We start from the raw sequence: 72,089 nt of genomic DNA, 5'->3' as shown, positions 1-72,089 counted from the left end.
CATGACTGAGACATCTCTCTGGTCAATAACCAATAGTGGAACCTGGATGCCCATATTGGCTCCTACATATTCTACGAAGATCTTTATCGGTTAAACCACATAACAACATACGTTGTTCCCTTTGTCATCGGTATGTTACTTGCCCGAGATTCGATCGTCGGTATCTCAATACCTAGTTCAATCTCATTACCGGCAAGTCTCTTTACTCGTTCTGTAATGCATCATCCCGCAACTAACTTATTAGCTACATTGCTTGCAAGGCTTATAGTGATGTGCATTACCGAGAGGGCCCAGAGATACCTCTCCGACAATCGGAGTGACAAATCCTAATCTCGAAATATGCCAACCCAACAAGTACCTTTGGAGACACCTGTAGAACACCTTTATAATCACCCAGTTACGTTGTGACGTTTGGTAGCACACAAAGTGTTCCTCCGGTAAACGGGAGTTGCATAATCTCATAGTTATAGGAACATGTATAACTCATGAAGAAAGCAATAGCAACATACTAAACGATCAAGTGCTAAGCTAACGGAATGGGTCAAGTCAATCACATCATTCTCCTAATGATGTGATCCCGTTAATTAAATGACAACTCTTTGTCCATGGCTAGGAAACATAACCATCTTTGATTAACGAGCTAGTCAAGTAGAGGCATACTAGTGACACTTTGTTTGTCTATGTATTCACACATGTACTAAGTTTCCGGTTAATACAATTCTAGCATGAATAATAAACATTTATCATGAAATAAGGAAATAAATAATAACTTTATTATTGCCTCTAGGGCATATTTCCTTCAGGAGGTAGTTGTCACAACTTGGCAAGTGAAGAGCTATGTTCCAAGCTGCAATTGGTCAAGAAGAAGCACCCTCGTCCCTACAAGGTGCAATGGCTAAGCGACTTCGACACTATTCAAGTGGAGCACACGGTGCAAGTTTCTTTCAAGATCGGCGCCTACGAGGACACCTTAGAGTGTGATGTGGTTCCTATGTCCGTGTGCCACCTTATTTTGGGAAGACCTTGGCAATTCGCCCGCGGCGTCATCCACAATGGACGAACAATCCACTATAGCTTCAAGATGAAAAGCAATGAGTATGTTCTTCGACCAATGTCACCAAGCCAAGGGATTGCCGACAAGCAAGCTTCCACCCATCATGGAGATACTAGTGAGAGAGTGCACCACCAAAAAGAAAGTGAGAGACACAAGCCAAATTGAGTGCCTCTTCGCCAAGAGAGAAAAACTTAGTCCTCCTATCCACAAAAAGAGAGATGAGAGAAGTGTGTGAGAACCCATGGAGTGTCATCCACTTTGTCCTCCTATGCAAATATGAGGTGACAAGAACTAACAATCCTAATCCTCTTCCTCTAGTGTTTTATAACTTGTTGCAGGAATTCGAGGATGTCTTTCCCGATGAGCTACCTCCCAGTCTCCCTCCTCTACGTGGCATTGAACATAGGATCGACCTCATCCCCAGCGCACCTCTTCCAAACAAAGCTCCCTACCGCGTCAACCCTGAAGAAACTAAGGAGATCCAACAGGAAGTACAACAACCCATCGACAACGGACATGTACGTGAAAGCTTAAGCCCTTGTGTCATTCCAGTTATACTTGTGCCCAAGCAAGATGGTAGTTTTCGCATGTGCTCCGATTGTAGACCTATCAATGCTATCATCGTTTGTTATAGGCATCCCATTCCTCGCCTAGATGATATGCTAGATGAACTTATGGCGCCACCATTTTCTCAAAAATTGATCTTAAAAGTGGTTATTATCAAATCTGCATACAAGAAGGTGATGAATGGAAAACCGCTTTCAAAACAAAATTTGGCTTGTACGAGTGGTTGGTTATGCCTATGGGTTTATCGGAAGCTCCCGGTACTTTCATGCGTCATATGCATTTTGTGCTTCGTCCTTACATTGGAGTGTTTGTTGTGGTCTACTTAGATGACATACTTGTTTTTAGCAAATCCATCAAAGATCAACTAAAACATGTTAGGGCTATTTTGCAAACTCTTCGCAAGGAACGTCTTTATGCCAACATGAAAAAGTGTACGTTTGGTGTTGACAAGCTTGTTTTCTTGGGTTTTGTTGTTTCCTCAAAGGGTGTCCATGTTGATGAATCTAAAATTGAAAGCAATTAAAACTTGGCCCCAACCCACTAATTTGCAACAAGTGCGTAGCTTTCTTGGCCTTGCGGGTTGCTATTGTCGCTTTGTGAAAGATTTTAGCACCATCACCGCACCTTTGCATGCCTTGAGTAAGAAAAATGCTCCTTTTGTTTGGGGACCCTTGCAATCTACCGCTTTTGATGAGCTAAAATCTTTGCTTACTCATGCTCCGATTCTTGCTTTACCCAACTTTGACAAAACTTTTGAGGTTCATTGCGATGCAAGTGGTAATGGAATTGGTGGAGTTTTGATGCAAGAAAAGTGAGCTATTGCATATTTTAGTGAAAAACTCTCTGGTGCTCAACTTAAGTATCCCATCTATGACAAAGAATTGTATTCTTTAGTATGTGTGTTACATGTTTGGGAACATTATCTTAGACCGCATGAGTTTGTCATACATACCGATCATGAAACACTTAAGTACCTTGAAGGTCAAACCAAGTTGAATAAACGGCATGCTAAATGGAGTGAATTTATTGAATCTTTCCCCTATGTGATCAAGTACATTAAGGGAAAAGAGAATGTTGTGGCGGATGCACTTTCCCGCAAATGCATGTTACTTACTCAACTTGAACTGAATGTTGTTGGATTTGATCATCTCAAAGATTTGTATGAGCGTGATGTGACTTTTGCTACTCCTTATGCTAAGTGTGTGACGCATACTTCTTGGGAACGATATTATATCAAATATGGTTATCTTATGAGAGCTAACAAGCTATGCATTCCCGAGTCTTCTCTTCGTTTGTTACTTTTGCAAGAGGCTCATAGAGGTGGACTCATGGGACACTTTGGACGCGACAAGACTTTTGCGACACTTTCCAAGAACTATTTTTGGCCCAAGATGTTCCGCGATGTCGCCCGCTTCACCAACCGGTGCTCTACATGTTGCGAAGCTAAGTCACAATCTCAATCCCATGGTTTACATATGCCACTCCCTATTCCACATCAACCTTGGGAAGATATTAGCATGGACTTTGTGCTTGGATTACCTAGGACTCAAAATGGCAAGGACTCCATATTTGTTGTTGTGGACCGATTCTCTAAAATGGCTCATTTTATCCCATACAATAAGATAGACGATGCTTCACATGTTGCCAATCTCTTTTGTAGGGAAATCTTGAGGTTGCACGGTGTGCCAAAGACAATTGTGTCGGATCGAGACGTCAAGTTCTTAAGCTACTTTTGGAAGACGCTATGCGACAAGCTCAGAATCAAGCTACTCTCCTCCATGGCGTATCATCCTCAAACCGATGGCCAAATGGAAGTCACCAATCGGACTCTTGCAACTCTCCTACGCGTGTTGATAAAGAAGAACATCAAGGAGTGGGAGGAGTGCCTACCAATTGCCGAGTATGCCTACAACCGCGCAAGACACTCTACAACCGACAAGTCCCCCTTCGAGGTTGTATACGGTTTCAACCCTTTGTCGCCATTGGACATCCTTCCTCTACCGCTTCAAGAACGAGCAAACATGGACGCAAGTGCAAGAGCCACCTACCTCAAGAAGATGCATGAAGAAACACGTTCCACGATTGAGCGCCAAGTACAACGCCTCACCTCCAAGCTCAACATCAACAAGTCTCTGATGGTGTTCCAACCGGGTGATGAAGTATGGATACATCTCCGCAATGATCGTTTCCCTAAGGAACGCAAGTCCAAGATACTACCGAGAGCCGATGGACCATTCAAGGTGCTCGCACGCTACAACGACAACGCCTACAAGGTCGAGATCCCACGTGACAAGTACAACGTAAGCGACATCTTCAATGTCAAAGACTTGGCCAAGTACCATGGTGATGAAGAACACGATCCGTGGACGGATCTCTCCCAAGGGGGGGCGAGGGAGATGATGCAGAGCATCCCTCGACTACCCGCACCGACACTCCATCACCACCGCAAGCACCAAGAGGGCCAATGACAAGAGCACGTGCACGCAACATCGAGAACGAGGTCACTTCTTTCCTCTCCGAGTTCCGTTCGGTTTCACATGAGAATGAGATTCTACCTCAAAAAGATACGTGATGAATTCTTAGGTACATTGGAGATCATCGTGAGGAAGCAAGCATGGAGACCCAAGCAGTCGTAGAGAAGACGGAGGGAGAAGAACGTGTGAAGCTTGAAGCTACGAAGAAGAGAAGCGAAGGACGTGTGGGGGCAAAAAACCCTGAGCACTCCGGGTGCCCGGCCTCCCCAACCCCGGGTGCCTAGCCTCACCACCTGGGCGCTGCCCCGGCCTACCCCGGGTGCTTGGGCCCTCCTCTCCCAGCCGTTGGCCGCCCCATCGGGTGCCCGGGCCTGGGACCCCAAGGTGCCCGACCCCTCCCAGCCGCCCGCCTGGCTCCACCCCAGGTGCCCGGGCTTGGGACCCCGGGTGCCCGGGCCACCTCCAGTCACGCCCTTGTACAGGCCGGGTGCCCGGTCCCCTCACCTTCGGGTGCCTGGCTGAACCCATGGATGGCCCCTGGCCGGTCGGGTGCCCGACCCCCATGACCCTGGGTGCCCGGACAACTCCGAGAGCCTGCATGCCTCTTTGGGGCTTTGCCCTTGGATCCCTCCTCCTCTCTTATTTCGTCTCCGAACTATAAGTACCCCCACCTAGCTCATTGGAAAGGTTAGCAAAGTATTTTAGAACACCAAAGAGAGCTTTGCTCCTTGTATCCCCTCCTCTTGGAGATCAAGCCCCCACCTAGGGAAGACTCCTTTGGATTGTCAAGGCCTCCTCTTGGAGAAGATCATCATCAAGACCTCACCTAGTGGGAAGAACTTACCTAGTGCTATTTTCCTTGAATTGTTCATGTAATCTTGTGGATCTCAAGTATGCTACTCTAGTGGATGTGATATTTGGGTTTGTTTGAGTGTTTTGTGCCTTGTGTTATTGAGTGTTCTTCCTCCTTTTCCCCCTCCAAGTGTGAAAAGATCCCCTCTAGGCTTTCACCCTGCAACATATGTGAGCGTAGTGCTTATCACACCCGATCATCACGTGGTGTCTCGGCACGACGAACTGTAGCAACGGTGCATACTCATGGAGAACACTAATACCTTGAAATTTAGTGAGGGATCATCTTATAATGCTACCGCCATACTAAGCAAAATAAGATGCATAAAAGATAAACATCACATGTAATCAAAATATGTGACATGATATGGCCATCATCATCTTGTGCCTTTAATCTACACCACCAAAGCACTGTCATGATCTCCATCATCACCGGCTTGACACCTTGATCTCCATCGTAGCATCGTTATTGTCTCGCCAACTATTGCTACTATGACTATCGCTACCGCTTAGTGATAAAGTAAAGCAATTACATGGCGATTGCATTTCATACAATAAAGCGACAACCATATGGCTCCTGCCAGTTGCCGATAACTCGGTTACAAAATATGATCATCTCATACAAAAATTTATATCACATCATGTCTTGACCATATCACATCACAACAAGCCCTGCAAAAACAAGTTAGACGTCCTCTATTTTTTTGTTGCAAGTTTTACGTGGCTGCTATGGGCTTCTAGCAAGAACCGTTCTTACCTACGCATCAAAACCACAACAATTTTTGTCAAGTGTGATGTTTTAACCTTCAACAAGGACCGGCCATAGTCAAACTCGATTCAACTAAAGTTGGAGAAACAGACACCCGCCAGCCACCTGTGTGCAAAGCATGTCGGTAGAACCAGTATCATGAACGCGGTCATGTAATGTCGGCCCGGGCCTCTTCTATTGGGGAACGTAGCATGCAATTTCAAAAATTTCCTACACTCACGCAAGATCTATCTAGGAGATGCATAGCAACAAGAGGGGAGAGTGTGTCCACGTACCCTCGTATACCGAAAGCGGAAGCATTAACTTAACGTGGTTGATGTAGTGGAACGTCTTCTTGAATCAAGCGATCAAGTACCAAATGTACGACACCTCCGAGTTCTGCACACGTTCAGCTCGATGACATCCCTCAAACTCTTGATCCAGCAGAGTGTCGATGGAGTCGATGAGTTCCGTCAGTATGACGGCATGATGATGGTGTTGGTGATGTGATCCACGCAGGGCTTCGCCTAAGCAGTACGGTGATACTATCGGAGGAGTAAATGGTGGAGGGAGGCACCGCAGACGGCTAAGAATAACTGTTGTGCTTTGGGGTGCCCCTCGCCCCCATATATAAAGGAGGAGGGGAGGAGTCCGGCCATAAGGGGCACGCCAAGGGAGGGGGAGTCCTACTAGGACTCCACTCCTAGTAGGATTCTCCCGCCCCCCTCTTTTTTCCTTCAACCGGAGGGGGGAAAGGGGAAGGGAGAGGCAGTAGGAGAAGGAAAGGGGGTGGCACCCCCTTTCCCTAGTCAATTAGGCCTCCTCCCTTGTGGGGGGTGCACCAGCCCCTTGTGGGCTGGTTAGCCTCCCTCCCATGGCCCAAAAGGCCCATATCTTCCACCGCGGGGTCCCGGTAACCCCTCCGGTACTTTGGTATGTACCCGATACACTCCGGAACCCTTCCGGTGTCCGAATACCACCTTCCAATATATCAATATTTACCTCTCGACCATTTCGAGACTCCTCCTCATGTCTATGATCTTATCCGGGACTCCGAACAACCTTCGGTCACCAAAACATATAACTCGTATAATACCAATCGTCATCGAACGTTAAGCGCGCGGACCCTACGGGTTCGAGAACTATGTAGACATGACCGAGACACCTCTCCGGTCAATAACCAATAGAGGAACCTGGATGCTCATATTGGTTCACACATATTCTACGAAGACCTTTATCGGTCAAACCGCAATGTCAATATAGTTATTCCCTTTGTCATCGATATGTTACTTGCCCGAGATTCGATCGTCGGTATCTTCATACCTAGTTCAATCTTGTTACCGGCAAGTCTCGTTACTCGTTCCATAGTGCATCATCCCATAACTAACTCATTAGTCACATTGCTTGCAAGGCTTCATATGATGTGCATTACCGAGAGGGCCCGGAGATACCTCTCCGATACTCAAAGTGACAAATCCTAATCTTGATCTATGCCAACCCAACAAACACCTTCGGAGATACCTGTAGAGCATCTTTATAATCACCCAGTTATGTTGTGATGTTTGATAGCACACAAGGTATTCCTCCGGTGTCCGGGAGTTGCATAATCTCATAGTCGGAGGAATATATATTTGACACAAAGAAAGTAGTAGCAATAAAACTGAACGATCATAATGCTAAGCTAACAGATGGGTCTTGTCCATCACATCATTCTCCTAATGGTGTGATCCCGTTCGTCAAATAACAACACATGTCCATGCCTAGGAAACTTAACCATCTTTGATCAACGAGCTAGTCAAGCAGAGGCATACTAGGGACACGGTGTTTTGTCTATGTATTCACACATGTATCAAGTTTTCGGTTAATACAATTGTAGCATGAATAATAAAATTATATCATGATATAAGGAAATATAAAATAACAACTTTACTTTTGCCCCTAGGGCATATTTCCTTCTGCTTCATCAAACAATACCGCCGAATCAAAGTAAGACATTGGTGGTAAGAAGTATGACTATTATCGCCCACAACTCTTTGTGTTCTACTCATGCATATCATCTACGCATAAACCTGGCTCTGATACCACTATTGGGGTACGTAGCATGCAATTTCAAAAAATTCCCTATGATCACGCAAGATCTATCTAGGAGATGCATAGCAACAAGAGGGGGAGAGTGTGTCCATGTACCCTCGTAGACCGAAAGCAGAAGTGTTAGTTAACGCAGTTGATGTAGTCGAACGTCTTCACGATCCAACCGAGCCAAGTACCAAACGTACGGCACCTCCGTGTTCAGCACACCTTCAACTCGATGACGTCTCTCGAACTCTTGATCTAGTAGAGGGTCGATGGAGAGTTCCGTCAGCATGATGACGTGGTGACGGTGTTGATGATGTGACCCACGTAGGGCTTCGCCTAAGCACTACGACGCTATGACCGGAGGAGTAAACTGTGGAGGGGGTACCGCACATGGCAAAGAGAACAATTGATGTCTCTTTGGGGTGCCCCCTGCCCCCGTATATAAAGGAGGAGGGGAGGAGGCGGCCGGCCTAGGGGGCGCGCCATGTGTAGGGAGTCCTACTAGGACTCCCAGTCCTAGTAGGATTCCCCCTTCCTTTCTGGAGTAGGAGAAGGGGGAAGGGAGAGAGATGGGGAAGGAAAGGGGGGCCACGCCCCCTCCCCTAGTCCAATTAGGTTTGGCTAGGGGGAGTGCGCGCCACCTCCTAGCCGCCGACCTCCTCTTTCCACTAAGGCCAATTAAGGCCCAATACTCTCCCGGGGGGTTCTGGTAACCTCCCGGTACTCTGAAAAATGTCCGAACCTCGACGAAACTATTACGGTGTCCGAACATAATCTTCCAATATATCAAATCTTTACCTGTCGATCATTTAGAGACTCCTCGTCATGTCCGTGATCTCATCCGGGACTCTGAACAAACTTCGGTCATCAAAAACACATAGCTCATAATACAAATCGTCATCGAACGTTAAGCCTGCGGACCCTACAGGTTTGAGAACTATGTAGACATGATCAAGACACATATCCGATCAATAACCAATAACGAAACCTAGATGCTCATATTGGCTCCTACATATTCTACAAAGATCTTTATCGGTCAAACCGCACAACAACACACGTTGTTCCCTTTGTCATCGGTATGTTACTTGCCCGAGATTCGATCGTCGGTATCTTCATACCTAGTTCAATATCGTTACTGGCAAGTCTCTTTACACGTTCTGTAATGCTTCATCCCGCAACTAACTCATTAGTCACATTGCTTGCAAGGCTTATAGTGATGAGCATTACCGAGAGGGCCCAGAGATACCTCTCCGATACACGGAGTGACAAATCCTAATCTCGATCTATGACAACCCAACAAACACCTTCGGAGACACCTGTAGAGCATCTTTATAATCACCCAGTTACATTGTGACGTTTGATAGCACACAAGGTGTTCCTCCGGTATTCAAGAGTTGCATAATCTCATAGTCAGAGGAACATGTATAAGTCATGAAGAAAGCAATAGCTATAGAATTGTAACGATCATAATGCTAAGCTAACGGATGGGTCTTGTCCATCACATCATTCTCTAATGATGTGATCTCGTTCATCAAATGACAACACATGTCTATGGTTAGGAAACATAACCATCTTTGATCAACGAGCTAGTCAAGTAGAGGCATACTAGGGACACTATGTTTTGTCTATGTATTCACACATGTACTAAGTTTCCTGTTAATACAATTCTAGCATGAATAATAAACATTTATCATGATATAAGGAAATATAAATAACAACTTTATTATTGCCTCTGGGGCATATTTCCTTCACGTATCATATTTCTTGCATGCAAGCGGAGACCGGGGGCGACCACAGTGGCTGGAGTATCATGTTTACGTTTTCAGATCAAGATATGAACCTGGACTGGAAGTATCAATCAACAACAATATTGGCATTCGTCCATGTATACCTGCACGTAGGTGCGGACGAACCGGGTCTTGCCATCTTGGAGGCGAGACTGAAGTTGTCCTTGTCAGCCTTTGCAGAGTGTTTGTGGAACCGAGCCGAGACAGAGGCACAAACGTAGGAGGCGAGGAAGATGAGCCGTGGACAGAAGGTGAGGGAGGTGTAACATGTCATCTGCGCAGATCCACCTAGGTAATCACTGCAGTGGGCGCCGCCGTCGTAGATCGGCGTGCCCAAGTGGAGCTCGACAAGCACGCTTGTTTCCTGCACGAGTCATGGGGCAGTGACTTTCAGGCACGTGAGGCGAGCGGCAGCGTCCAGGTGATCGAGGCTGGGTGGGCGTGGGAAGCAGCAGAGGACACAACGTGGATTGATTTGTGTGATTATAGAAAGGTCTGTAAAGGAAGGTGAAAAAATGAGAAGGGGGAAAATCAAAAGAGGAATGTTTTTAGGAAGAAAACCGGTTGGAATGGGGAAAATGGTGGTGAGGGAGCAGGGTGGGAGGCGGCGTAAACAAGGTAGGTTGGACGAAGCCAAGACGGAACGCGATCAGTCGACACTTAGGTATTTTTTTTTAAGTATAGAGAAAAGTGAAGCAGCTGAAGCGAGCGAGTGAGCGTACTCCTATAAAAAAAAGCGAGCGAGTGCACGAACGACGCTAAATCCTATTCGGCGCCCGTTGCGCCGGTTAAAGGCATCGGTGCAAAGGGCGCACACCCTCCCCTCCACTTTAGGCCGGCCCAATTACCCTTTTTCCTTCAGTTTTGAAAACTACAAAAAAATGCATACCATACATGATTCGATCCCGCGACCCCTCCCATTAAGTGCTACCGCCGATAGCCAACTAGTTAACCAACCTGACGTGTTTTCATCCATTCTTTTTCTCTTTTTCACCTTTCCTTTTTTATTTTTTTTCAAAAATATGTGACCCTTTTCTTTTCTCTTTTTTCCTTTTTCTTTTTTCAAAATACGTGAACTTTTCCCATCAGAATTGATGAACTTTTTTTTCTGAATCCGGTGAACTTTTTTCGATATTCATGAACTTTTTCTGAATTCGTGAACTCTTTTTGAAAATCCATGAACATTTTTTGAAATCAATGAACTTTTTTCAAATTATGAACATTTTTAATCAAAACCGATGACCATTTTTAAATCTGTGAACTTGTTTTCAAAATCTGGTGAACTTTTTTCAAATGCACGCACATTTTTTATCAAAACCGATGAACTTTTTCAAATCAATGAACTTTTTTCAAAATCTGGTGAACTTTTTTCAAATGCATGAACATTTCTTTATCAAAACCGATGTACTTTTTCCAAATCAATGAACTTTTTTTCAAAATCTGGTGAACATTTTCAAATTTGAGTTTTTTTGTATAAAAATCAATGAACTTTTTCCAAATCCGGTGAACTTTTTTTGAAACCGTGAACATTTTTCGAAATTGATGAATTTTTTTATTTTCGTGAACATTTGTTTCAAAATCCGTGAACTCTTTTTCAAAATCGATGAACTTTTTAAAAAATCACAAATTTCTGTTTCCTTTTTTCAATCATTTGTACTGCGACTGAAACATGGGTCAAGTAGTACTGTTTTCCAATAAAGCACAACAAAGTGAAGTGGTGCGGTGGTTCTAGAGCGTCCGTTAGCTAGGCCGGCCCAGTAGTGTTCCCGGCCCAGTGCGCAAACCGGCGCTGATAGCGCTGACTAGGAGCTACCAGGGTTGACACGGCCGCGAAATACACTGGAGCTATATCTCGTTTCGTGCGAGTAGTCCTTCTGTCTTGCCTGAAGCTTTGTCCATGTACTGTAGGCACTGGACCAGTTTATTTCATCTTTTTCTTTCGCTCACTGAGTTTTATCCATGTTCGCTGAGTTTCCTTCGCTGGGATTAGTTCGTGGTATTCTTCTGTCTTTTTTCTGTGTGTTTTTTCTCTGGCTTGGTTCAGGTTTCTTTTTAATAATTTTCTTTGTGTTTTTATTTCTTCATCGGTTTTCTTGTTTCCTTATTTCAAGTATAGTTTGGTCTTCTACTTCCCGTTTCCCTTTGTTTTTTATTTGTTCTTGGGTTTTCTTTTCTAATTCTATTTTATCTATTTTTCTTCGTTTTTAATGTCTCTCATAGTTTTCATTAGTTTTCTTCGTTTGTCTTCAGGTTTGTTTTTCTTAGTTTTCTCATGGATTTTTATGGTTTTCTTTGAGATTTTGGTTTATGTTCATTTCTGAGGTCTTTCTTTGTTTCGTATCTTCGGTTTTCTTCACTTTTGTTTATTTTCTTATTTTTTATTCAACACATGTCTATAAATTTAATACCCATTTGTACATTTTATGTATACATCAGGATCATAATTTATACTACTCCGTCCCATAATATAAGAACGTTTTTGAAGCTAAAACAGTTTGAAAAATGTTCTTATATTATGGGACAAAGGGAGTACATGTTTAACAGTTTCTCATTTAAAAACTTTATGTTGCTGACTACTATATATCAAGATTATTTTAAATATATGTTTAACATTTATGAGTATATGGTTAACATTTTCATACATGATCATTTTAAAATTCAATAATACATGTTCTACATCTTTTGTATACACCAGGAACATATTTTTATACACGTTTAACATTTTTGAAATGGATGATTAATATTTTTTTCAAATATTTGTGCTTGATGACTACTTTCTTCATACACATTGTACTTATACGTTTTGTAACAGGAACATTGTTTTCGATACGGTTAATATTTTTTCAATATAGGCTTGACATTTTTTTTGTACATGATCAATTTTTTCTGAAAATAATATGTTTTCATGTTCAGATTTTTAATACACGCTCTACATTTTTGTATACATCTGGAACATTTTTTATTCATTTTCATCATTTATAATAGATAATTAAATTTTTCTCAACCGCTTGATTAGCACTTTTAAAATATATGATCATCCTATACATGAGAAACATTTTTTCTATGCATTTAACAATTTACAGCTGCTAGATTAACATTTTTTAATTGTTATATGTAGAGCGTTTTTTGTAATATATATATATTTAGACTATTTGGATGTATAAAGAAAAATTTAAAAAGCAAAAAGAAGGAAAAATGCGAAAAACGTAAAAAAAAAAAAACAAGGTTCTGGGGCAGGATATTTGGCGACTTGGATTAACAGGCGCTCACGCATGCCCGTCGTGGCCGGCCCAAAAGGGACACGGTACTTACTTCTTTTTTTTTAATCTGAAATTCAAGAAAGTCGGCAACAAAAATAGAAACAGTTAATTTAATTCAAAGAGAGTTCATAAAATTTGAAATAAAGTTTAGAAAGTTGAAACGCGTTCATTGATATTGAAAATAGTTCATCAATTTGAAACAAAGTTCAAAATTTTGAAATTATCATTGATTTTTTAAAAATAAATTTTTTGAAAAAATTAGTCTTTTAAAGAAAAGTTCACTAAAAATAGAAATAAATAAAAGTTCACTAAAAATTGAAAAGACGTTTTTAAATTTTTAAAAATGTGCATCAAAATTTGAATAAAAAGTTTCACATAATTATAAAAAGTTCATTGATTTTGAAAATAAATCATCAATTTTTGGAATAAATCAGAACAAAACGCGGAAAAGAAATTCAACAAAGGAAAAGCTAAATACAAAACGAAAATCCCAGAAATAAAACAGTACAAAATCCGGTCAGAGAAAAAACAGAAACGAAAAAGATAAAAAAACAGCTCGGTGCTCTGTTTGCAAATAACCCTTTAAGAGGTACTCCCTCCGTTCCAAAATAGATGAGTCAACTTTGTACTAATTTTAGTAAAATTAGTACAAAATTGAGCCATTTACGTGCGCAGTGGCGAACAAGGCAGCACGCACTCACCCTTTCCCCGGCTCGCACCCACCTTTTTATTTTCTGTTTTGTTTTGTTCTTCTGCAAAATAATGCAGGATCGGTTCCAAAATCCCAAAAATTTGAATTTGAGAAAAATGTTCAAGAAATCATAAATGTTAAAGGATTAAAAAATGTTCATATATTTATAATTCCTTCATCTTGTTCAAATAAAAATGTACACGAATTAGAAAAATGGCCAAAATATGAAAATATGCTAGCATATTCAGAAAATGGTCACAATTTGATAATTTGTTTTTCATGAAAACAGCAGATGTTCGCACATGCAGAAAATGTTAGTGAATTCTAAAAAAAATTATCATGATTTTTTAAAACATGATCGCAAAAGCAAAAAAAGTTCGTGAGTTTCAATATTTTTTGTAAATTTCAAAAGTTTTATCAATTCAATAACGTTCGCTGATTCAAAAAATGTTTATGAGTTTGAGAAAAATGTTCAAATGTGTAAAAATGTCCACAAATTTGTAATCAAATGTTTCCAAAATTGAAAATAGGAACAAACCGTGCTTTCGGCTTAATTTTTTCTGGTATTTTTCGTAAAATAAAAGTTTGTCGAAACTTGTTAACATGGGATCTAGTTTTAAGATCTCGACGCAAGAAACCAACAGTAAAAGTTATTCATGATTTAGATACATGGTTTAAAAAATAAAACATTTTGATTAACCGAATACACAGTAAAAGGAAACTCTTATGTTGCAATAAGTGACGCACATGAAGTGACCTTATTAAGCGAAAGGGGACCTTTGTAAGGGTACCCCTTAATTAGTGATTTTTTTTAGGCAAACTCGCGAAAGTTTATTCAACCGTCACAATGTTTATAGGGACGAACAAAAGATCGCCGGGGTGGCCTAACCAAACATGACGATCGGTCCCCAACGTTAATGCATGCTTCGCAAGGTTGTGAGCCTCAAAATTCGAGGTCCGAAATTCATGACTAAAAATGCAAGAAGTAAAAAATCTAGCTCGCTCCATTATTTCATGTACCACCGCTCCATAAGACGTCGCGGTTCCTCCTTTCATTGCCTCAACAGCGGCCTTGCAATCTGAAGCGATGAAAACTTTATGCTCATATAGATCTTTCGCGAGCGCCAAAGCTTCCCTGGTGGCTAGCACTTCCAGAACCTCCGGATCTTCGATGTTGTTGAATATGACTGCCGAGGCACCCTAGAAAACCCCCGAGGCATCGTGGCATATCGTACCCACAACCCCAAAACGGCCTGCGCGTGATACTGCCGCATCAACATTGATATTCATATGATCTTTCGGTGGTGGCTGCCAAGTAGATGGCCGTGGAGTAGCTGCTCCTGCTGTCCTCATAACAGGCTTTTGAAGTTGCTGCAAATCTGAATTATAGCTAGTGATGAAGCCATTAATGGAGAGAGGAGTTTTGAAAATTCTTTCATGGATTATCTTCCTCCATGCTGCCCAGATGGCACATAGTGTCACAATGATGGTAGTGAACTCCTCACGAGGCATGGATTCACTCATCAGAAACAACCATCTCTTCGCATGTTCTTCTCTATGCATACACATATGCTGAACCAGATCCTCCTTTGAGAGAGGCCACACACACCTGGAGTAGTTACAATCAATTAGTGAATGACGCCAGCTATCTTCAGCTCCACATATGGCACACACATGTGATAATGACATGTTTCGATGGTGCAATACGTCACCGTGGGGAAGCGAGTGACGTGCCAGCCTCCATGTGAATATCTTTAGCTTTGATGGTACTTGCAAATCCCATATGGATGACCATCCCTTGCGTTCAACTTCTCTGTTGGACATCTCATCAGCTTCCTCTAGTCAGGCTTCTCTTTCCATCTTCATTCTATGAATCAATTTGTATGCTGAGCTGACAGAAAAGCGCCCCTTTGGGTCTCCTGACCAAGCCCAGAAATCATCCACTTGCCTCGTACATAGAGGGATCTTAAGTATCGCCTTAGCGTCAACTGGGAGAAAAACTTGTCAAACTAACTCCTCTCTCCAAGATGTCGTCGTGGGTTCGATAAATACACTCACCAACTGTGGAGGGTCAACCACTAGAGATGAAATAGGCCTCATTAATCCCATTCTGGGTATCCAATTATGATGCCAAACATTAATCATGGAGCCACCACCAATGCGCCTAATGATTCCATGATTTAGAACATTCCTCCCATCAATAATGGAGCGCCAAACCGGAGAGGGGTGTGGGCTGAGGTCCGCTCCTAGGATAGTTGACATTGGGAAGTAAACTACCTTCAGTATGCGAGCACTGAGAGAGTCCGATTCTTGTAGCACTAAAAAAAAATACACTTCCGTGATGATACGTGTTTGTCACAGTAGGTCGCGTTTTTTGTCATGCACGTACATCCATGACGATTTTATGACAGAATCAAGATAGTCATACCTGTGCTGTCGTAGAAGTGTTCCATGACATTACAAAAATTATCATCACGGAAGAGTCCACTTCCATGACGATAAATCGCGCGTCATAGAAGTGCTTTCGTCAAGGGTGACCGACACATGGCATCCACCATAATGGATCGCCGTTAAGCTATCGGGTCGGGTTTTGGATTCGATAACCCGTTAACAGCCCTGACCAATGGGGATTTTCCACGTGTAAAATCACCATTGGCTAGAGGAAACACGTGTCGGCTCATCATTGGGACAGATGTCATCCACTCATTGGACAGAAGGCGCCTATGATACGTCGACACATGGCACGACCCAACAGTGGCCTATTCCTGTGAAAAGGCCGGCCCATTTGACTTGGTCAAAAGGTGGCGGGTCGGCCCATGGAAAGCCTGTTAACGGCCTGTTCGCATATAGCCCATTTACTGCCCGCTAACCCAAGGCCCGTTACGCCCTATCCGAATTAGGCCCACTAGCGTCATCTGGGCCATCCAATATGATTCCAGCCCGTTTTCACTTCTAGCCCATGTATGGCCCATGACGTCTTTCGGCCCATATGAGACCCTTTGTAACTATTGGCCCATTAACGGCCCGTGGTGAAACTGGCCCGTAATGAATAATGTATCACTTTACACCCATTAACGGCCCATGGTGAAACTGGCCCGTAATGAACAGTGTATCATTTTATACCCATTAACGGCCCGTTATTCCGTTGGGCCGTTTCCAACCCAAGTTATCTTTCGGCCTTCTGAGGGCCCATTTATTCACTACTAGGAAAAGGGCCATAGATGATATTAACATTAATGGCGCACCACATGTGTGGTGTGCCACTGCTATATAGCAGTGGCGCACCATGTGTTGGTGCGTCATTAGTGTCCATCACACTAATGGCGCACCACACCCAAGGAGCGCCACTACTAGCAAATTTTAACTATTTTTTATTTTTCCAAAACTAGTAATGGCGCACCAGGGGATAGTGCGCCATTACTAGTTACCACACACTCAGTGCGCCACTACTAGCAAATATTTTTTTTCAAAGTTAGTAATGGCGCACCACACCCACGGTGCGCCATTACTAACTTTGACCAAAATTTTCACCGAATGCACCCCCCCCCCCCCCCCCCCCCCCCCCCGTGGACCGCCTTTTCAGTTTAAAAAAATAAAAGAAAATGGTGGAAATGTCAAAAAATAAAAGAAAATAAGTTTCCCATGTGATATTTGGTCTAGTTGTTGGGAAAATTTACAAATATGAATTTCGACTTTGTTTGCAAAATCTCTCTAGAATTTGTAAAATGGGCATAACTTTTGCATACGAACTTGGATTAAAAAGTTTTTTATATGAAAAATCGTCTACTCAAAAAGTTACATCCGAATTTAACCGGGGGAACCTCGTTAAACATTTTCAAAATCCTCAAAAACCTATCAGAAAAAAGTTACGGGGCTTTTAAGATCTAGAAGCAAAAAAATCAAACTTACTAGTGGCGCACCGTTTGCTAGGTGCGCCATTAGTAAAAAATTCTAATGGCGTGATGCTAGTGGCGCACCTGTAGTGCACCATTAATAGTCAAAACACGTGCGCCACTGGCAGGCCCTTTTCTAGTAGTGATTCTTGGGCTCATTTGCAGCATTCAGTTACTTACGGCCCGTTACTGTCATTTTCTGCTTGTGGGCCAAATTCAGCCCGTCGTTACAGTCGGACCATTTGTGGACCGTTAATCTGTTAGGCCATTTTCATAGCATCACCAAATACGGCCTATTAACGGCCCGTTATGGTCAGCCCATAAAACGTACGATTTCCATTAAAGGCCCGTCTACGACCCATTAAAGGCCCGTACAATACCCATAAATGAGTCGGCCCTTACAAGGCCCATGGATCCTACGAGACGTAGAAGGCCCATAGATCCTACGAGACGTAGAAGGCCCATGGATCCGACGACCCATTGAAGGCCCATGGATCCGACGGCCCGTACATGACCCATGGATCGTACGACCCGTGAAGGGCCATGGTCGGGCGAGTTGAGCCCCGTTTGAACGATATAGCATATTCAAAGAATTATCTTACTCAATACTATCACCTCTAAAAAGCATACACTATACAACAAAGAGATCAAGGCATAGAAAGGTAGAATAATCCTACACTATACAATAAAGAAATTACAGCCAATTATACCCACTGGGCATTATGGTTTGGCACAGGTGATAATAAAGCATATAGAAACAACAAATTACATACACTGGGCAAATACAGCTCATACATCATGGACGCGCATCAACTTAACTCCATTTGAACTATAATCGATTGGCTGGATTCAGATAGCACAAATTTCAGTCTGCAAAATCTCGAATTCCTTCATGGTTACCTCAGTGTCTTGTTTCATTTTTTTGACTCCTGCATTTAATACCTGCATGTCCAGTCTCAACTTGTTGATTAAATGTTGACAATCATGTACACGTTGTCTTGCCACCTCTAGTTGATGCTCGAGAACATGAGCACATTCCAATTCCAATCCATAATCATTCAGTAATGGCCATGCCGCACTGATCGCAGATCTTTGTGTTGATGTCACTTCATCCTGAAATGTTTCTGTAAGTACACATGACTAGGGCAAAAATATAGTTACAACAGTGAAGCGAGCAAGACACTATTTTGTACTACATGGCAAAACAGGACTAACAATAATGTTACACGTCACTTTCAAAAAAATTGTTACACGTCATGAAGCATAAGCAGGTGATATTTTAAAAATTATAAAAAAGATAGTCTGTGCAGCCTGCATACAGAAATCCCTCTTAGCTCACCAGAGGAGCATGAGGTTGGGGCCCAATCGAAAACATAGACAAGTTACAAATTTAGACAGCACGTTGCGTATAAGTAAGCAAGCAGTTGGCCATTCTGTAGCTCAATTAAAGTCTTAGGGAGCATAATGAACAGTAGAGGGTTTCATACAAACATACTACAGTAGGCAAAACTATGCAATCATTAGCGTAGTATAAACTAGATTGTGAGCCTCATGCAATAATAGTTGGTTAATAGACTTCAAAGCTTCAGGTACACTTTGGCAAAGTAATTAAATGGTAAGGCCTTTAATTATGTCAACTAATAGTTATACAAGTACCGAACATCAGGCATGATTATTTGGGCATCTCATTAACTGAGGACAAATAAAGCAATTGAAAAGAGCAAATTAACTATGCCTGAAACAAACAAGGAATTGAACTGTTGAGTTGCATACAGTGACTTACCTTAGCAGGTTGAAGAGGCTCAGCGCAGCTCCTACTTTTCTTGCAAGGCTCCTTCCTAACATCTTGTACTTGGAAATCCTCATCTTATCTTCATTGCACCCCCTCTGCAAGGTGACACAAACTAGTTACTCGTCTCCTTGGAATATAAATATGCATACTTTCCAGTCTGTGAACACAAAAGGATGAGATTATAACAAAACAACACCACATAATGAAACATGCCGCATCTCTTGCACTTGCACACAATGAAATGAGCATTTACTATGTCTGCACTATGTAAAAACTAGGCATACCTTCGAACTGGATCCCCAGGTACTCCTGGAGAGCCTACTGCAGTGTACAGCCAAACATTTATGTCACCTATGAGTTAGACAAGGCCCCACTACAGCAGCCCTTAGTGTTTAAATCGTTGACAAGCTCTGTTAGAGTGTTAGGTCAAGAACAACAAGTAATCAAAGCAAACAGTCCTAGTATGGCTGGCTGATGCAAACAAGCAATTGAACAGATGTGTGAGCAAATCTTACATATCAAGAAAAGAAGCAAAGAAGGAGGCTTAAAGACCATCACTTGACTGACCAGATTTAAGGGGCATTTAAACATCATGTGCAACGTATGAACTAACATAAACATTGCATATTCTAGATTCTACAATGGAATGCACATGTATTAGGTTATGCCATGTATGATGATGCCTAAATGTACAGATAGCAGGCGGGAGTGATTCATCATTGCACGCACAATTGAATTGCAGGTTATGGGCCAGTTCGATTCCGTGCTTTCAGGGCATATTGTCAAAATAAGCCATGAAAGATGTAAAGAAGTCATTTTTGAGTTATGGGCTTGGGCTTAACTAATTTCGCTTTGGAGGGGGGTGTTTCGGGTAGAACCTCACTAAAAATTGAAGGGAAGGGGAATAGTGAAATGACTCTGTTGTCTGCCTATATTACACTCAAAATGCAACTACCGACGCCCGTGTCACACCTGACCCTCAAGTAAAAACAAACACGCAAGCGTTCGTTGCCCTGCCCGCTTGCATCTCCTCTCCCATTTCCCTCTACCTCGATCCCCTGCCTGCAGCACTAGGGTTCCTCCAGTGAGCCGTCACCACTGGTCCCATCTGGCCTGGTCCTCGATGATGCTATGTCCAGCTAGGCTACATGGCCGGAGGGTAGGGGCAAATCTCCCTGGCTGCTCCTCCCTCTGGCGCCGCCACTCATTCTCATGGTCTCCAGCAGCTGCTCCACTGTGGTTCGTCCAACGCACTACTCCGGCGGGCGCTGCACAACTACGGCTGATGCCACACTGCAGCAGAAGGTGCCTTATTCCCCCTCCCCTCCCAGGCCATGGCCTTGAGGTGCTGTTGAAGGATGAGCTCATCCAACAAGGTGAGGATCTCCTTTGATTTTTTGCCAAATTTTCATTCTGATCCACTATACGATGAATTGATATGAGATGCTTCTGCTGCTGCTATATGATGCATTGCTATGAGCTGCTCCTCCTGCTGCTATATGATGAATTGCGATGAGCTGCTGCTGCTATATGATGAATTGCTATGAGCTGCTGCTGCTATATGATGAATTGCTATGGGCTGCTGCTACTGCTATATGATGATTTGCTATAAGCTGCTCCTGCTACTGCTATATGATGAATTGCTATGAGCTGCTCCTGCTGCTGCTATATGATGAATTGCTATGAGCTGCTCCTTCTGCTGCTATATGATGAATTGCTATGAGCTGCTGCTGGTATATGATGAATTGTAGACTACTGCTGATGTATGATGAGTTGCTATGAGCTGATGCTGCTGCTATATGATGCTTTCAGGTGGTGCTGCTATATGATAATAACCAGCCACTTGGACCATCAAATCTCAATAAATAATTGTTCTTCATTTAAATGTGGGTCATGCGTTCTTCGTTTAAATTAGGCAATGGGATAAAACATTGACCAAAGTAGATTGTGCCAAGTAGATGGTATCTTTGTATTTGCATTTTGAGCAAATAGTGATGGTCCGTTTTCCTATCATATTAATTACTGCACTGAGTTCAATTTGTGATGTTTGCAAGTCAAATTAATTTCCATATGGGCAGCAAAATGCAAAAAATATAATGCAACCTAGACTTTCCACTGATCATACCAAAGATAAGCTGAAAACGCAATGAAAAGAACTGGTTGGCTTATTACATGGAGCTTATATTCACAGGTGCTTATTTTCTTAGGATAACTCGTAATAACTGTCCCTAAGAAACTTGGCTAATAGAACTGGCATACAAATAACATGTCACGATGATTGCAATGGAGGAGTGACGTACCATAGCACACTGTATAGGCTCACCGTTGTCTCTCATTTTTTTGCGATGTTCCATGAAATTGCCACATACATCTTGTACTTTTTCATTGTGTAACCCTATCTGCAAGTTGACATGGCTAATTTCAGACATCTCCACATGATACTACACTGCATATCCCTTGCGCATATTTAAACCACCAATTAATGATTGTGTGCGTACCATAAACTAGCCATGACTCTGTATGTTGGACTAGCAGGCACTCTAAGGGAGCCTAATGTAGTGCACTGGAATTCCTACATGCCACCTACGATTTTGTGTAATGTACTGCCCCTGTTCCTAAATATATGTCTTTGTAGAGATTCCAGTATGGACCACATATATATGTATATAGATGCATTTTCGAGTGTAGATTCACTCATTTTGCTCCATATGTAGCCTATAGTGGAATCTCTAGAAAGACTTATATTTAGGAACGGAGGTACGAGGTAGTATCATGTATGACATCTACATATCTAATTTAGCAGCCAATAGTAGAAATCATTGTCTGCACAAAGGTATTACTGGTCGAAAATCCTAGCAAAGCAGGCTGGCAGGCACAAAATAATACAAGAGAGAGAGACGCACTTACAAGATCATAGCAATGCCTCAGTCCAGGATCTTGGTTGGCCAAGCTGTTAGATCTAGAAGAAACATCGTCCTTGTAGTTTTTGCCAGCTGCATAACAGGTAACAGCGACCGGTTAGTATATTTGAAGTACATCGGGCAGGTGATGCTGGACAGGTTTAAAGGTGACAAGTACCTAGGCCGTGGCGGGTGCTTGGCATCTCTCCAGATGGTGGGAATCAGGTTAGAAACGGCAAGGGTGATGACACTTCGCTGGCTGTCGGGGTCCGGTAAGGAGATCTAGAGCCGTCGAGTATGGTGTTTGTGCAGCGGCTCTGGTAGGGTGGACTACGGTGTGGGCGAAGTGGATCTTTGGCCGTGGACGAGGGTGTAGGTGAAGCTGCTCCGGTGGTTGGGTTAAGGATGGTGCCGACGACGCGGATCTGCGGCCGTGGATGGGGCGTCAGAAGCTGCTCCGGTGGTTGGGTTAGATGACGCGGATCTGCGACCGTGGATGGGGCGTCAGAAGCTGCTCTGGTGGTTGGGTTAAGGATGGTGTCGACGATGCGGATCTGCGGCCGTGGACGGGGCGTCAGAAGCTGCTCTGGTGGTTGGGTTAAGGGTGGTGTCGACGATGCAGATCTGCGGTCGTGGACGGGGCGTCAGAAGCTGCTCCGGTAGGTTGGATGAGGGTGTGAGGAAGTAGATCTAATGCCGTGGACTTGTGAGTTGGCAAAGCGGCCTCGGTAGGGTTGAGAATGGTATAGGCGAAGCTACTCCGGTAGGGTTAACGATGGTGTCGGCGAAGCGGCTCCGGTAGGATTGAGGAAGGTATCGGTGAAGCGGCTCCGGTAGGGTTGAGGAAGGTGTCGGCGAAGAGGATCAGAGTCCGTCGACGGGGGCGTCGGTGGGACGGCTCTGGGGGGTGTGGACGAAGCATCTTCGGTGGGGAGTACGAATGAGCTGCTGCAGATGCGCGGCGGTTGACGAGAGTACCAGCGAAGCAGATCCGGCGCCGTGGACAAGGCCGACACTGAATGGGCTGTGGTACAGTGGTGGATGAGCAGTCTACTTGTTTCTAGGGGAGGTGGGAGGGGTAGATGCGGCCGCAGAAGCAGATCCGGCGAGGTGGATGCCGCTGGCAGTGAATGGGCTATGGTACGCCGGTGGATGAGCAGTCTAGGGTTTCGAGAGGGGAGGGGAGAAAGGGCGATGAAGTACGGACGGCGTGATGTAAGATGCTCTGGTGCTGTGGAGTTAGTCGTTTTTGCGGGAGGGGGAGAGGAAATGGGGGTGCCGTGTAGTGGGGGAACCGGAAGTTACCAAAGCAGCCCCGACCTATCATGTAGATGAGGGCGGTATTGTAACTGTTGGTCTCCGTGCACCAAGGACAAAAGGGGGATTTCGCATGCTAAAGACTAAGGTGGCGGAAATTTTAGAAGGAGGCGGGAGATTTTGCCGCCCGCGGGATCGTTCGTATCCAGTTTCAACTAATTTTGGACCGTGCTAGCGGGAAGGTCATGCTAGACTGTGTACACGGGGCACGCGTCAGCAGTTAATAACTGGTGTGAAGTCCACCCCAGAAAAAAAGACAATAACTCGGGATGATGCGCCGATAACTTGGACGTTCACACGGGCGCGGCCAATCGTACGGGTGTAGTGGCGCGTTCACAAAAAAGGGATCAAACGCTCAGCCTATGTATTTCTCGTGTAAATAGATAATTTAGTGCCATTGGTTATTTACTTTAAACATAATGCATTGACGTGTTAGTGTAGAGGCGCACAAAAAGAAATGGATATTGTAGTCAGCTACTTAAAAGTGTTACCTCATATGATTACATAGCCTCCATTTCATAAATTGCGTACCCGTTGAATTCATATATGAATATTACATATATTACTTCAAAATAGAAACTTAAATCATCCAAGACTAATGAATTTGAATGCAAGAGTAACAATGGTGCATATACATGATAGCTACATTGGTTGTTTGAAGAAACATCACTGTAACTTTGGCATGCACAACTGAAAAGGTTTATTTAAATAGAAAAAATGTGATATGTGAGTGTCCAATCTTTATAGCGTTGAATCGATATTGTACCTTTGGCCACGATACGAAGTAGATATTGACTTATGTTCAAGCGATGCACGTCCACGATCGCTAGATAGTGATACGTGAATGAATTGTGCAATCTCTCTCACACGCATACATATCTCATTTCCCTGTGGGCATCGGAATCACACACGCGCACTTCGTGTATTTCTCTCCCTCCGTCAGGGTTAAATTCGTCTTTCTACCCCGTCCTACAAGTCTCTCACACAGAAACACACACGCTCTCTATGTCTAACACGCCCACCCCTTTAATTCCGCCCACCCACAGCCACTAATGTCTCAAAGTATAATAATGTCTCTCACACATATGCTATCTACCTATCCCTTAATATAGCTAGATATGTGTCACACAAACTCCTTCTCCCTACTAGCAAGATGCCCATGCGTTGCACGGAACATCAAGATGCATTTGTATGAGAAGTTTATCTTGTGGGAGAAAAGGATGAACGAGGGAATGCCTTATTTGCAAATGCGGAGAGGGGTGTGGGTATCTTTTTGCAAAATTGCCATAGTTTCCTTCCTGTCCGTCGGATATAAATCGGATGGCCTATATTGCAGGATGGCAGGAACACCATCATCACCAACTCTGTTTTTTATAAGAGTAGAGATATGTGAGTGTCACTGCCCCCCCCCCCACACACACACCCACACTTCCCAACACCGAAGGAGTAGGGTGACACCTCGATCTTGATACTAATCTATCGACTGGCTTCTCTCTCAAACACACACACACACACACACTACCCGGCACCGAAGGAGTAGGGTGGCACATCGATCTTGATAATAATCTATCTACTCCTCTTTCAAACACCCCACCACACACACACTCGCTAGTTGTGCCTCTGTGCCTACCGCGCACACTCTCGATACGTCTTTCTCTCCCCCCAACAATGACAGCAGAATGGTGACAACTCGATCTAATCATAATCTGTCAATTGGTTTCTCTCTCAAACATTGTGTCTCGGTGCCTCCTCGATAGCCCCCTCGATATGTACACTTCTCGCGCACGCACAACTGTAGTGACGATGACGCTGAACCCAGTGTGCCTTGTTTTTACCGGCCTCATGTGATAGTTTTCACCTTGTTTTCTGTTAATTATCAAGGCAACCTTTTCTTTGTTATTACTAGTGAATCTGAAATCATTCGGGGCAGACATAAAATATATCACTTCAACCCAATTATCGCAGCAACTATTTTAAAAGAAATTAGCTAGCTGCACGTGCGTTGCACGGAACATCAAGATGCATTTGTATGAGTAGTTTATCTTGTGAGAGAAAAGGCTGAATGACGGAAGGCCTTATTTGCGAACGTGGAGAGACGTGTGGGTATATTTTTGCAAAATTGCCATAGTTTCTTTCCTATCCGTTAGATATAAATCCGACGGCCTATATTGCAGGATGGCACGCACACCATCATCACCAACTCTGTTTTCTACTCCCTCCGTCCGAAAATACTTGTCATCAAAATGGATAAAAAGAGATGTATCTAAAACTAAAATACGTCTAGATACATTTCCTTTTATCCATTTTGATGACAAGTATTTCTGGACGGAGGGAGTATTTGTCTTTTAGAGATTTCAACAAGTGACTATGACCGGACCTTACCAACATACTCAAAAAAGTAGTCCATAATTTTGATGTTACCCTCTTTTCTTGGTGGTGCAGTGCCATCTGGATACCTCATAAATAAATCAAGGACAAATTTGACCCCTTCCTGAAAAAACATACGAGGCAAAATGAGTGAATCTACACTCTAAAATATGTCTGCATACACATCCGTATGTGGTAGTCCATTTGAAATCTGAAAAAGACAAATATTTAGGAACGAATGGAGTATAAGAGTAGACATGGAGATATATCTCCAGCATGGTCTACAACAAAAATGTGCTGGGCTGGTTAGCGCCGGATGCTCGCAACGCAATGACATGAGTTCGAATTCTGTCTTTTAACTTTAGATTTTTATATTATATATTACTCTACTTATTTAATATATATACTTCTTTCGCTATTGTACTGACAGTGGAATCCACAGAGTACTTAGAATACAAGATTAAGGATGGACTTGTTTCTTTTTAACTTTCTGTACGAACCTGTAGCCACCCTGCAAGTCACGTGTACACTGTACATGCAATTAACTTTTTATAGAGGGACAATCATACATGCAATTAACTCAAATGGATTGGATGTCACTCTATTATTTCCAGCATAAAGAGCATCTCCAACAGCAGCCGGCAAATTTCCTCCCGCTTCCTTCCGTGGAGGACGACATCAAACGCCAGCGGCATACATTTTTACAACTCTAACCAACCAGATGAAATTCGTGCAAACACGGACTGAATTCATATAAGCATGAAGGATTTCGTATAAAAAAGTCGGGTCTTCATATAAACATGATGGATTTCATTACATTTATTACATGAACTAAGAGGTGCCAATCCGACTCTCTTGTATAATTAACACTCCCCCTGTCCGGAAATACTTGTCCTAAAAATGGATGTATCTAGACATATTTTAGTTCTAAATGGCCGCCCACGGATCCCTTTGTCTTCCTCATGTCCGTCAGACACTTGCGGGGTCGACGAAGGTCCTCGGAAGAGACGAAGCAGCAAAGAAACCACTTGAATCCACAGTCGTCGCCTCGGTGGTGGCCTTCATGGGTCCCAAGTGGCGGCGGCCTCCCGTGTTCTACTTCTCCTTGATGATGGCGGCGGACACGGAGAAGCTGGCCACCGACTCGTCGCTCTCCACGCACCCGTCTTCTGTCTCTGCCTGCATGGTGCTGCCGCAGGCACGGGAGGCTCGCCCACAGACACGGGAGGCGCGGCCACCGCAAACACTGGTGGCGCGGTACGACGCGGCAGCGACGACGCCTGTACCGCCGTGCTCGCTGCCATGCCGGCGTGGAGCAACTCGCCACTCCTCATCAAGATGAACTGGAGCGGCGAGTTGCTGAACCACGCGCCTGCTTGGGGCGGCAATGTTGGGGAACGTAGCAGAAATTCAAAATTTTCTACGCATCACCAAGATCAATCTATGGAGATTCTAGCAACAAGAGAGAGAGGGAGTGCATCTTCATACCCTTGAAGATCGCTAAGTGGAAGCGTTACAAGAACGCGGTTGATGGAGTCATACTCGCGGCGATTCAATCGCGGAAGATCCGATCTAGCGCCGAACGGACGGCGCCTCCGCGTTCAACACACGTACAGCCCGGTGACATCTCCTCCTTGTTGATCCAGCAAGGTAAGAGGAGAAGTTGAGGGAGAGCTCCGACAGCACGATGGCATGGTGGTGGAGCTTGTGGTATTTCTGCAGGGCTTCGCCAAGCTCTACGGAGGAGGAGGAGGAGGTGTTGGGGAGGGAGAGGCTGCGCCAGGGACAAGGGTGCAGCTCCCATGCGCCTCCCCACTATATATAGGGGTGGAGGGGGCTTATTTATTGCCCTCCAAGTCCATTGGGGCGTTGGCAAAGGTGGGAGGAAAGAAATCCCATCCTTTCCTTTCCCCACCTATTGTTACAGATCCCCCCTTTTTAGGGATCTTGATCTTATCCCTTTGGAATATGATCTTATTCCTTCTAAGGGGGGATCTTGGTGCGCCTTGACCAGGGGTGTGGGGCCTTGCCTCCACTACCCACGTTCATGTGGGTCCCCCCTTGCAGGTGGGCCCCACTCCGGAACCTTCTAGAAACTTCCCGGTACAATACCGAAAAATCCCGAACATTTTCCGGTGGCCAAAATAGGACTTCCCATATATAAATCTTTACCTCCGGACCATTTCGGAACTCCTCGTGACGTCCGGGATCTCATCCGAGACTCCGAACAACTTTCGGTAACCACATACAATTCCCATAACAACTCTAGCATCACCGAACCTTAAGTGTGTAGACCCTACGGGTTCGGGAATCATGCAGACATGACCGAGACATCTCTCCGGCCAATAACCAACAGCGGGATCTGGATACCCATGTTGGCTCCCACATGTTCCACGATGATCTCATCAGATGAACCACGATGTCAAGGATTCAAGCAATCCCGTATACAATTCCCTTTGTCAATCGGTATGTTACTTGCCCGAGATTGGATCGTCGGTATCCCAATACCTCGTTCAATCTCGTTATTGGAAAGTCACTTTACTCGTTCCATAATGCATGATCTCGTGACCAACTACTTAGTCACATTGAGCTCATTATGATGATGCATTACCGAGTGGGCCCAGAGATACCTCTCCGTCATACGCAGTGACAAATCGCAATCTCGATTCATGCCAACCCAACAGACACTTTCGGAGATACCTGTAGTGCACTTTTATAGTCACCCAGTTACGTTGTGACGTTTGGTACACCCAAAGCATTCCTACGGTATCCGGGAGTTGCACAATAGCATGGTCTAAGGAAATGATACTTGACATTATAAAAGCTTTAGCAAACGAACTACACGATCTTGTGCTATGCTTAGGATTGGGTCTTGTCCATCACATCATTCTCCTAATGATGTGATCCCGTTATCAATGAAATCCAATGTCCATGGTCAGGAAACCATAACCATCTATTGATCAACGAGCTAGTCAACTAGAGGCTCACTACGGACATGTTGTGGTCTATGTATTCACACATGTATTATGGTTTCCAGTTAATACAATTATAGCATGAACAATAGACAATTATCATGAACAAGGAAATACAATAATAACCATTTTATTATTGCCTCTAGGGCATATTTCCAACAGCCTCCCACTTGCACTAGAGTCAATAATCTAGTTCACATCACTATGTGATTGTAATGAATCCAACACCCATGGAGTTTGATCATATCTCGCTTGTGAGAGAGGTTATTAGTCAACGTGTCTGAACCTTTCAGATCCGTGTGTGCTTTACAAATCTCTATGTCATCTTGTAGATGCAGCTACCACACGCTATTTGAAGTTATTCCAAATAAATGTTCTACTATATGAATCCGGTTTACTACTCATAGTCATCCAGATTAGTATCAAAGTTTGCATCGATGTAACCCTTTAGGACGAACTCTTTTACCACCTCCATAATCGAGAAAATTCCTTTGTCCACTAGTTACTAAGGATAACTTTGACCGATGTCTTGTGATCCATTCCTGGATCACTCTTGTAACCCTTGTCTGACTCATGGCAAGGCACACTTCAGGTGCGGTACACATCATAGCATACTGTAGAGCCTATGTTTGAAGCATAGGGGATGACCTTCGTCCTTTCTCTCTCTTCTGATGTGGTCAGGTCTTGAGTCTTACTCAAAACTCACACCTTATGACACAACCAAGAACTCCTTCTTTGCCGATCTACTTTGAACTCCTTCAAAATCTTGTCACGATATGTATTCATTTGAAAGTACTATTAAGCGTTTTTGATCTATCCTTACAGATCTTGACGCTCAATGTTCAAGTAGCTTAATCCATGTTTTCCATTGAAAAACACTTTTCAAATAACCCTATATGCTTCCCAGAAATTCTACATCATTTCCGATCAACAATATGCCAACAACATATACTCATCAGAAACTCTATAGTGCTCCCACTCACTTCTTTGGAAATAGAAGTTTCTCATAAAATTTGTATAAGATCAAAATCTTTGATCATTTCATCAAAGCGTATATTCCAACTCTGAGATGCTTACTCCAGTCCTTAGAAGGATTGCTGGAGCTTTGCATACTTGTTAGCATCTTTTAGGATTGACAAAACCTTCTGGCTGTATCACATACAACCTTTCCTCAAGCAACTCGTCGAGGAAACAATGGTTTTTGACATCCTATCTGCAAGATTTCATAAATAATGCAGTAACTGCTAATACAATTCCAACAGACTCTTAGCATCGCTACGAGTGAGAAAGTCTCATTGTAGTCAACTCCTTGAACTTGTCGGAAAATCTCTCAGCGACAAGTCGAGCTTTCTTAATGGTGACACTTACCATCATTGTCCGTCTTCCTTTTGAAATCCATCTGTACCCAACAGCCTTACAACCATCAAGTAGTTCTTCCAAAGTCTATACTTTGTTTTCATGCATGGATCCTCTCTTGAATTTTATGGCCTCTAGCCATTTGTCGAAATCCGGGCCCACCATCGCTTCTCCATAGCTCGTAGGTTCATTGTTGTCTAGCAACATGAATTCCAAGACAAGATTACCGTACCACTTTGAAGTAGTACGCATCCTTGTCGACCTACGAGGTTTGGTAGTGACTTGATCTGAAGTTTCATGATCACTATCATCAGCTTCCACTTCAATTGGTGTAGGTGCCACAGGAACAACTTCCTGTGCCCCGCTACACACTGGTTGAAGTGATGGTTCAATAACCTCATCAAGTCTGCACCATCCTCCCACTCAATTCTTTCGAGAGAAACTATTCCTCGAGAAAGGACCCATTTCTAGAAACAATCATTTTTGCTTCCAGATCTGAATTAGGAGGTATACCCAACTGTTTTGGGTGTCCTATGAAGATGCATTTTATCCGCTTTGGGTTCGAGTTTATCTGGCTGAAACCTTTTTACATAAGCGTCACAGCCCCAAACTTTTAAGAAACGACAGCTTAGGTTTCTCTAAATCATAGTTCATACGCTGTCATCTCAACGGAATTACGTGGTACCCTATTTAAACTGAATGTGGTTGTCTCTAATGCTTAACCCATAAACGATAGTGGTAATTCGATAAGAGACGTCATGGCATGCACCATATCCAATAGGGTGCAGCTATGGCATTCGGACACATCATCACACTATGGTGTTCCAGGCGGTATTAGTTGTGAAACAATTTCCACAATGTCTTAATTGTGTACCAAACACGTAACTCAGATATTCATCTCTATGATCATATCATAGACATTTTATCCTTTTGTCATGACGATCTTCAACTTCACTATGAAATTACTTGAACCTTTCAATAATTCAGACTTGTGTTTCATCAAGTAAATATACTTAGCATCTACTCAAATCATCTGTGAAGTAAGAACATAACGATATCCACTACGTGCCTTGGCACTCATTGGACAACACACATCAAAATGTATTACTTCCAACAAGTTGCTCTCTTGTTCCATCTTACAGAAAACGAGGCTTTTCAGTCATCTTGCCCATGTGGTATGATTTGCATGTCTCAAGTGATTTAGAATCAAGTCAATCCAAATGATCCATCTGCATGGAGTTTCTTCATGCGCACATACCAATAGACAGGGTTCGCATGTCTCAAACTTTTCAAAAATGAGTGAGTCCAAAGATCCATCAACATGGAGCTTCTTCATGCGTTCTACACCAATATGACTCAAATGGAAGTGCCACAAGCAGGTGGTACTATCATTACTACTCCCTCCGTTCCAAAATAGATGACCCAACTTTGTACTAAACTTAGTACAAAGTTGGGTCATCTATTTTGGAACGGAGGGTGTATCTTATATCTTTTGGCATGAACATGTGTATCACTACGATCGAGATTCAATAAACCATTCATTTTAGGTGCAAGACCATTGAAGGTATTATTCAAATAAACAGAGTAACCATTATTCTCCTTAAATGAATCACCGTATTGCTATAGACATAATCCAATCATGTCTATGCTCAACGCAAGCACTAAATAACAATTATTTAGGTTTAACACCGATCCCGATGGTAGAGGGAGCGTGCGATGTTTGATCACATCAACCTTGGAAATACTTCCAACACATATCGTCATCTCACCTTTAGCTAGTCTCCGTTTATTCCGTAGCCTTTTATTCCGAGTTACTAACACTTAGCAACCGAACTGGTATCTATTACCATGGTGCTACTAGGAGTACTAGTAAAGTGCACATTAATATAATGTATATCCAATATACTTCTGTCGACCTTGCCTGACTTATTATCTACCAAGTATCTAGGGTAATTCTGCTCCAGTGACCGTTCCCCTTATTACAGAAGCAGTTAGTCTCGGGTTTGGGTTCAACCTTGGGTTTCTTCATTATAGCAGCAATTGATTTGTTGTTTCATGAAGTATCCTTTCTTGCCCTTGCCCTTCTGGAAACTAGTGGTTTCACTAACCATCAACAATTGATGCTACTTCTTGATTTCTACTTTCGCGGTGTCAAACATCACGAATAGCTCAAGGATCATCATATTTATCCCTGATATGTTATAGTTCATCACAAAGCTCTAGTAGCTTGGTGGCAGTAACTTTGGAGAAACATCACTATCTCATCTGGATGATTAACATTCAAGTGATTGTTGTACCAAGACAATCTGAGTACAAGCTCAACGATTGAGCTTTTCTCCCTTAGTTTGTAGGCTAAGAAAACTCGTCAGAGGTCTCATACCTCTTGACGTGGGCACTAGCCTGAAATCCCAATTTCAGCCCTTGGAACATCCCCTATGTTCCGCGACGTTTCAAAAATCGTCTTCGGCGCCTCAATTCTAAACCGTTTAACGTTACTGAACTATCACGTAGTCATCAAAACGTGTATGTCAGATGTTCGCAACATCCACAGACGACGTTCGAGGTTCAGCACACCGAGTGGTGCATTAAGGACATAAGCCTTCTACGCAACAATGAGGACAATCCTCAGTTTACGGACCCAGTCCGCATAATTGCTACTATCAACTTTCAACTAAATTTTCTCTAGGAACATATCTAAAACAGTAGAACTAAAACGCGAGCTACGACAAAATTTGCAAAGACCTTTTAACTATGTTCAGGATAATTAAGTTCATCTAATGAACTCCCACTCAGATAGACATCCCTCTAGTCATCTAAGTGATACATGGTCCGAGTCAACTAGGCCGCGTCCGATCATCACGTGAGACGGACTAGTCATCATCGGTGAACATCTTCATGTTGATCGTATCTACTACACGACTCATGTTTGACCTTTCGATCTCTTGTGTTCCGTGGCCATGTCTGTACATGCTAGGCTCGTCAAATCAACCTAAGTGTTTTGCATGTGTAAATCCGGCTTACACCCATTGTATGTGAACATTAGAATCTATCACACCCGATCATCACGTGGTGCTTCGAAACAATGAACTTTCGCAACGGTGCACAGTTAGGGGGAACACTTTCTTGAAATTTTAGTGAGGGATCATCTTATTTATGCTACCGTCGTTCTAAGCAAATAAGACGTAAACACATGATAAACATCTCATGCAATCAAATAGTGACATGATATGGTCAATATCATTTTGCTCCTTTTGATCTCCATCTTCGGGGCGCCATGATCATCATCGTCACCGGCATGACGCCATGATCTCCATCATCATGATCTCCATCATCGTGTCTCCATGAAGTTGTCTCGCCAACTATTACTTGTACTACTATAGCTAACAGTTTAGCAATAAAGTAAAGTAATTACATGGCATTATTCAATGACACACAGGTCATACAGTAAATTAAGAAAACTCCTATGGCTCCTGCCGGTTGTCATACTCATTGACATGCAAGTCGTGATTCCTATTACAAGAACATGATCAATCTCATACATCACATATATTTCATTCATCACATCCTTTTTGGCCATATCACATCACGCAGCATATGCTGCAAAAACAAGTTAGACGTCCTTTAATTGTTGTTGCAAGTTTTTACGTGGCTGCTATAGGTTTCTAGCAAGAACGTTTCTTACCTACGCCAAAACCACAACGTGATATGCCAATTGCTATTTACCCTTCATAAGGACCCTTTTCATTGAATCCGATCCGACTAAAATGGGAGAGACTGGCACCCGCTAGCCACCTTATGCAACAAGTGCATGTCAGTTGGTGGAACCTGTCTCACGTAAGTGTACGTGTAAGGTCGGTCCGGGCCGCTTCATCCCACAATACCGTCGAAACAAGATAGGACTAGTAACGATACGCATATTGAACAAAATCAACGCCCACAACAACTTGTGTTCTACTCACGCATAGAATCTATGCAATAGACCTAGCTCTGATACCACTGTTGGGGAACGTAGCAGAAATTCAAACTTTTCTACGCATCACCAAGATCAATCTATGGAGATTCTAGCAACAAGAGAGAGAGGGAGTGCATCTTCATACCCTTGAAGATTGCTAAGCGGAAGCGTTACAAGAACGCGGTTGATGGAGTCGTACTCGCGGCGATTCAAATTGCGGAAGATCCGATTTAGTGCCGAACGGACGGCGCCTCCGTGTTCAACACACGTACAGCCCGGTGACTTCTCCTCCTTCTTGATCCAACAAGGTAAGAGGAGAAGTTGAGGGAGAGATCCGAAAGCACGAAGGCATGGTGGTGGAGCTTGTGGTATTTCTGCAGGGCTTCGCCAAGCTCTACGGAGGAGGAGGAGGTGTTGGGGAGGGAGAGGCTGCGCCAAGGACAAGGGTGCAGCTCCCATGCGCCTCCCTGCTATATATAGGGGTGGAGGGGGCTTATTTATTGCCCTCCAAGTCCATTGGGGCATTGGCAAAGGTGGGAGGAAAGAAATCGCATCCTTTCCTTTCCCCACCTATTGTTATTCCCCCTTTTTAGGGATCTTGATCTTATCCCTTCGGAATATGATCTTATTCCTTATAAGGGGGATCTTGGTGTGCCTTGACCAGGGGTGTGGGGCCTTGCCCCCACTACCCATGTTCATGTGGGTCCCCCCTTGCAGGTGGGCCCCACTCCGGAACCTTCTAGAAACTTCCCGGTACAATACCGAAAAATCCCGAACATTTTCCGGTGGCCAAAATAGGACTTCCCATATATAAATCTTTACCTTCGGACCATTCCGGAACTCCTCATGATGTCCGGGATCTCATCCGAGACTCCGAACAACTTTCGGTAACCACATACAATTCCCATAACAACTCTAGCGTCACCGAACCTTAAGTGTGTAGACCCTACGAGTTCGGGAATCATGCAGACATGACCGAGACATCTCTCCGGCCAATAACCAACAGCGGGATCTGGATACCCATGCGGGCTCTCACATGTTCCACGATGATCTCATTGGATGAACCACGATGTCAAGGATTCAAGCAATCCCGTATACAATTCCCCTTGTCAATCGGTATGTTACTTGCCCGAGATTCAATCGTCGGTATCCCAATACCTCGTCCAATCTCGTTACCGGAAAGTCACTTTACTCGTTCCGTAATGCATGATCCGTGACCAACTACTTAGTCACATTGAGCTCATTATGATGATGCATTACCGAGTGGGCCCAGAGATACCTCTCCGTCATACGGAGTGACAAATCCCAATCTCGATTCGTGCCAACCCAACAGACACTTTCGGAGATACCTGTAGTGCACTTTTATAGTCACCCAGTTATGTTCTGACGTTTGGTACACCCAAAGCATTCCTACGGTATCCGGGAGTTGCACAATCTCATGGTCTAAGGAAATGATACTTGACATTAGAAAAGCTTTAGCAAACGAACTACACGATCTTGTGATATGCTTAGGATTGGGTCTTGTCCATCACATCATTCTCCTAATGATGTGATCCCGTTATCAATGAAATCCAATGTCCATGGTCAGGAAACCATAACCATCTATTGATCAAGGAGTTAGTCAACTAGAGGCTCACTAGAGACACGTTGTGGTCTATGTATTCACACATGTATTACGGTTTCCAGTTAATACAATTATAGCATGAACAATAGACAATTATCATGAACAAGGAAATACAATAATAACCATTTTATTATTGCCTCCAGGGCATATTTCCGACAGGCAACTGGCTCCATCGGGCCAAGCAAAGTTGGTGAAGCACCGAGCGGCCTCGCCCGTATCCGGAGGGCTCGGCGGGCCACCCGGCCGGGTAATATGCCAAAGAACAGCTCATCAGAAGCCATCAGAAGAGTGGAGAAAATGGTGAAGGAGGAGATGGGGGAGCGGCAGAGGGGTGCGATTCTTGCCCGCTGTCTGTTTGGCCTCGTGTAAATAGAGGGCGGACGGTAGGAGCTTGGCCGGCGTCTGGCCTCATTTAAACTGAGGGCGGACGGGAGGAGCTCGATCGGTGTCGCGTTTAATTCCGGCCCGCTCATGAACGGACGTGTGGCCGGAGTAGGATTCTCGGTTTGCATGCGGGTTTAACGGAGGGGTTTAATGGAGGCAGCGGGCGTGCAGCGGGCGGTGCGGTACTATTCGATTTGACAGCAGTAATGAGCCGTCAAATCACAAAGGACCTCGCCTCTTGTGAAGCTGACCGAGCTAGACTGCCCCGCCCTCTAGCCTTTTAAAAAATGTATATACTCCACTTTTGTACAGTAGTAGTATTGATGGATTGCGCCATGGAGCAAAACTTGAAATTAAAAAAAAGGTGGTACATATAGAGAGCGCTCGTCGCCAAATTATGCATATAGTACTATTAAAAAGGCTTGTCATAATAATGGTGTCCAGCACAAGTGCACAACCCATGATAGAGGCAAAGGTGTCCCATCTTTCGATGAGATGATGGATATCGCTTTGGTGGAAGTCGACTTTGACGATCCGACTACGAACATGCGAGGACGTCACGCCTCAGCAATCGCTAAACCAACTCCGAGAGGTTATTGACCACGCCGGAGCACGATCAACCTGACCACGAGGGTCTGTTTCCTGCGAGCAAACGAAGAACAAACAAGAAACTAAGATTGCAATCTGGATATTGCGAATATAAGATGAAAGCTTTATTGATCAAGGTGGGGTTCTGTGACGCCTTTGTCTGGTCGTTGAACACAAACGAAGTACGCGAAGTTGCAGCTATGGCGAACTTTAATCTAAACAAAACCCACAGTCTAAACGGTGCCCTAAGGGCTGTATATATGGAGGAAGAGAGGGGGAATTTCGTGGCCCTTGGTGGAGGGGTCCGAAATCAACCCTATCTCTTGTTTCCCACACATACGGACTCTAAAAATAGCCTATACTTATGTATTTCTAAATTACATGGGCCTGGCCCAATAAAAAGGTGACGCAGCACCTATAATAGCCTCTGGACGAAATTTATGAAGTGACATCTTGTATATTTCGTCCAAGGCTTCATGCACTCGTTATGGTGGCTTCAAAGACCTGAAATCATCACTTGTAACTCTGTTCTTGTTCCCCTTGCGCATGCCATCATCTCCATGCTTGTTCTTGCTCCAATGTTCATCCTTCTCCAAGCTAGGCCCTTCATTTGTAAGCAAAACAAATGTATCCAATTTAAGCAGCATCATATTCTCATGAACATTAGAATCATTACCAAGAAACGAAAGTACCTGGTAATTTAGTTGGCGTGCACGAGCTCTAGAAATTGGTCCAGTATGTATAGCAGCAGGGGTTGTGGGTGTAACAATGGTATTGATGTCCTCATCATCCCACCCCTCAAATAAAACTAAGCACCCTGGAATTCTTTGACAAAACTAAGCACCCAGAAATTCTTTGACAACTAAACTGCTGGCTATATGATGTTGGCCATATATATTGTACATATATAATGTGAAGAAACGAGTGGTAGTACTATACCAACTAAAAGATGAAATGTAAGAAATACTAGTATGTACGGACTGAAGAGTTAAAGTAACGAGAAGAAACATAACATAGTTATGCTAGGGGCTCAGCAAAACACACCCCTCAAATTAAATTAAGCACACCTGAAATTAAACTTTGCAAATATTTGTAGACACTGCATTAGAACCACCATGAGCAACGACACTGCCACCTTACTCGGAGTCCTCGTCCACGTCCTCGACTTCGTCCTTGTCCCTCTTCCTCTTGACCGATACTTCTTTGCTTGAACCGTACACTTGGCTCTTGCTCTTCATACAACCCTTGTAGATATTGAAACAAAGGTAGCCATCCATTGCAGCGTAGTGGATGTGGTCTATATCTAGTACATTCTGCTGCCATGCATAACGATGAAACGTGTATGGAGGTTTCTCTAGTTTACCGTACGAAGGATGAACCATGGCTCCTGCCAGGGTCAGCATTGAAGGCTGACGAGAGGACACCAGTTGATTCTTCTGGAGGTCGAAGGTGTTGCCTACAATGAGGCCTATCCGACCCAGGACTTCTTTGTCGTTACCAAAGTCTACAGTAACGAATTTGACTAGGTTGCTCTCGAGGAAGTCCTTAAAATCCAGGCATTCAACATCGGCATGGCATATGTGGTAGACCAAGCATAAGTCATGCACGCAAACCTGGATCACGGCGGGCTTCTTCCTCTCTTCGTCCTTTAGATCCTTCTCTCGTCTCAGGACTGTGGTGTACTCAACATCTAGCCCAGCGGCCCACTCATCATCTGAGTCTTCAAACATGCGTCTGAAGCGAGAAAGGCATCCTTTCACCGTCGCGGAAGAACGGGTGTAGATGATGTCGAACTCATCGCCAGTGATGGTTCTAACCTTGTACTCACCGCCGATTGTGGAGATTTGGGCCGCCATGGATTGGGGAGAAGGGTTAGGATTAGTGGAACTGCCGTAATGTGAAAGGACGGGATGACTAGGAGCGAACCGTCATAGTATTGAAGGACGTGCGGGGACGAGTAGGAGCGAACTGCCAGCGTGCGAACGGCAGGGTAGTGGCTTTCCATTCTCCCATGATACGGGCTTCCGAGAGCCCTTGGATCTGAGATCGAACGGTTGCATGGTATGATTCTAGACCTATGGGTGAATATCCTATCCTAGAGGGTTATTCTGCAAATTTTCAGCAACTTAGCATGCGACCGTTTGATCTCAGATCCAAGGGTTGCCAGCAGCCCGTATCATGGTCGCGCCTACCATGACCGTCGTGTCGCACGCGCGATCGCGCCCTTGGAGATTTAACACGGTGCGTTAGGCTATCTGATGTTGGCATGTCATACATAGTCATCACTTAGTCACTCATACTACAACAAGGTTGGCTATAAGTGTATTTTTTTACTTGTCTCTATCTCTTTCTTTGTACTCCCTCCGTCCCATAATATAAGAACGTTTTTTACACTAGTGTAGTGCCAAAAACGTTCTTATATTATGGGACACAGGGAGTACTAGTATTTATTGCATTTGCCAAGGAGTGACCTCTTCCAATGAAATGGTGTGCTTATTAGTTTTTTGTTGCTAAGTTTGCTTCATTTAATTATCTATAGACTCAAAATTGTCTTTTCACCTAGGTACACGCGCTTAGCACCGTTTCTTCCTTGGGTCACCAAACTAGTCTCTCTCTTCTTGATTAACTTGCCACATCAGACTTTATGCCTATGTGGCAAGCTTAGCACCTGTAGGAGCAAGTAAGTACAATAGTGCGCTTTACATGACATTTTTGCATATGTGGAGGAAAGAGATGCAAGGAAAAAGTGGAGAAGTGGGCTTTGATGCAAGAGCCAGCCTCTACTACATGGTGGGGCATTGGGAGAGTCACCTATATGGAGGTTGTCAGGAATCAAGAGACTCACGCCGGTCGTAGCGTCGCATTTAAAATGATAATGGCAAGTCAAATCACGGGGCCCCACCTGTCCAACAGTAACTCAATGTCAAATCACACAGCCCTACGTTTGCAGCAGCCTACTCCCTCGTCTTCTCGCGTCTCTGTTGAACCGACTAGGCGGAACTGCCCCGCCTACCGTGCAGGAAAAGCCCACGCATTATACTCCCTCCGTCTAGGTGACCAAGGTGGAGAGGAAAACGAGAGAACTTAATGTTTAGTATTTGCTAAGGCTGGTTGTAATGGTACTAGCCTTAGCAATTTTGATGAGGTGTCATAGAATTAAATGAAGAAAGAGAGAGAGTTGAGTACTATGTGTCATACATGGTAGTAAATAAAGTACTACATGATACTAATATATGATACATGGCGCAGGAGTACTATTAAGACAGTTTTTCTAGAACTCATCTAGATGAGATATAATTTGGTCTCATTCATCTTTTATAGCCACTGGATGTGATGCTATAAGATGCGTGTGTGCTGACGTGGGTTGTATTTGTTCTTGTGCAATGAACTGACCACTGCATGTCATGTTTGATAGTCTCAAGTCATTAAAGCATACAAGCCCCACATCTCTTATTGGTTGATTCCTCTATTTATGTCAAAAAATAAGAAACAATATGAGAGTTAATGCACCTATGTGTTTACTATTTGGTTTTCGTAAGATGACTTAATACTCACCTAGACGGAGGGAGTATTCGATTTGACAGCGGGCGGCGCAGTTCCCGATACAGATTTAATGCAGACGGGGGAGGGAGTAGCGGTTCCCGATATGTTGAACGGCCAATGCATCCTCCTTCAATTAATGCATGAGGGAAGTAATGGGAGGAGGTCCGGGAAAAGAGGTTGCACGATGTGAATGCAACGCAGTTTGCCCTCATTGCCCTCATATAAAGGCGCCCCTCCATTCCAATGCATCTACCACATCTTACGCACCTAAGCATTTGCCTAAGCACCTACACTAAGCGCAAAAGAGCTCACTCCAGACCCATGGCGGCGATGCACGTGAGCGGCCAGCGGCTGTGCCAGATGGTTCATGATGCCGGCCTGCGGCATGGCGCCGAGGATCGTCTCCAGACGGTGTTGGAGACCGGCTGGTGGATGGCCGCCATCGACGCCAACTACGACTCTCAGTTGGACCAGATGATCATTGCCACCAGCAACAAGTTCACCGTCCTCAAGAAGCTCGCGGACGACATCACCATACTCCTCCAGCCCGCCCGCTCGGGCTCCTCATTGCCTGCCACCCTAATCGGCCTCCATGGCCGGAACCTCTTTCAAGCACTGGTAGCCCTATGACTGCCCGCTGACGCCACAAAGAATGTCCACCTGGAGGTCGCGCTCGCCGCGAGGCACCTCGCCCTGCAAGAATTCGTCGACCTACACATCCACATGTACGAGCAAAATTTGTACATAGGTATCTACAAGGCCAGTGAGGAAGCTACGATGTTGGCCTTCCTCAACCGGCTGGAAGCCTTGGATGCCTTTGCTGAGAAGCACCTTGACCTCGCCACAAAAGCTGTCGCTCCTTAGCCGCCGGTCGGTGGCCCGGCGCACTAAGTTGAGGAGGAGGAGTTCGTACGTTCATGGAAACATCTTTCTTCTTGCCTTCTGTAACCACCACTGCGATCGCATCATCGGCCTTAATTCTTATTGTGTTGTTGCATTCTCGTTCCAGTCAATATCGACATGTGCGATCCCTTTGCTTAATTATATGCATCACTGTAACTAGTACTCCATCCGTCAATTTATAAGTTGTGCTTACCTTTTCTATCAACTTCGTGCAACGCGCGGGCATCTTGCTAGAAACACTATAATATGTCTATATAATCCGTATGTGATAGTCCATTTGAAATCTCTAAAAAGACAAATATTTAGGTACGGAGGGAGTAATATATTAGGAGTATATCAAAACAATAGTGATTTCTTTCAAGTTTGTGAACAAATACTACTGTTCTACTACTTTGGATCCGTCGCAATGCACGGGCACATTGCTAGTAAAAGGAAAAGGTCTGCCGTGTTCGCGTCACACCCCCACACGCCCGGGAATCAGGAGTACTCCATGGCCTTTCCGGCACGACACATAGCTTAGGGAAGGCGTGTTGCCTAGCATTTTCACTTTCATGTGGGACCACTGTTGAGCAAACCAACACCCCGCTCGCCGCCGGGTTGGAAAACAGAAACGAGGGGGAAGATCTAGCTGTAGCACGGAAGCCAAGAAATTTGGTGTCAGATGGGGCTTGTTGATAGAGTAGGAGCATTCCGTACTAGTACTACTCCTACTAGTACCAAGTTTGTACTCCTAATACTATATTACTAGTACTACCACTATACAACTAGTAGGTACGTGCACGACACAACATCGTAGGAACAAAAAACGGGAAGATATTGTTTTGCGTGATTTATCTTTTTTTCAATCAACGTAGTATGAATAATATGATGTGGGGGGCACCCATGAAGCTTATGTGGCTTGGTTGCATGGCTATGAAAGGTTAGAGAAAAATAAATAGATAATGTGTTTAGAGTGCACTCCACTAAATAGATATACTTTGGATCCATTGCAACGAACCAGCATATCTATATCTATACCCCCTATATAGTGTGTGAAAAACTTTGAAAGTTGGTCATTGGATGAAGCCAATCCGATGGTACAAAGATGGCAAATCCGAGCACTACTGGCCGTTGGATATCATCCACCAGATTCTGCCACATGTATAATCTAGAAGACTCCATGGTTAAACTTAATTCATGACTAACTTTGCCACAACTAAGCTTAGGCAAAGTTATTAGTTCTTCAAAATGAGAGCCACAAGTTGGCAAGCCTAAGGGAATCTTGCCACATTTTTTGTGTGTATGTCATGTGGGGCCTTAGTGTGGCTTGCCTAAGGTGTGGCTTGAACCAAACACTCACCTAAGTTAATCAAACTTGCCTAACCTTACATTCCACCAGATTTTGCCACATGTTAGAATCTAGAAAACTCCACATGTAGAAGCATAATGCACAAACCACCAGAATCTCATGCGTGCAATGCGCGTGTACCTTACTAGTACTAGTTGGTGGTAGTAAGAAACAAATTCCAGTTTTGGCATGAGATCATACTGCGGGAGCACCACAAGGTCTGTCGCGCGAGTTACATTTCCCTCTCGGGGCCCACGGGACCGAACTTCAGAGGCTTTGTGCCCGGCCTATGAGTCAATGACATGCGGACCTTAAATGCGGCTGGCCCACATGTCATTCTCATGGTGATGGCGTGGTTCGCGACTCACTTGTTCGGTGGTGGTGGCATGGCCGTGGCGAGGGTCCCACAGCTGGGCGTCGGGGCGTTACGACGCGTAGATGGCCACACCGGCGGGTACTACCTGTAGTACATAAGTACTCCAGCTGAGGATTGATGCCCGGGACGAAATGTGTCACAGCCGCTGGATGAAAATTCGATGGTGCGGGAGTACGGATCAGAGCACAGCAGCGGAGCAGGCAAACCGCGTCCGATCGGGTGTGTCTGTGGTAGAAAGTTGATGGTCGCCATAGTTCAGTTGGCCCGCATGTCATGCACACAAAGGCAGAGGAGCGGTGGGGCCGAGAGGGATGAGGGGCATGTCGGGGGGATGAGGATCCCCTGACGCGAACAATCCTACCATTCTGTCACTGACATGTGGGACCCATAAGCGTGGGTCCCACCTGTCAGTGAAGGAAAGGAAGGGCAAGGCAGTGATAGCCACGTCAGAGGATCCATGTCCACGTCGGGGGATGTTGTGCCGTGGGTTGGAGCGGCGTCGTGGGAATCGCGTGTGGGTGTGGCAGTGGTAGAAACAAGAAACGTGATGGTTGTCGTGGTTCAACTTCCATGGACAAGCTGTCATGTCTGCTGACACATGTATATCAAAACTAGAGTGTTTATATTTCAAGCGTGAACAAGTATTATTCTACTACTTTGGATCCATTGCAATGCACGATCCAGCACATTGGTAGTAGTAGTGTCCATCTCTATCTCTAGAGGCCTTCCCTCATTGATCCTTTTCTCTCACAAGATAAACTACTCATACAAATGCATCTTGATGTTCCATGGAACGCACGAGGATGTTTCCTTGGGGGTCTCTCCAGCGTGGCGTGGCCGTAGTTGCAAGTTGACGCCCCTTGAGATGTCGACGTTGAGGGGCACTCGGATTTCCTCCAATGAGCAGGTAAGATGAGTTTGATCACGTAGTAAATGCATTCTAAAGACTACTTCCGTGTCCATTTCTTAATTCTCCCCCTGCCCACTGTTTCACAGGTTAGGCTCGGTGCGAGTGGAGATCGGCTTGCATATGTACGAGAGGGTACCAACATCAATTTGCACAACATTTACAACGGTGACACCGTTCCCGTAGAACATTTGTCCAACATTGGGATCAGCCATGCAACGGGCCACCGCATGAATTGGTACGATGGAACCACGGTGAGATTGAATAAGATAGCACGAACCTTGCACATGGCGGTCAAAGGCGAACCATGCTGTCTGCGGCCGATTTGTTGCCGTACGAGTACGAAGACGCTATGCTCCTTTCTAACCGCATCTTCGCGGTGACAAACCAGGGGACTTATTTTGTATGGGACACATCCTACGATATACTCCCTCTCTCCCAGTTTATTTGTTTTGAATCTTTTCATTTTATAAGTTTCAAATTCAAATTTAGAGCTCCCCATCACATGTTGAGACTACAATGTCCATTAAATCATTGTGTGTATGTATAGTAAAGAAACAAATCTCGAGTTTGGCACGAGTTCGTGCAGTGGTAGCACCACAAGCCCTGGTGCAGGAGTTACATTTCCCTCTCAGGGCCGTCGGGACTGACCTTCAGCGCCTTACTACACCTACCTTTGAGTCAATAACATGTGGACCTGATAGGTGACTGGTCCACATGTAATGCTCCCGAAGGCAGAGGAGTAGTGGGGACAAGAGGGGTGAGCTGCAGGTCAGGGGACGTGTGGTGTCATGGGTTCGAGCGGCGTCGTGGGAATCGCATGTGGCTGTGGTAGAAAACTTGATGCTCGCCGCATTTTAGGTGGCCCACATGTCATGCACACAAAGGTAGAGGGGCGGTGCGGCCGAGAGGGGTGAGGCGCATGTCGGGGACGTGGTGCCGTGGGTTGGAGAGGCGTCGTGGGAATCGCGAGATGAAACATGATGGTCGCCGTAGTTGAACTTCCATGGACAAGTTGTCATGTCTACGGACACATGCACTGCATACCGATCACTGGAAGGAGTTGCAAAGAAAGCTATATATGCGGATAAATAGTTCCTTATAGTCAAGCGGACCCACACTACTACTCTGTTCCAAAGACATGCACACCATCGAAATAGTTCATCTATATCAATATACACCGAGAGGGAATAATTTTTTTTACAAGAGAGGAAATAGTTCATCCATCCATAATGCCCTCCTGCTGGTGCAACCTTTTCCTTCTTCTTCTTCTTCTTCTTCTTCTTCTTCTTCTTCTTCTCATTTTCTGTGGGAGATGGCTTCGCAACAAGCTCTTTGGACCTTGCAGCTATCTCGAAACTCACACGGGCATCGAGGGCAGCATATTTTATCTGCTCGTACGTCAAGGGATAATTCTCCCATCCAGACGACCTTAATGCCACCGTCTCGTCACCCTTCTAAAGATTTGTACCGAGCACAAAATTTGCTACGTCGAATAGGGATGGTTTTGTTTATCACAATCTTCTACAGAAGTATACGTCCTCCCGAGATAAGAAATCGTGAAGCTCACCTGGTATGGAGGGCGAGTGTATGATGTGGTACACCAAAACATTATCTTCGAGGCACAGCTGAAGGATGGCGGCGCGCTGGATCTTCCCAGGGGCACGCTCCGTGTACTCTGCGTCGAGACCAATGACCCTCGTCTCTACCTTTTCGAGGGAGTTGGATACATTGTTGATCCACTGCCGAACAACCCTTGGATGGACGGTGACGGTGGCAATTATGCGCATCGAGCCTTCGACCAGGACATGTTGGACGCTAAAAACCTGCATCTCAATCTCTTTCGCCATTTGGAACCGCTGGAACGGAGGGCTATGGTTTGGAGAATTAGGATTAGATGGCTAGTCTAACTGAAGTAGTAGATGATTATTTAAATAGGTTAAAACAATGTGAACACAGTGGGGTTTGGATGCAAATGAAGACGAAGGGGAGGTGAAGAAGCCGAGGAGAATCTGGTTCCCGATGGAGAAGTAAATGGGAGAAGTGGCGTGCAGGCAGTTGATTAGACGGCTAGGTAGACTAAATGAAAAGGCTATGCGGGTAGACTGATGAGTCGTACCTGTTCGTGTACGTGCCCATCCTTCCTGGAAAAAAAATGTGTCGTAGCTTTTTTTTAGCGCGTGAGTGGGAGACACAACATTCTCTGGTTAAGGAATACTCCTTTCGTTTAGGTGAGTATAAGTCACCTTATGAAAATCAGGTTTTCCCAAAACCTTTAGGCGTGGAGCATTAACTTCCTGCTCGATCCCCTCCCAGCCTCGTTAGTCAGCGTTCTCTTCCTTTGATGTCGTGTTCTACCTTTCCATTTTTCCTCTTCTCAAGTGTGGAACGATCTGCATGCCGTCCTCGATGCACTAGAACGACCACTGCATGCATCGCGGCAGGGCGTTGATTGGGCATGCACGAGAATTTGGTTCTGCTCGCAATATGGATGATACCTGAATGATGAAGTGAACAGGCATGCTAGCACGAGAGACCTATTTCCGCTATACAATACTGGAGTACTCATGTTCCTACTACTATTAGTAGTAGTAGTACAACTGTGGTACACTTGATGGTCAAAATACTATTCATCCGGTCCTCACAGTGAAGTGACAACACCCTGCGCCTGACACTAGTCCAGGTTACCAAAGTCAGCCTCACCCTGTGCACTGTGCAGTCTGTCACCGCCGCTTTACAACACATTGGCGCCTCGCCTCGTCTCCCTCTCTGCTCCCATAACACCACTCCATCTCCATCTCCTTCTCCGTCTCTGTCTCCATCTCACTGTGCCCCCGTGTACCGCCGCCTCACTCGCCTCCACCAGTACCACTATTCCCTCGCTAGCCGCTCCAGCACTGACAGCCTTCTCCCCCATAAATCAAGCCCCCAAAACCCTCCCACCTTCCAAACTCCACCATGGCCGAACGCGAACCGCACATCATCCATATGAGCCGCGATTGGAGCAATCTCCCCAGTGACATCCTCGACCTATGTTGTTCATGTATGGATATGTTAAGCGCCCTGCGGCTGGCTGCATGCTCGAGGGACATGCACACGGCCATTGTCGAAGCGACGCCTAAGCTTTTCAAGACACCCTGCTTGCTGCTATCTGGTCTTGCGAGATTGGCTCACCTTGATACGGAGGCGTACATGATGCCCCTCGACTTCAATCCGATCTCCATTAGCCGAAACTTCTTTGCAGGTATGTAGTGGGTCACCGTATATCATTTCCCTCGACATCGATCCGATCACCATCGCCCAAAACTTCTTGGTAGGTATGTACTGGGTCGGCATGAACTCCCGCTGGATGGCTGCCTTCAGAGAAGACGGTAAAAAGTTGGTGCTCGTGAACTTCCAGACCTCCCATGAGATTATCCTTCCTCCGTTGGATTATATAGAGTATTACCATCGCGGTCCAAGTTATCTAGATTACCACGTCAGTTGGACGGACCTTGTTTTGCAGAAGATTGTAATCTGCCAAGTGCCCACACGACATGTGAATTACGTAGACTTCAAGCTAATTGCCTGGTTCGACCGACTCGCCTATCTTTACGCCGGTGCCTTCTTTAGCTGGAGACAACTCAGCTCACAGTGGATCATCGTCAAAGCTGATACACACTTCTATGACGCTATTGAACACAATGGCATCATCTACGCGATCGACAAAGCAGATGGCACCACGTATTGCTAGGACGGCGCGTGTAAGTTGTTTCCGTCTCATGTTAATGATGATGCCATGACACTGTTTGAACTTTTTGTGATGATTGGCATATCCCTGTTTGAGCAGAATTTGAGTAGAACTATGGCAATGTATTAGAGACGCCGTAAATCAGCTATATTTGGAATGAGTTAATTCATGCGATTGTGACCATGTCATTACAGCCAATTTGCACCCTGAATAATCAAACGGTTAGGAATATATGGATATTATCCTTATTTTATAGTAATCTATATACTACTACTAAATATGAGTGTGTATCAATGGCCATGTTAGTTTCCTCATTTTCATGATGTAGAAACATGCACCACACTGTTGGTTTCATCTAACCATACATTAGGGAAGTAAATGTGCATATGGAGAACTCTATATTTGGAAGTAGTGAAATCCTGCAATGCTTACCATGTGTACATACCTATATTCGCCCTTCAGCAATCAATGGCTAGAATAATATCCTCACAAAATTTTTGCCCACAGACACGAGTATATAACAATGCATGGTCTGTTAGTTACCTTGAAGAATTTGTTTGTGAGGACAGAACATGATTACATAACATGCATGACATGGTAGTTTCCTGTGAAGAATCGAGTGCGAGATAACATGAGTATAACCATGCATGGCACTTCTATATTTTCGAACCAAGTATACATTTCCCTGTATTTTCCTCCCAGTATAACCATGCTGTTTCTTGCATTATCCTACTCATACTCTGAACAATTCTGATCTTACAATAACAATGCATGTCCTTTTTGATATGATGCAGTGTCCCTATAGTTACTGCCCTTTGTAATCACACCACCTTTGCCAAAACAGGGAAGCACAACTGGTTCCTCGCTCGATCAAACGACGGCAAAAGACTGATGATCATTCGGACACATGAGCCAGAAAAGTTATATTGCAAAAACCCCACTGTATACAAGCACTGTATAATACGTGAGTATCCGGACAATGGTTGTTACGTCTATGAGCAGGATGCCAGCTTGTTGGGGCCTTTAGGATTTTTTAGTTGGAGGCGGGTAAACAACCTTGGTTCACACTCTCTGTTTCTCGGACTCAATTATCCGATTAACCAGGAGATCACCGTTGGCAAGGACTTTGATGGCAGAGAGGCTCTGTTTGCAATGGAAAAATGTGTCTACACGGCGAGCCCTAGGAGTTTGGGAGCAAACTCCCCTGATTGTCAATGATACAGCCTGCAGCCAAAAGAAGGTGAGAATGACAAAGGCATCCGGATTAACTTTGATCCTTGGATGTCTCAATTACGACAGGAAGTGATGTGGTTCAAGCCTTCAGGTTGATAGGTAATTGGGCTGTTGCATCGAAAGGTTGGAGTACTGGTGTCTCCGGATCACTGGTCGCTGAAGCGGGGCTGCAAATTATGATGGTGTTGGACCATCTCTTCTAATGACTTTGTTGTCTTTGCTGGTGGTTCTGGATGGGTAGTTCTTTCTTTTTTTATGCATATTCCTTGTCATTTGGTCATCCTCGTCTATGTCACTCTTACTATGTAATAGTTTCTTCTGTTTAGAATGTCATTCTCGTCTGGATCACGAGAGTCTGAGCGCTGCAGATGGGTGCCGTTTTGGTGGTGTAGCAAGACTTCTTATGAACTATCATGTCTTGTTTTTTATGTCAGTAGTAGTCACTAGTCAGTGTTTGAATGTTGTATATATCGTTGTTTTGAACTGTTTATTGTCTTGAACTACTGGTGGGCTAAATGAGGGCATCACCATTCTCCAGTGTTCAGAGTATATCTCCTTTTTTTCAAGTTATATAATTTGAGCTCAGTGTCTTTTCGACGATGTACACTTGTTTGGGCCAGTGAGATCATTGAATATGTTGAATATGGGCCGAGTAGTAACGCAATGTCAAACAGGTCAATTATGACTCTCAGGTCGGGCTCTCAAAAGATCCTAAAAAAAAGGTCGGACTCTCTAAAAAAGAAAGAATAAGGACTCTTAGGCCGACATGTGGGCGCCACTAGTGTTTTCGTGCGCTTGCGCGCCGAGAGCATATTGGCGTGTGCTCGAAATTCATGCTACCTTTTCATCCCCAGTCTCCCGCCCCTCCCCCACCTCTGGAATCTCGATTCCTACTCCAGTTCCCCCAAATCCCCCTCCTGTACTCAAGCGCACTATCATGTCGCCGGTCAACGGGGATCTCCGAGCCGGAGATCCTGAGGTCCGTCCTGCCTTCGGTCGCTGCGTGCTGTCGCTCAACAGTGGCATGGCGGCGCTTGACAACCAGTTTGCCGTCAAAGTGCTGATGGTAACCATCAACGACGACCGGCCTCCCATCTCGCCGGACGACCTTGTCAAAGCTCTTGGCATTGCGCACGGCATCCAAATAAGTGACTTGCTCGTCGAAGTCTGTCCGCCACCGGCTGATTTCTTCGTCAGGTTCCGGACAACTTTCGACTGCAGTCGTGTGTTTGAATCTTCCCGGCGTTTGTTTTGCGATGGCGCGCTGGTGAGCTTTGATCGGTGGCACCCAGGATGGGGCTCGGTGCCCTCTGAGCTTGAGTTTTTAACAAAACTTACCTTCCACGGCATGCCTCGACGTGCTTGGAATAGCGAGTCCATGAACGAGCTTATCAATGACCTTGGAGGTGAGCTCGTAAGTATGTTTGTTCCTCCAGACAGCTGGGCTCTGACGGTTATGGCATGGATGAAGAAGCCGTCCACCATACCGAAGGTGATTGGTGTTGAGATACCGGTGCAGGAACCGGGATTGTACTATTCATCGCCACCAAGGCCGCCGCGGACCACGTTAGGGATGTACCTGTATCGAGTGTTCGTGCATGTCGAAGAAGTGGTCAATCCATCAATCGAAGTCCTGCCGCCGCCGCTGGTGCCAAGGTCCGTCGACGACGTCCATTACAGGAGTCAACGTCAGACTTTCCCGGTGTTGCTCGGAACGATGGATGGCACAAGGCCTACTCCATCGCGCAGCAGAGGCCACTACTTCTTTGGGAGAAGAGGCAGGGCTGGCTTCCTGGATGTGCTCTAATTTGAGGTAACAACTGAATCTTGTCAGATACTAGTTAAATCCGAGCTATGGGTGTGAAGCACTGATATGCCAGTACATTTGATTGTGACCTGTTCTAATTTTGTACCTGAACTTTTTTTAGAAAGGGCACATCAACTTAATGTGCTAGAAGAACTTATTGTGTTGTCTGTCTGTTTTCTTTGCACAACATTCAAGATATTTCCCCGTCATTGATAAAGACGATGAACCGTTATGTACGACTTCGTTGGTTTCAACATAGCCCTACTCGTAGCTATCCACTGCTTCCATCCTGATTGTGCTGCCTACGTGAAATTTTTGTATGCAAGTTCAGTGTGCTATGATGTTCTATATGATTGTGTCAACTATATAAGTTTTTACTGAGCATCAGCAATGCATATGGCCGAAAGGTGTATTTACGAGCATAGACCAATGGGTCTCTCTCTCTATCTCTCTCTCTCCTCTCTCTCTCTCTCTCACACACACACACACACGCACACACGCACACGCATGCACAAGTGGGACCTGTTGAATTATTTATTTGCTCGTGATAGCTTTTAATTAGGTTCCACTGTAATCTAACTTTTTTTAAGTTATTAATTGAGCTCAATGACTTCAGAAAGTTATACAGAAGCCTTGTTTGGGCCTTTCCGGCGTCGCTGAATGTGGGCTGAGTATCCATGTTAGGTTGTACTGTACTACATATGACTTTTTTTCAACATAAGCAATGCAACTGGGCCGACAGTAGTACACAATATCCGGGTCAACTTGTTATTCTCCGCCCCGCTGGGCTGCAGACTTTCCTAGGAGGTATGCATTAGGCTTAACAAGAAAATGAACTTTAAAAAATAATAAATGGGATGTAATTATAATAACTAGGCAGTAACTATGCACCAAACGGGTAATTAGTTTAAAAAATATATTATTTTTGGAATTTGAAATTTTTAATTTCATTACTTGTTGCGGGCGCAATATTTCATTGAATTTTAATGTAATACAATTTTATTTGAAATTATATTAAACCTGACTAGAAATTTCAGATAAAAATATTTCGAATCCCATCAAAATGTGGGAAGTTTTTTTGAATTCTGTTTTGAGCGGTTGTTTGAAATTATTAATCATTGTCCTAGCTAGAAGTTGGGATGTACTTTTAACAAACTGTAAATGGGCTGTAGTAATAGACTGTACATTCTTACAAATCGCAAATGGGCTATATGTTCTTTGCCAAATCCGAGCTGTGGGCTTACTAAGTTGACGCGTACCAAGGGCTTTGTCAACTTAGTCAATATAAACGATTCTAGCTGCAGTGATCGTACGATGTCCATCCAACGGCCGCAGTGCTTCTTCAACCTCTGGTCTTCTTGCTCCAACCGCCCAAAGCAGCGCCGGTCGTGCTGCGTGCTCCTACCTCCCGTGGCCGACTGTGATGCCGCGGAGGCCTCACCGCCCCGTACTACTCCCACCGCTGGCCAGGACATCCCTCTACTCACCCACACCCCCTGTTATTCTGCGTCGACGGTAGCCTCACACCGCAGCCGAACCAGTGAACCCTCGCACTCCTCTCCGCGCGGGCTTCCACTGCTGCATCTTCCCCGGCTCCGTGTCGTCCCCTTCCTAGGCCTCGCCGTCGTCCACCGCCCTGGTGCTCTCGGCGCGGCGTGGTCAACGTGGTCAACGACTGACTTCCATCGGAAGAGTACTGTATGTGGAGAGGCTGACAGCTGGGTCCAGGCGGCCGCAAGGAAGTGCCTCCTTATTACGCGCAAAATAATTATTCCTCCACCTGACAGCAGGGACCCACTGGACGGGCCACCTTATTTTGCGAAAAAACATTTCCCCCCTGACTGCTGGGACCCACCGGATGGGCCACCGTATTTTGTGAAAAAAACGTTCCCCCCGCTGTCAGCTCGGACCCACCGGAAGTGCCTCCTTATTACGCACAAAAAAAATGAATACCCCCCTGCTAGCTGGGACCCACCATGGTGGGAGCCGGACTTGTGGGCCTACTAAGTTGACTGGGACGGGGGCCTTTGTCAACTTTAGTCAATATGAACGATTCTAGCTCCAGTGACAGTACGATGTCCATCCAACAGCTGTAGTGCTTCTTCAACCTCTGGTCTTCTTACTCCAGCCGCTCAAAGCAGCGCCAGTCGTGCCGCATGCTCCTGCCTCCCGTGGCCGGCTGTGCTGCCGCGGAGGCCTCACTGCCCCCTACTATTCCCACCCTGGCCAGGCCCTGCGGTGATGGCAGCCTCACACGGCAGCTGAACCATTGAACCCTCGTACTCCTCTCCGTGCGGGCTTCCAGTGCCGCGTCTTCCCCGGCTTCGAGTCGTCCCCTTCCTAGGCCTCGCCGTCGTCCACCGCCGTGGTGCTCTCCACGCGGCGTGGTCAACATGGTCAAAGAACGACTTCCATCGGACGTGGACTGTACGAGGAGAGGCTGACAACTGGGTCCAAGGCCGCAGCAAGGAAGTGCCTCCTTATTACGCGGAAAATAATGATTCCTCCATCTGACAGCAGGGACCCACCGGACGGGCCACCGTGTCCCTCCTGACTGCTGGGACCCACCAGCTACATCTTCGCACGCAAGGAAGTTCGTCCGGGCAAAAACAATGATTCGCCTCCTGACTGCTGAGACCCACCAGCTACATCTTCGCATGCAAGAAAGTGCCCCCCTGACTGCTGGGACCCACCAGCTACATTTTCGCATGCAAGAAAGTGTCTGATAGTCGGGACCCATCTGATCGAAGCATACGTAACATTTTCATTCTGGTCGCAAATGTGTACGTACATATATACTGATCGATGTAGAGGCGCGCAGGGGCAAAACTGGGCCTGGGGCAACTGGGGCTATAGCCCCAAGCGTGACCCATCTAATAGGCTTTTTTTTTTTTTGAGACAATCCCATCTAATAGGCTGTACATGCAGAGGAATTTCCCATGTATTTGTAGGCTTGTAGAGGCCCAGCCCCAGGCATGTGCAAACCCAGCAGCCCCAGGCCCAGTGAACCGAGCTCTCCAAGGCTTGAAAGAAAGGCCACTAACGAGCCACGATGCACTTGCCTAAAAAAATCCAAAAATTAGTCATCTAACGCCTCGTCTCGCCGGTTCGATATAAAAAAATCTCTCACGCTGCGCCGCCAAGGCTTCCTGTCTCCTAGATCGATTGCTCGATTCCACCGGACGCGCGCCTAGGCGGCCGGCGCTCCGAACCGCGGATCTCTCGCATCGTTCGAGTAGCCTCTTCTACGCCTCCTGTTCTGCATCTGTGCTCCATCGGTCTATCTCCTGATCGATCACCGAAACCGGCTGAACAGGTAATGTAGTACTGCTTTTTTTTTTGCGGGGTATAATGTAGTACTACTTAGGTTTGTCGCATTATCTAAAATTTTCCCCTTGTTCCTTCTTTATCAGCCAAGATCAATGAACTTTTAATGTTAAATTGTATTGCTTTAGTCAATTTTGTTCATTGTTACTTTTTAATAGGAGAAAAAATAGAAACCCAAGATGAAGATGACTCGGACAGTTTTCCGTGATCATGGTATGATATGATCTTCTTTTCTAAAATTGCATAATAACAATTTATGTTCTTGATTGGGTCTATATCTAGTTCTTGATTTAAAATACTCAATTTATGTTCACAGCTTCGGGCCCCTCTATTATTGCCCCTCTATTATTGCTGCCGAAGAAATGATGGCCGCAAAAGAAGCAAAGCCTTCATTAATTTGGTATCGCTGTTTGCAATGACGATCTTTGTTAAATTGATGATGCATTTAGTGAATTTGCCCTCATAGTTATAAAAAAAATAGTTTTACTGAATTTGAAATTCACATTTTATTCCTAATCAAAACTTGTGGTGTACGTGTAATATGCATTGCTATGTGTTGTATTTGTTGTGTTTTTCAGGTTGTGGTGTTTGGCGTTGTTTACAACCCCTTAGCTTTAGCCCTAGGCTTCGAGAAATTCTGGCTCCGCCTCTGGAGGCGCGCACGTGTCGTAGTAGAGGCGCGTACGTGTCGTAGTAGAGGCGCACACGTAGCATGTACACGTATGTACAACGGTTAGTGTGCAAGAAAAAAATATGGCCACGTATATGTACATACAGGCGGGGTCTCAAACACGTACTCGCGCATATGTACAGCTAGGGCTCGTGTACATGGCTGGGTCGGAACGGAGAAACAGCGTAGTCGTCGTGTTCATGGGGAGGCAACGGAATGCGTCGTGTTCATGGGGAGGCAACGGAAAGCGTCGTGTTCATCGGGAGGCAACAGAATGCATGGGAGCCAACTGGCTGGGTCGGAACGGAATGCATCATCGTGTTCGTCGGGAGGGCTTGAACGGAACAGGCGATGGAAACGAGGCCTGGCGTACCGCAGAACGGAGGAAACGGCCTTGTGTTCAATCGTCCACGTTCAAACGGGATCCTGTTCATCGGGAGGGGTCTGGCGTATCGCAAAACGGAGGAAACGGACCTCCTATGATCGAAACGGGGTTCCTGTTGATCGGGAGGGGTATGGCGTACCGCAAAACGGACGAAACGGACTTGTGTTGGAGCGCTACGGTCGAAACGGGGGTCCTTTTCATCGGGAGGGGTGTGGCGTACCACAAATCGGGACTCCACAGGATACTATTCATCTCCACCGTCGACCTCCTCCAGCCTCCACGGGCTACTGTTTATCCACCGTCGACCTCCTCCAGCCTCCACGGGCTACTATTCATCCAGCCTCCACCGCGCGCTACTCCACCGGCTACTGTTCAACCACCCCTCCACGGGCTATTGTTCATCCACCCCTCCACCATCTACTGTTCATCCAGCCCTCCACGGGGTCGTCCTGTTCATCTAGCCCTCCACACCACGGGGCCCTGTTCATCCAGAGGCAACGCCACCGCTCACTGTTCATCCACCCCCCCGCAACGCTCACTGTTCATCCAGAGAGGCAGCATCGATCGGCTTTAGTTAGCAGCAGTAGCGAAGGAATCGCCCGGGGTTCAGTTAACAGCCATCGATCGATCGCTCGGGTTCAGTAACGCGTAGCCTACAGTGCAATCGCTCGGGTTCAGTTAGAGCCAACGCCTCGCTCGGGTTCAGTTAGAGCCAACACCTTGCACACACGCGTGTACGTGTAAGAGAGAACGCGCATCGCTCGCCCCCCGACCGCCCACCGTAACCGGGAACTCCCCGAAATTTTCCTCGCCCTCGCTTCTACCATGGTTTTTTTTGTCATGGACAGTCCAAAAAATGTCATGCAGCTGCGTCTCCAGCCCGCCTAGGACGAAAAGCTCATTTTTTGCCATGATTTTTTGTCATAGAAGTAGGAGCCCACCACATCTATGATGATACCGGGTTTTGTCACAATTATCGTCATAGAAGTGTCATATGTATGACAGAAATTTTTTCCGTTCGGCCCAAAATGTCACGGATGTGTCTTTTTTTGTAGTGTAGCAGCCGTCAAGCTTGCCTTGAGAGTATATCTCAAGATCACAAAATCCTAATCCTCCCAGATTTTTTGGCCTAGTCATCACATCCCACGACACCCAAAACGGTTCCTTTTACCTTGTTTACTTCCCCACCAAAAATGGCGTATGATGGAGGTTAAGTTCTCACAAAGTCCTCTTGGAAGCCTGAAACAAGACATAGAAAAATCTAGAATCGCTTGTGCCACTGATTTAATGAGAATCTCCTTGCCCCCACTGACAAGATTTCCTGCATCCATCCTCTCACCTTCTCCCAAACTCTGTCCAGAAGATACTTAAAGGTGCCATTTTTGGATTGTCCAACATCCGTTAGCAGGCCCAAATATTTTTCACTCAAAGATTCATTTTCGACATTTAGAGCTTGCTTGACATCTTGCCTAAGTGAATCTGGGCACCCCTTGCTAAATAAAACAAAAGACTTTTCATGGTTAACTCTCTTCTAAAGGCTCCACAATAAGTACCCAACAAGTTTGATACCAATTCTGCTCCCTCGACACTTGACTTAAATAGCAACATGCTATCATCTGCAAACAAAAGATGGTTAACAGCAGGGGCTGTAGGGGCCACCTTCATACCACCAAACGCAGACGACTAATAACTGGACATTAAAAGGCACAAAAGGCCCTCTGTTGCAAGTAAGAAAAGGTAAGGGGAGATCGGATCTCCCTGTCGAATACCCCTTGTGGGTTTGAATTGCTCTAGTTTTTCACCATTTAACAAAACTGAGAAGGATATTGATATAACCACCCCCATGACAATATCAACCCATGCAGAAGAAAAACCAAGCTTTAGCATAATGGCCTGGAGGTACTCCCATTCCAGCCTATCATAAGCCTTCATCATATCAAGCTTCATCGCATAACAGCTGTTGGTTTTTGACATGTTTCTCCTCATAAAGTGTAAGCACTCATATGCACAAATAATATTATCTGAGATTAGCCTGCCTGGGACGAAAGATGATTGATCTTCAGAAATAATGTCTGGTAGGATGAGCTTCAGCCTATTTGCTATGACACTTGAGTCAATTTTGTAGAGCACGTTGCACAAGCTAATAGGCCTGAACTGAGAGAGATGGGTCAAACTTGTTGCCTTAGGGATCAATACTAATACAGTGTCATTGATGACCTCTGCACTCTCCTCTCCCATGATAATGCGCAGGACCACCGACGTTATCTCCTTCCCGCATATATCCGAGTGACGCTGATAAAAATTTGCGGGGAAGCCATCCGGTCTCGGTGCCTTCGTTGGGAACATCTGGAAGAGCGCCCGCTTGACATCATTGCTGGTATACAGAGCACACACTGCTTCATTCATGGATCGCGCTACCCTACTAGGGACATGCATCAGAACATCCTCCATCCCGGTCACCCCCTCTGAGGTATATAAGGTTTTGTAGAACTCTGTTACCATAAATTTTAATTCCGCTGGGTCATCCGTGAGCACGCCTAGGGAGTTATACAATGCTTTTTATCATGTTGCGCTTCCGTCTCATGGTTGCTCTCATGTGGAAGAATTTTGTATTTCTATCGCCCACTGACAACCACTCCAGACGCGATCTCTGTCGCCACATAATTTCCTCGCGGTGATATAGCTCCACTAGTTTCTCGTTAAGCTTCATCTCGATGTGAGTTGGGTCAGTACGTGCTGGATCATTGCGTAGCAGCTCCAACTGTCGATTTGCCTCTTTAATTTGTTTATGCACACTTCCAAAAGTGTCCCTGCTCCATGCCTACAGATCTTTTGAGATTGCCAGCAGCTTGTCTCGAAAATCTCTGACACCATAACCGGGCACACAATGTTCCATCTTGATAGGATCGTGTCCTGCCACTCATCGTGTGACTCCCACATTACCCTCGTACCGAAACTGATGTTCAACAACTTTTTTCTGCTGTGAGTTTTCCATCTCCAGAAGTATAGGGTCGTGGTCGGAAGTGGCGGATGTAATATGGTTAACGTGTGCTAGTGGGTATCTTGCCATCAAACTCGGAGTTGCCAGTGCGCGATCAAGACGAACACGCGTATATGAGCCTCCCAAGACTTTCTTCTCGAAAGTCCAAAACCGACCCTGGTAGCCCAAGTCCATCAACATGCAAATATTAACTATATCTATAAAAGCTTGAATCTGTGCATTGCTTCAGTTGGCTACTCCTTGATGTTCTTCTGGGCGTAAAACTTCATTGAAATCCTTAATACATAGCCACGACAGGTCATTCAAAAGTGCTAGCCCTTTCATCAAGTCCCACGTTTGGCTCCTCAAATGAGTTTGTGCCTCACCTTTTACACAAGTGATCCTCCATGGATCTTGACCGGCCTCCTGAACTCTAGCATCTATGTGATAGACCTAGTCACCCAAAATCTGAACATCTATAGTATTATTCCAGAAAATGCCAATACCTCCACTTCTCCCTTGGCTATCTATAGCATACGAATGACCATAACCTAGAGTACTTGCAAAAGCTTCTACACTTGTTCCACTAATTTTTGTCTCAACAATGCATAACACGGTAGGGGCAAACTTCCCGCCGAAATCGCGAAGCTCTCGAACTGTCGCGGGTTTGCCCACACCACGACAGTTCCAACATAGAGCACTCATTGGGCCCAACGGAGCTCCTCAAAAGAGCCCGCCAAAATTTTCACCGCAGAGTTCATTCCACCATTACCTTCTCCATTTACCCTAGTCATCTTTGGGTCTCTCTGTGGAGGAGGACTTGCAAGAGCGTTTCCCGAAGTCACAATGGCTAGCTGAAGATCACTAGTGTTTTCAATCTGCGACGCCTCAGAAGATAGCTGATTCTTGTCCTTCTCCTATCTGTCCAGCCTTTTCCTGATGTGTTCATCCATGTCCACATCATAACCATCACCAGCCGGATCCACTGTTTGAGCAATTCCTCCCTCTCCAAAGGCCCGTGAGCGATAATTATCCTCATCAAAACGACCCCTTGAGTGGCCTCCGTCAGAACGACCACCTGACCGGCCTCTAGCACGACCTCCTTGTCGTCCTCCTCGATGGCCCCGACCCTCTCTCGGGCCTTGTCCGCTGCGCATGAACCAGTCGGCCCTGAGATCCTTGAAGACCAAAGCTGACGGGGGGTGAATTCCGTTGCCATGCTCCTTAAACAAGTGGACTAGCATACCACAAACGGCGCAACAATCTGGAAGCCTTTCGTATTTGACCTTATAGATCTGCCTTTCCCCACCTCTGATCATGGACACCGCATTCTTCAGTGGCTTGAAAACATTGATGCGCACCCAGACTCGATAGAAATTCCCAACGAAATCATGTGACATTGGTTTTGCAAAGAGCACCTCCCCTACCTTGGCTGCAAGAGGTGCCACCAGATGGGCATACAAATCTGGTACATCATGGATTTGGATCCGTACATCAATTGTCTCAAGCTTGATCGTAGATGGTTTTGAGATCCCATCATACATCTCCTCTAAAATTCCAAGGGCCATCATGCATGACACTCTCCCTGTCCCCCAAGCAAGAGAATTGAACGGAGTAGAGGTTTTCCTCCAAAGGCCTGAACTTTGCCTGCTGCGCTATGTCCCATGCCGATCTCATGTTTTTGAAGAACCATGTCTGGCTATAGGTCTTACTAGCAAAAGAGCCCGTGCGTTGCAACGGGGTAACAAAATTGTGTTTCGCCACTTATCACAATTGCTCCATCTCACCATTGTCATCAACCTATTCATCTTTCTGCCCTTTTGCAAGTTTTCTTCCGTCCTTCTGCAAGTTTTATTATGTACACGGCCTTGTGGTTTCCATCATCATACTGAGCAAAGGCCAGTTAGAAAAGAGAGGTGGAGGTCAAGGCCTACTCTGAGTGCCATCTTAATAACTGCAACCTTGATCTGTTTTACTTTCCTTGTCAGCAAAATTAATGATTTTTATTTGCTTGTATGTGTGTTATATAACCAAATGCTCCTTGTGGAGCTAGTGTCCACATCCCTTGATGGTAATCATTATAGCTGCAATAGAAGGCTGTGATGTTGCATCGAATATATTTGGGTGGGATCATGCACATGGAAAATTTTGGTACCATCGACGATGAAGGGTAAGAAAGATGTAGGTTACCTAAAACTATATTCAACTTGAAAAATAGTACTCCCTCTATAAAGAAATATAAGAGTGTTTCAATTCTTTACAGAGGGAGTACATATCAAATACTGTATGGTTCGGTAGAAAGCATCTACCTAGCTTTTGCGACATCCGTTACTGCATGTGTTGTTGCAGTTGACGGTCAATTGGTCAGCAGGCAAAGACATGTACATCAGCTTGAGCTCTGAGTCAAACAGATATGTGAGGGACCGATTCAACGGGGATGACCGTGTCGGCCTCCCAGTGAGAGAGTTGCTTCTCCTGTGAGCTCTCACTCAAGGGAAGCGAGGCATGCAAAGCCAGCCTGGTTTCAAAGATCGGCGAGCCCCCCATCTCGTTGTAAACTTGTAGAGTAATCAATGCCAAATCACAAGTATGTTTAGGGCGATTAAAAGTTGTGGTAGAAGTACTTCTTGTCCTGGTCTCTCCATGGAGTGCATATACGTATAAATGTTATAATCGATCACAAGATGACCAACTCCCATATGCTAATATGTGCATACAATGTGATCGTCGAGGGTCCTTTATACCATTGATGATTGATTGATGGAAGCAGCGGCTGATGCGGTCAATATAGTGGTACTAATGCACCTCATCGAAAACGTATTACATGGCGTCTAGATCGATGCGTCCGCGTGCTAGGGCTGCCGCTAAGGTGGCGACGACTTTGCCGAGGCGAGCCTGTTTTTTCAAGAAGCGGGTTGGTTCTTATATTTTTATACATGTATATATCTAGTCCTATGTCCATGTTCAACAGATTCAGATAAAATATTGAAGAGAGATGAACGAAAAAACCACGTGTATCGTTTGTGCCTGACTCGGACCAATGGGTCGTAAAAAATTAGGCCGACGAAAGGATTTTTTAGGTATGTATGTATATTTAAAATTTATACACATTTTCACTTTTTTTCCATATATAACATATTATATTTTGAGTAAGTGTTTGATAGATAAATATTTTGAAGACCATTTTAATCTGCCAGACATAAAAAATTAGGCCGACGAAAGGATTTTTCAGTTAGTATGTATGTATATTTAAAGTTTATACACATTTTGAAGACCATTTTAATCGGTCAGAAAGAAGAAAAATTAAACAAGAAAAGGGGGGAAAAGAAGAAAAAATTAAACAAGAAAAAGAGAAAAAGAAGAGAATATAAAAAAAGGGTAGGCCGACGAAAGGATTTTTCAGGTAGTATGTATGTATATTTAAAGTTTATACACATTTTTAAGACCATTTTAATCTGTCAGAAAGAAGAAAAATTAAACAAGAAAAGGGGGGAAAGAAGAAAAAATAAACAAGAAAAAGGGAAAAAGAACAGAAATTAAACAAACAAAAGGGGAAAACAATTGAGAGAGCCCGGGCTCGAACCAAGGTCGCCCAGATGGAAAACCGAAGCTACAGCCAATGTACTACGCATGCCGTTTGCTACTTTTGTGACCTCCCCGTTCATAAACCAAAGACCACTGCCGTGAGTTGTGAAAAAAAAACTGAATCGTTTTCCATACTTATAGGTGGCATTGGTGGATAATATTTAGCAATTTTAGGGGCAAATTATGTGACGTACCACCAGAAGCAATAGCTGCTTTATTATTATTAGGGAAGATTGGTGTTAACTCGAGCCAGCGTGATCCATCTTGTTCCCGCCAGCGACACGTCCTTCTCATCAAAAACCACATTGTCCAGATCCTCCTCCTTCAACCATGGCTCCTTCATCATTTGCTCCACATCGCTGACCCCTGATGAGCCCGAGGCCCCTATAGACGCCATTGTAGATCTCTTACTCGATGAGGCAAAACAGATCGGGTGATACAGGGGGAACCGTAACTTTCCGCAGCGCCCCGTAGTCCAGCCCGAAGCAGGAAAGCGATTCTAGACCGCCCCGGGTACTCCTGGTGAGGAAACGACAGTAGGGAAGCAAACTACTCGATGGCTGCGAAGATCGCCCCGGGAGAAGAGGTAAACCCTAACGTGAGGGAAAAGTTGCTGGCGGATAGAAGATATTATATTTTTTTTGAAGTGAGAAGAGATTATATTTTGGTTAATAGGCCTTGTGCTGGCCCATCTGCGAGCAGCCGAAAAAAAAAGGTTCGGCGTGCTCGCGGAGCTCTGTTTGCGCTCTCCGCGTAGTCCCCAACCCCACCATGGCCAGCTAAAAAAACAAAAAAACAAAAAAACCAACAACCACGGCGATCGGCGAAACTTAAGGGCGAGCAGCGGCGATGGCAGCCCCGTCGCCCCATACGATGAATCCAGGAGGTTAGCCGCTCCCCATCCCACTCCCTTACCACGATCGCGCAACATGATCACGATCGAATCAGGTGCGGGTTCCCTGCCGTGCGTGCTGTGTTCGACGAAATGCGTTTGACTCTTTTCCTTCATGATCCTCAATACGCGAGAGGTCTCGCGAGGGATTAGCGTGCGGATGTGGCGTCGGTGATTTGAGAGGGTTACAAGATCGCAATAATGATACACAGATTTCACCGGATAAGATCCAGGATTACACCACGATAGATCTGACTAAGAGCAAGTTTGTGTGCTGGTACATGCCACAAACGTTTAAGTGAACAAAAGAGCAAGCATGAAATTCTGCTGCCAGAAATTTAATGTCAGCAATCACCGTGCCTACATATGACCGATCCCTGAAAGAAGCACCAACTCTCTGGACCAATGAGAGACAGTCAGCAGCAAGGATTTACCTTTAGAGAAGCCTTCATTCGGGGCGAGGGCCAGGGCATTGTGGCATTCAGATGATTGTGATGGTGGTTAAGGAAGAAACAATCGAACCGAACCAAAAAATAACTAGAGTTACGGAAAAAGGGGTGAAGTTCATGAAACGGACCAGATAATGCATCAGTTATTTAATTTTACTTTTTTCAGTTGTATTTTAAATGGAAAAACCATTCTGTTATATCAGAAGTTCCATAGAACAGTTTGTCCAATAAGAAGGTTTGAACTCAACTGAATTAGACTTTACCCGAATGGCCTTACGTTATTTACTCATCTGTTAGCCTTATGCTGGGCGGATTGATAAATTCTTCCTGTCTGACCTTTCATAGTTTCTGAATGAATCAGGCTCCTTAAGACAAGAAATCGATTAACCTGTGCCCTATTTTTATCATATCTGTCAGATGGCTACACGGTGGCTACCCACACCCCCTTGACATACAGTGGTTTGTTTGTTTTGTCACATCCATTTGGCAAATAACCGATATGGGTGATACTTGTTATTCTGGTTGAAATTCCATAAATGCACGTAGGTCGACTAAACCAAATTTACTTGCACTTCATATGTTTAAGGGACTAATTTCATGCGTGTATTATTCTTGGCAGGGGATCAGGGGGCTCAGGGGGGTGTACAACAGTGGTATTACTAAATCAAAAATCTTTTGCTTACATCAGCAAGTGTATATAGTTTTCAATATACATGTGGGTGAAACTCATAAAGTTTAGGTCCAGATTTCTTCAATCAGTTGTGCTTCACTTATGTTTAGGGAAAATTCAATATTCTATTATTCTACAAAATAAAATTTCAACAGTGGTATTGCAGTTTCACCTAGCGATTGTGTGTAGTTTTATTTTCTAATTGGGTGGAAATTTCGTTTTCTCCCTATTGTATAAAATCAACTTGCGAGTAATTGCTTTTTTTATTTGAATCAGGATTGGCGTGCCACTCTGCAAAACTGCAAATAGGTTATTTTGTTTGATTGATATCAAATTTTTCGTATGTTTGGCATTCATGTTTTATTACCAGTAACGACAAGAGCAATCTTGCACTTCATCTGTTTGAGAATGATAATTGATAAGCAAGATTGACATGACGCCCTTGCAAGCAATTTTCTTTATCAAGATATGGCTACCTATCCACTAATGGTAGAATAGGGGATGCAGGGGAGTGGAATCTGAGGGGGAGGGGATTGTGACGGGGCAAAGTGTTGAATTCAAAGAGGGGTAGGACTACGTATTGTGAACTAACAAGATTACAGTAAACAAAAGCTGTTAGAAATCTACATAAATTTGTAGTCAGAAAACGTGAACTAACATGATTACAATAATATAAATCATACTAAGTATGATTTTTACCTATGAAACAAAGGATCTTACTCACATCCGCTGTATATCGTTCTTGAAATGATTAAAAGAAGAAACTGGTGATGCAATACCGTGGAAAAAGGTCCTGAGGATCTGAACTTTTTGATACTGGGATCCACATCTGCTTTCTACAATAAAACCAATAATGTTGGAAATATTAGCACTTCTCCGATTAGACTAATCCACGAGTAAGCAGTAAGCATGGCAAATACGGTATGCATCTCATACCGATTCCTAAGCATACTAGCATGTACAGTACATAGAATCGAACCATCTATGACCAGAACATATACGGCTAGCACAAGTACGAGTAAATGAGGGATGAACAGATCATACCCTCCGGTTGGCCAAGCCAACGCGGCGGCAGCATCAGTAGCCTCGGCGTCGTCCGTGGCCTTCTTCTTTGCAGCGGCGTCGTCGACCATGGTGTCGATGCAGGGGAAGTAGTGGAAGCAGAGGCGGACGGAGATGGGGACGGATCGGGAGCAGTTGCATCGAGATGCTCCCCAAAAACCTTATTGCCGTTCTCCCGGGCAGGATCTCGAACGGCAGGGTTCCGGAGGCACCTGCTCTCCCGACCAACCGTGCACGCGGTCGTCGGGATGGGATCGCCGGAGGCAGCTCAGAGTGAGGAACAGTAGATGACGGCTAGGGTTACGCGAGAGGGAGTGAGTGAACTAAACTAGGCCACTCCATTGGCCAAAGCCTTCTTATATAGGCCGTCGGGTAGGAAGTCGTGGGCCTGGGCGGAGGCCCACAACTGAGTCGACGCACTCCCGGGAAGGGAGTCGTCGTTCCCGGAGAAGGGTCGCGCACCCGCGAACAGAGTCGACGAATCCTGGGAACGCAACCAGCCCATGGTCCAACGTCTCGGATAGTGGCACATCTATTAGCGACTCGTTAATTAATCCCGGATTAATTAATTCGTTCCTGACCGGCAAAAATAAGCTTCGGCTCATTCCCGCAACCCGAGGCGCGCGCGCGTCGTGACGAGGCGAGGCGGGTGACGGAGGAGGAGGAGCGCGTGTGTACCACTCCTCTTCCCAAACTCCCAATGGCAAGTGGTACAGCGGCCCTTATAAAGGGGTCTCAACTCTCCTTAACTAGCAAGGTGATACTAAACTTCCCACCACCTGCCATATCCTACACGGGCCTCAAGATTAACCAGGAATAATTGTTCATATGGGCCTAAAGCCCATCTCTGATTCGACAATCCCCCACCAGATCTCGAGGCACATAAGTTTGTCAACTATTCCAAACAATGTTTGATATATCAAAAATTTCAGTGGAGACTATTAAGTTGAACTTCCACCTAGAGCAACAGGATTAGACTTCTTCACAACTGAACAATTGACTATGCCTTGAATGTTCAGTTTGGCGTGCAGAAGAACTGAACAATCGACTATGCCTTGAATGTTCAGTTTGGCGTGCAGAAGTTTCGCCTATTGTCAGCTGATACGTGGCTGCCGAAGGCTAAACCCCACGGGTGGAGCTTATTAGTCATACTCTGTACCTTCTCATGAGCTTCCTAGAGATTACCCAATCTCATAGACCGTGACCAGCAGTTGGGCTCACATAGGTGTTTTCCTCCAAAGAGTGCTCTGTAGGTTAGCATCTTGCTTAAACTTTGGAATACATTAAGACAAAAGTCAGCCTGCCTTACAGAATTGAGAGTATTATTGCATCTCCAACGGAGTGGGTTAATAAAGGATACTCTCCTCAATTGACCGCTGGATTGTTTTCCCAGGTGCTAATTCACGGGATCTCCGATCTGATAGGTCGGGTTACCCCCATGACAACTTATGTGGGTCTCATACCCATCTCCCTCGATGCATTTTCTATCACAATCCATGATAGCCCTTTCGTGAAAGGGTCTGCCAGATTTTTTAGCAATCTGGATGTAATCCAACGCTATCACTCCGGAGTTTCTTGATTTTTTAACAGATTTGAATCTTCTTCTTATGTGCTTTGTGGATTTCATGTTGTCCTTTGAACTCTTAGCCTTGGCAATCACCGTTTGATTGTCACAGTTCATAAGGACAACCAGCACTGGTTTATCAACCACCGGCAAATCCATCAAAAGTTCTCGAAGCCATTCTGCTTCGACGCATGATGTGTCTAATGCTGTGAGTTCTGCTTCCATAGTCGATCTGGTTAAGATCGTCTGCTTGCAAGACTTCCAGGAAACAACACCACCACCAAGTGTGAAGACATATCCACTTGTGGCTTTCATCTCATCAACATCAGATATCCTATTCGAATCACTATACCCCTCAAGTACCGTCGGGTACCCAACATAGTGAATTCCATAGTTCACAGTACTTTGCAAGTAACGCATAACTCGCTCAACAGCATGCCAATGCACATCTCCCGAATTGGAAACAAACCGTCTCAGTTTGCACACAACAAATGAGATGCCAGGACGAGTATTGCAAGCTAGGTACATCAGTGAACCAACCACTTGAGAATATCTCAATTGATCTACAACTGTGCCTTCGAATTTTCGAAGGCGCACGCTAGGATCATATGGTGTTGCAGAAGGTTTGCAGTCCGAATATCCAAAACGGCTTAAAATCTTCTCAACATAGTGGGATTGCAAAAGTGTAATTCCACCCTCAGTGTTTCTCAGTAGCTTGATGTTCAAGATAACATCAACCACACCCGGGTCTTTCATCTCAAAGTTATGAGATATAAAAGCCTTGACCTCCTCAATGACCTTGAGGTGGGTCCCAAATATCAGTATGTCAGCGACATACAGACATAGTATGACCCCTTCGCCCCCACCATAGCGATAGTATACACATTTGTCAGCTTCATTAACAACAAAGCCAACATATGTGAAATTTGTTGTTGAACCGGTATGGGCCCAAGCCCATCATATGTATCACTTAGGGCCCAAGCCCATGAGGAGAAGCTGACCTAGAAGGGGCATCCAGTCCTCCCGTTCCTAGTGAGAGCCGCCACACACACTCACACTCACGCTGCAGGTACTCCTCTCTCCCCGAGTCAACATGGTATCAGAGGCCAAGTTCGGCGGGGCCTGACGGACGGCGGCGCCGGCCGACGAGGCGCGGGCGCGGGCCAGTGCCTGGGCGACGACGGTCGCGGCGCCAACGCGCTGCTGCGCACGAGTGGTCGGGCGCGGCGCTGCCTGCGCGGCCGTGCACGGGCTGACGCGGCAGAGGACGGAGGGACTCGCGACCTGAAGGCTGCGCAGGTGTTGTCCATGCGAAGGAGGAGTGCTTGCGTGAGTGCGCAAGGTGCTGCTGGAGTTTCTGTGCTGCTGCTGCTGCGTGAGGCAGCGGGAGGAGGTAGGAGAGGTGGTCCTGGAGCTGCTGTTGCTGCTGCTGTTCCTTGGGAGGAAGAGGTGTTGCTTGCTGCTACTGGTGGTGGTCAGTGCTACTGCTGATGTGGGCTGTTGTTGTTGGGTGTGTAGAGGCTGTGTCCATTGCTGCTACTGAGTGTTGCTGCTTCCACTCCTCCTGACCAAAGATGGCTGAGCCAACAGGCCTTGCTGAGGCTTTCGAGAAGCTTGCTAAGATCTTCGAGGAGTCGAAATCTGGGGCCATCGTTCCTCGACAGGAAGTGGCTCAGAAGATCAAACTGCCGTCCATGGACATGAAGTTAGAGGGGGCTACCAATTATCTGAGCTGGTCCCGGAGGGCGTTGCTGGCTGTGGAACAGAAGGAGCTTGATGGGCACTTGTTGGGTGTTGTTGCTGAACCAGGAGACAAGACTACTGTGGAGGGAAAAAGATGGAAGGTCATAAACTCTGTGCTCATTGGCTGGTTGTTGAACTCGGTGGTGCCCCCCATTGGACGCTCTGTGGAGGGGCTATCCACATCCGCTGCGATATGGACGACTCTGTCCACCTTGTACTCAGGTAAGGGCAATGTCATGCTAATTGCTCAGATTGAGGGGAAGATCAGTCGGCTGCATCAAGGCGACGACATGTCAGTGATGACATATGTGGCAGAGCTGCAGGCTTTGTGGGCAGAGCATGATAACTGCGACCCTCTGGAACTCTACGATGCGGCTTGCATCGAGTCAGGGCGCAAGTGGATTGCACGCAGGTGTGTGCTGAAACTGTTGGAGGGGCTTAGAGGTTGTTTTCATGGCAGGAGGGCATCCCTGTTGCACCAACCTCTCCTGCCCTCTATTGAGGAGACTATTGCTGCTATGTCTCAAGAGGAGGTGCGGCTATCTCTTGAGCATGCAGACATGAAGGCTGTGCCGTCTTCGACATTTGCAGTCACTGAGCGCATGGAGTGGAGCGATCCCAACAAATGTCATATCTGTGGGGAGGCAGGTCACTGGAAGTGGGCGTGTCCAACTCGTGGCAGAGGCAGGGGATACAACGGAGGAGGAACTGGCAGAGGCAGGAGTGCTAGAGGCAGAGGTGGATACTCAGGGACCTCAAGGGGTCAGGCTTCTAGGGGCAGAGGTGGCTACTCAGGACACTCGGGGGATCAGAGGGCTCACATGACAGTGGCAGGAGACACTGGGACGTCAAAAGGCAAAGATGCAGATGATGTTGACTATGGAGACTTTGCTCTCTGGGCCTCCACTGATGAAGGTAATCCAGAACAGGCATCTCTTGCTTCTAATGGGAGTGCTCCAGAGTGGGTTCTCGACTCTGGAGCATCTAAGCATGTTGCTAGTAAATCTTGCGTGTTTGAGTCTTACACTAAGCACCCTCCGTCTCACACGGGCACTATGCAAACTGCTGATGGCACAAACCAACCTGTCGTAGGGGTTGGCACAGTCAAGTGCACTCCGACCATCTCCCTATCCTCGGTTTTACATGTGCCAGCTTTTCCTGTCAATTTGGTCTCCTTCAGTGCCCTAATTGATCAAATTGACTGTCGTGTGATCCTTGACAAATTTGGTTGCGTGATTCAGGAGCGACAGATGAGCCAGACAGTTGGGACTGGCACCAGGCGTAGGGGGCTCTGGTACATGGACCAGGAGGTGCAGCCGGACTTGGTGTGTGCTGCGACCATGGAGGACAAGGAGAAGGAGGCGATGATCCATCACTGTAGGATGGGACATGTATCTTTTGATAAGATGAGTAGAATCTTTCCGGATGTTATGTGTGGGATAGGCAAGGGCAAGTTGACATGTGATGCTTGCGAATATGCCAAACACACACGAGCCTCATATGTGAGTAAGGGGCTTAGGAGCATATCTCCTTTTATGCTTATTCATTCGGATGTATGGAAGAGCCCAGTTGTATCAATGAATGGAATGAAATACTTTGTGACATTCATCGATTGCTATTCTCGTATGACCTGGATTTATTTGATGCGTCACAAAAATGAGGTGTTTAGCTGTTTTCAGAATTTACATGCCTTGATGAAGAATCAGTTTCAGGTGCAGGTGCAGGTGATCAGGACTGACAATGGGACAGAGTATGTGAACAACACATTTGGGGCCTACTTGTCTGATCAAGGTATTCTTCATCAAACTTCGTGCCCAGACACCCCTCCTCAAAATGGAGTGGCGGAAAGGAAAAATCGGCATATTCTTGAGGTTGCTCGGTCATTGATGTTTACGATGAATGTGCCCAAATTCTTGTGGAGTGAAGTAGTGATGACAGCCACATACCTGATCAACCGGACACCATCAAGAATACTAAGCATGAAGTCTTCGTGTGAGCTAGTATATGGAGAAACTAAGTTTGTTGTTCCCCCAAAATTGTTTGGCAGTACCTGTTTTGTTCGTGATCACCGTCCTTCTGTTGGAAAACTTGATCCGCGAGCAGTGAAGTGTATTTTTCTGGGCTATTCTTCTAGTCAGCAGGGATATAAATGTTGGTGTCCCTCAGAGAAACGCAGGTTTGTCAGTATGGATGTAACCTTCAGGGAGTCTGAGCCATTCTATGGTGAGCCAACAGATCTAAGTGTGTTGTTTCAAGAGCTTGACCATTTACACTCTGTGCAGGATGGTCAAGAGGGGGAGAAGGTTGTGTCTCACACTCAGGAGGATTCTGTGGGCACTAACATTGATGATGATGTGCAGGTTCAAGTCTAGCCAATTGTGGGTACAATTCTGGTTGGTACTCTCACTGATGGTGATGTGCGGGTGCAAGTCCAGCCAACAGTGGGTTCCATTCAGATTGGTAATCTCCAGCTCCCTGTTCCAGATCGGTGGCAGAATATTCCCCTAGTGTACTCTCGACGGCAGCCACAAGTGCCACAAGTGCATAGCTCATCTGACACACGTCTGGTCTATTCACGACGGCAACCACTTGTGCAGGAGGAGTAGCAAGTGCAGGGGGAGCAACAAGGCAGTGGTGCAAGCTCATCTGACACGGTGGAACTGCCTATTGCGTTGCGAAAGGGGACACGTGAAGCGGCACAGAAGGCTTTACCATCGAAGTTTTTTGATGATCATGACATTGGAAATTGTGTGTCTTATGAGGCTTTGTCTCCTTCCTATAGAGTGTTTGTTACCTCTCTTCAAACTGTGTCAATCCCAAAGGATTGGAAGGCTGCAAAGCAAGATCCGAAGTGGCGTGAAGCGATGATAGAAGAGTTGGAAGCACTGAGGAAAAACAAGATGTGGGTGCTAACCACATTGCCGGCAGGAAAGAAAGCAGTGAGTTGTAAGTGGATCTATACAGTGAAGCAGAATCCTGAGGGGAAGGTGGAACGGTATAAGGCTAGATTGGTCGCCAGAGGATATAGTCAAACTTATGGAATGGACTATGACGAGACGTTTGCTCCAGTGGCAAAGATGAACACAGTAAGGATATTGGTTTCCTGTGCTGCAAACTTTGGGTGGAAGTTGCATCAATTAGATGTCAAGAATGCCTTCTTGCATGGTGAGTTGAGGGAAGAAGTGTACATGGAGATACGACCAGGTTTTGGTACTTCACAGACCACGGGGAAGGTATGCAGGCTGAAGAAATCCTTGTATGGACTGAAGCAATCGCCGAGGGCTTGGTTTGATAGGTTCAGATGTGCTGTCCGTGCTATGGGGTATGGTCAATGTAATGGTGACCACACGGTGTTCTACAAACACTCACTCTCTGATCGGAAGATCACCATCCTTGCAGTTTATGTGGATGACATTATCATCACTGGAGATGATAAGGAGGAAATAGAGAGATTGAAGGGGTGTCTAAGCAAGGAGTTTGAGGTAAAGGATTTGGGCAACCTAAAATACTTCCTTGGCATTGAAGTGGCTCGGACAGAGAAGGGAATATCTTTGTGCCAACGGAAATACACCTTGGATCTCTTGAGTGACATGGGCATGATGGGATGTCGTGCAGCCCCTACGCCGATTGAACAAAATCATCGAGTGACAGCTCAATCAGGTGAGCTGGTGAATAAGGAAGATTATCAGAAATTAGTTGGGAGGTTATTGTACTTGTGTCATACCAGGCCTAACATTACGTATGCCGTGGGTGTGGTGAGCAGATACATGCATGAACCAAGGAGTGGGCATCTTGATATTGTGCACAGAATTCTGAGATACTTGAAGGGGACTCCGGGTAAAGGGTTGTGGTTTGCGAACAGTGGACATCTTGAGGTGGATGGCTATAGTGACTCTGATTGGGCCAGTTGTCAAGATGATAGAAGATCAACTTCTGGCTACTGTGTTTGTGGGAGGAAATTTGGTGTCATGGAGAAGCAAGAAACAGGCAGTTGTGTCTAGATCAACAGCAGAAGCTGAGTACAGAGCATTATCTCAAGGGTTGTGTGAGATGCTCTGGGTGAAGTACCTACTGAGCGAGTTGAAACTTCTGAGGAAGGGCCCCTTGAAGGTGTGGTGTGACAATCAGTCAGCTATAGCCATTACTAATAACCCAGTTCAACATGATAGGACAAAGCATGTGGAAATTGATCGCTTCTTCATTAAGGAGAAACTTGATGCTGGGATCATCAGCCTTGGTCATGTCAGTTCTGGGCAGCAGTTTGCAGATTGCTTGACAAAGG

General features: G+C 45.3%; 2 long non-coding RNA genes across 3 annotated transcripts; both read left to right on the top strand.

Annotated features, from left to right (window-relative positions):
• Nucleotides 1–53,552: 53,552 nt before the first annotated feature.
• Nucleotides 53,553–54,329, top strand: LOC123162908 (uncharacterized). Its single transcript, XR_006481565.1, has 3 exons — nucleotides 53,553–53,796; nucleotides 53,966–54,020; nucleotides 54,124–54,329. It is a non-coding gene; the product is annotated as an uncharacterized lncRNA (long non-coding RNA).
• A 7,803-nt stretch (nucleotides 54,330–62,132) lies between these two features.
• On the top strand, nucleotides 62,133–63,713 carry LOC123162582 (uncharacterized). Of its 2 annotated transcripts, XR_006481350.1 has the most exons (3): nucleotides 62,133–62,313; nucleotides 63,186–63,310; nucleotides 63,388–63,713. It is a non-coding gene; the product is annotated as an uncharacterized lncRNA (long non-coding RNA). The 2 variants fall into 2 exon arrangements; XR_006481349.1 differs by lacking the exon at nucleotides 63,186–63,310 and having other exon boundaries at nucleotides 62,140–62,313.
• Nucleotides 63,714–72,089: the final 8,376 nt, after the last annotated feature.

The sequence above is a fragment of the Triticum aestivum genome, chromosome 7B, assembly GCF_018294505.1.
Source record: "Triticum aestivum cultivar Chinese Spring chromosome 7B, IWGSC CS RefSeq v2.1, whole genome shotgun sequence".
NCBI classification, from domain to species: Eukaryota; Viridiplantae; Streptophyta; class Magnoliopsida; order Poales; family Poaceae; genus Triticum; species Triticum aestivum.
The sequence above is the reverse complement of the archived record's forward strand: the minus strand, read 5'-3'. Positions and strand labels throughout refer to the sequence as shown.